At 37.0% G+C, this 72,089-nt stretch overlaps 1 protein-coding gene across 5 annotated transcripts; it reads left to right on the forward strand.

Moving 5' to 3' along the window:
* Window positions 1-5,543: 5,543 nt before the first annotated feature.
* Window positions 5,544-55,623, forward strand: RBM26 (RNA binding motif protein 26). 5 transcript variants are annotated; one of them, XM_061445230.1, is made up of 22 exons: window positions 5,544-6,008; window positions 18,766-18,884; window positions 19,431-19,567; window positions 20,941-21,029; window positions 21,630-21,868; window positions 23,599-23,859; window positions 26,494-26,733; window positions 28,160-28,327; window positions 28,692-28,832; window positions 29,848-29,959; window positions 30,759-30,918; window positions 32,167-32,331; window positions 35,596-35,727; window positions 36,741-36,812; window positions 39,792-39,920; window positions 42,051-42,125; window positions 42,660-42,830; window positions 46,580-46,684; window positions 48,974-49,183; window positions 50,419-50,505; window positions 52,489-52,602; window positions 55,435-55,623. In XM_061445230.1, exons 1-22 carry the CDS (start codon window positions 5,938-5,940, stop codon window positions 55,522-55,524), a joined length of 3,087 nt encoding a protein of 1,028 aa, XP_061301214.1. In that variant the 5' UTR covers window positions 5,544-5,937; the 3' UTR covers window positions 55,525-55,623. The 5 variants fall into 5 exon arrangements, with proteins under 5 accessions (XP_061301214.1, XP_061301216.1, XP_061301218.1 ...); XM_061445232.1 differs by having other exon boundaries at window positions 28,160-28,300; XM_061445231.1 differs by having other exon boundaries at window positions 5,545-6,008; window positions 21,630-21,841.
* Window positions 55,624-72,089: the final 16,466 nt, after the last annotated feature.

Below are 72,089 nucleotides of genomic sequence, written 5' to 3' on the forward strand. Positions count from 1 at the left end.
TTGCTGACTACACTAAGAAGATTTCTGGAAGGTGAAGCTCTGCCGGTTGGCGTCACAGAGGCAGAGTTATGAGCTATGTCTTTCCTTTCCTGCTCCACTGCATTTTGGGAAGAGGAGGAGGTATTAATTACACCGTGGGCCCTTTCCCAGTCATCCTTACCACAGGCACAAGAAGGGGCTAAACTGAAATTTTGCTGCCAAAACAATTTTGCTGTCCCTCTGTTAGCACAAGCTAATGAGCAAGAACACAATAATCTCACCCTGCATTAGTCCAAGTTAATGAGGTTCCACCACACAAGCATCTTGTATTACAAAACTGACACATTTTATTTTTTAAAACACAGGCCATTTAGAGAACATAATACAGACTTAGTATAAAGTGACTTAAGTAGTGTGATGTATGTTGTTAAATATCCACTACTGACAATTTCTATATTTAAACAATAATAAAATCTGCAGAGTTTGTATATTTGACTTTTGACTGCAACAACTTCTTCTGACCTTGGCTTTCAAGAAAACCTGTTAAACAAGTGTTATGTCGGTTCAAAAAAGCAATGCTCAATTCTACGACTCGCAATCTCAAGCTAAATGCTACAGGCACCAGCTGCAAATACTTCAAACACCTGTGACTTTAGGACACTGTGCTAAAAGTCTTTTATGGAATTACGGGGTGGTTGAGGCTTGAATGGACCTCTGGACGTCATCTGGTCCAACCCCCTTGCTCAAGAAGGGCCACACAGAGCCTTTTTCTCCAGCTATGTCACTTTTCTTCTTCCTGTGGCAACAGAAAGCAGGAGAGATACACAGTCCTATAGCTTAGGCCCATTGTATAGAAAGGCCATGGTCACAGGAAGTCATCTAATGTCCACAGATTATTTCATGATTAAATTTTTGTAGTTGCAAGATTAGAGGAAGACATTCAGATTTTAAAGATTATCTGCTCTGAGAGCTTTTACAGGCCCCAGTTTTTAAGTTGCAATGTCTTAGTTTTATTTAATTCACTATGCAGAAGTCAAAAAGCAAAAGACTATTGATCTTTCTGAGGCACAGTCAAATAAGAGTCGTATGAAGCTGACCTGCTGCTGCTGCTAACCTTCTGTTAAAGCACTAGTCAGTGTATTTATGGGGAAAGGCAGAAGTGCCTCATCTTTCAGACGCTCAGGAGTTGATAAATATTTGCAATTTAAGAAGGATGAAAAGGGGAGTCTTCAGGCCTGGATCCATTCTGTGACATTATCCTCAAAACTCATATTGATGCCTCCTGAGATGAAACTCTCTATCAAGTAGACAAGGAGTATCAGGAGGAGTATCATTCAACCCTTCCACACAGAGCAGAGGCAATACATTCTCAGATATATAGATGTACATTTATACATATCTAAATAGCAACAAACAGCAAACTCAAAAACTCAAGAGAAGTACAAACTAAAAATCTGTGCAACATACAAAAATGTTTTTGTTCTATCATCATCCTGATGACACCCGATTTCATCAGCCCTGCTGTTTTAGCCTGTGTGTTGATGAACCCTTTATCTGCAGATCATCCACTCAGATATATCCGTGGCCTGTAATGCCTAAATGTTTTTTTCTGGGAGACATTAGGGGCCCCAAGTCTGGAGCTGGTGGACTATATCCTCTGTGCAAAACCAGAATCAAATTTAACACTAGCAGAGAACCTACAGTCAGAGATGAATGCTTAAATCCAATTGCAAATGCAATTGCATTTCCCTAAATAAAAAGATGAAGTGTTAGAAGGTTAGATTGACGAATTTCATGATGACACAGACCAGTCTGGCAGCTTAAAAAAAAAAAAAAAAATTAAACTCACTTAAACCAAACCTAAACAAAGCAACCCCCCCCCCCAAAAAAAAAAACAAAGCAAAACAAACAAATCCCAGCCAAAAAAAAAAAAATTCCCATAAATCAGGACCAACCCACGAAATGCATACACACAAAGGAATAATTAACCTTTTTTGTATGACATGGACATCAATGGATAAAGATAGGATAGGTTCGGCAGAAAGATGGATGTGCCAAAAGTTATTTCCTACAACTGCTTTTTGCATTAAAAAAATGAAGGGATGAATCCGAGTTAAAAAATGATTTACGGACATTTAAGAAAATGTCAGCTTTCAAAGAAGAATCTTTAACACTTAAAAATTGCAGCTTTACACATTGACGAAGATTGTTTATAAGCACAAGTCCAATAGCTTTGGAGAAGAGTCAGCAGAAATAAAATCTCAGGTATCTCAGGAAGGATTGATGTCTCTGTCCTGGCTAGCAACATTCAGCTCTCACGTGAGTATGTGAAACAATAAAAAAATGAAGAAATACAACCCATTATTTTTAGATATCAAAGGTCACTAAATTGACTTAGATAAGACTACTGCAAACTAAGCACACGCAAAACCTATGAACCTCAAGAGTTATTATATGTGAAAATATCTATACTACTCTGAAGAACTTAATGAAGCACATGAATAAGTAAGTTAGATTTGTATTACTTTGTCAACAAATCATTTATATTTTAAGATTACTGATGTTAAAATGCACTTTTTATATCAATCCACAGAATATATATGTCTATTTTCACATTTTTGTGATTTTATTATTTAGTTTCTATTAAATGGTTGGTATCCATAGATCATTTACATGATACAGAATATCACTATCATTTAGCAACAGGAACTGATTTTTTAAATAAAGATGTTAAATTGTTGAAACCTAAGGAGAGTGTGTTCAATTCTTCTTTTGTTGCTTTTCAGTCTTTACAAAGATTCATTTTTTCCCTTGTTATCTTCCTCAGGGCTTTAATTGTACAGGTAGGGATGAAATTTATAGAGTGTGTTTTTTTTCCCTTGGACAGTTCATTAACTTTACATTGAACAGCTATGGGAGAAATAGAAACTCATCTCACATGAATATGACATTGAAGAAGTTAATAATTACTTTGATCCTTTGCATAGACTCTGTATTATATTGCATTACATGAAACATGATCTTCCAAGATTTTTCTAAGTATTGATTTCACATGTGACTGAAGTTTGATTTAAGTAAAAACCATTCCTTATTTTGTGTTTTTTTAAAATCGTTATTAAGAACCTAAAAATGTTGTGCATTAAATAGAAACCACCTTATGTATAGAAGCCACTATATATTTCAATGGAAATGGTTTCCTCAGATCTAGTAAATAGTTTTGCTTTGTACTCCTCTAATTCCTGCTGTGAAATGAAAATTGCCTGAAAGATATTACAGAACATTGCAGTCACTTCTGAAGATGTGGCATCTAAGTATTTATAAGGCCCTGAGAATTTCAAGTCTGCAAACTAGAACTGGGAATGTCAGCAACTTTTATTTCTTTATTTATTATAGTTACTCTGAATATCACCACAGAAGTGTGATAATAGCATACTTCTATCACAACAGTAATATTCAAAAATTACCCCATGCAGACAAGTCTTATCCAGGGCATAAAATGTATTCATGAAATCCTTTTGCTGATCACACATTTCATTTACTTACAGGAGTGTGCTTCTGAACGGCAGGAAAGCAGTTTAGAAAATGAAATGTCAAAGACAGAAAAGTTGCTACCATGATTATATCCATACATTTTATGTGGGGAAGTTTTAGAGGCTGTGTTTTCTTGCTAGCCATTGTATATTCAAGGATCAAAGGTAGTTACAAAAATGAGAGTGAAGTGGACTGACACAGTGCTTGCCTGAATTATTTCCACTACACACTGGCTTCTGCAAAGGATTACGGGCCAGATCCAAAACCAAATTTAGATTCTTATCAAAATGCTTAATTTCTATGTGCCTGCCCCTCAAAGACCCATCACAATCCCAAGCTTAGTGACCCTTTTTACTTGTTCAGGGGGAGTTAACTTACAAGCTGGTGACTGTGAGCCAAAGACTCTTTAGATGTCTACAGCACAGTCTGCAGAGAATTTCAGGCTCTGCTGATTTTCTGTCTACTGAGCGGGTGTGCTGTTCACTTGCCACAAGGAAATCAAAGTCTATCTTGTAATTGGGAAGTCCTCAGTGAAGTACATACTAAACTGACAGTTTATTTGCTTGGCTTGCTATGCTCTCCAGTTTTCAATAAACTTTCAAAGATGGCAATCAAGCCACAAGCAGGCTGCCTTTGCCTCCTCCAGCTTTCATTTAGCTGTCTCAGATACCGGATTTCTTGGCAGTCCCTCTGCTGAGGTCAACTGCTTCTCGGTATCATGGAAGATTTTAAACAAGGGTCATAATTGCCAATGACCCTTGCTCCACTGCAGATGCAGCAAAGAAATGTTGAGCTTTTTCAAACGGAACTAAGTACTAGTGGTCCGTGGTGGGTTTCCATAGGCATGATGAAGCTGGGGACAGACCTAGGAGTGCCCATGCCAGGAGAACAGGCGGGCATCCTACCTTCTATCCAAATACATCTCCTTGCCTTCACCCCTGCTCTCTAGGGCTCCCACTGGTGTGATTTGGACTCTACATGACAAAGGTAGGATGCTTATGAATTGACAGGTCAGTCAAGGCCACATAATCTATGTCAGTTACTTGAAGTTCCACTCTCTCTGAGAAAACCAGGCAGGCAGCTAGACAGTCATTTGCTCTGCCCAGAGAAAAGCAGAATGAACATTTCCCTTGAAATACTCTTGTTCACTGACTGTGCAGAATGGATATGCTTCTCACTCAGAGCTCAGTAAGAAGCCAGTCTTTCAGAAGCCCACCTTCTGAGGTATATTCAGCATGGACATTTGCTTTTAGCACCTGCTTAGTCCAGGTTATCAGCAAAAGCAGTGGTGTATGTTAACCTCTCATGGAAGGGGCCCGCACTAGTGGCCGCTGTTTTTTTGGGAGGCCAGTCCATGAGCCCCCACTGCCCCTGTGTCTGGGGGGACTGAGCAGGCACAAGGGCTCAGCTCCTCTGTCAGGTCCTCCTCACGGGCCTGATGGCATCAACACCCACTGGCACACAGCAGGGCCAACATCAGAAGGCACAGGCCTTTACTGCCAACTCCCATGTTTTCAGAGAAATATTTCACTCCAGCCTTTTTTTTTAATCGGTCTTTTTTTTTAAAAAAAAAAAAAGACCGATTTTTATTTATTTTTTCCTATCACTTGCAAACATTTCACAGAATCATTAGGGCTGGAAGGAACCTCTGGAAATCTGGCCAATGTCTTTCAGATATTTCTATGCATTAATGACGAACCCCTCTCAGTCTTCTCTGGAATAAACAGACTTAGCTCCTGCAATCTCTCCTCCTAAGAGAGATTCTCCAGACCGCTGACCATCACTGTGGCTCTTTATTTATGGGAGGAGTTCGTGCCACAGGGCAAACCGCACTCGCTCTGTCTCCCTTACTGCCTCCCCATGGCGCGTTTCCTCCTACCACCACCACCGGAGCTGCGCACCAGCAGCCAGCACACGCACCACCACACCTTCCGCCACACGCCGCGCCTCAGCGCTGCTCCCGCCCCGGCAGGCCCCGCGCGCAGCCAGCCCTCGCGAGACTTCCCCTTCTCGCGACAGCGGGGTGCCGCCATCTTACCTGCTTGTCCGCTCGCTCCGTCTGTCTCTGCGGCTGAGAGGAGAGGGGGGGTCGTGGTGCGTTCCGGAGCCGCGCTCAGGGCACGCAGCTCGTTAGCCGCACTGCCCTTCGCCCGCTGCCAAGGCGAGGGAGAGCGGCGGGGAACGTTCCCCGGCTGAGAGGCGAGAGCGGGGCCGTAGGGAGCAGCCGCTGCTCAGCTGGTTCCGCCCCCTTCGTGGTGCTGGGCCTCCGGCCCCTGCCTGGCGGCCTCTGCCGAACCGGGAGACGGACGCGGTCTCGGCGGGTGAGGGCAGGCGAGGCGGGAGCCGGGGTCCCGGCCGGCGGGGCGGCACGGACCCCGCCGCCGTTGCTGCTGCTGCCGGGGAGGCGGGGGGCCCGGGCCACTCTGGATGGTGGTTAAAATGATCATAGAAAACTTCGAGGCGCTGAAATCCTGGCTCAGCAAGACCTTGGAGCCCATGTGAGTAGCACGACCATTCTCTTTCCCGCCCGCTCCAGAATAAACCTTCCCTTGGAAAAGACGGGGATCCTCAAGGCAGGGAAGCATAGCGCCGGAGGAGCCTGTGAGGGCATCCCGGGAGATGCCCGCCCAGCGCCCCTCTCCCGCGGTCGCCTTAGATGGGGAGCCACGTCGTGGTCCCGCTCTCCCGGTGCCGTCCTCGGCCGGGAGGTAGGACCGTGTTTCTCCAGAGTCTGCAGCTTCCCCCCCTAGCGACCGCACTCGTCTTTTCCTTTGTAGCCCAGGGTAAGCAGGAGATAATGTGTCTCCGTGTAGAGCTAGTTCACTACTCTCAGCCCCTGGTGAGGCCAGCTTAATAACCACCACCTGCCGGCCAGTCCAGTGACCTTCTGTGGTAGAGCTCAGGTGGTATGGGACGTCTTACAGGCGCCTGGGATCTTACCAGTAGCATGTTCTGTAGACTCGTAGCACGTAGTTCTCAGTTGTTTTGAATATTGACGCTCTTTTGTTTCCCTTCCCCCGAACAAAAATTGCATCAGTAGAACGCTTGGGAGTAGGAGCCCCAGAGAATAATTTGTGTATCTGTGAGTACCTGTTTGGCCTCTAAACTTAATATTTAAGTGAGTAATTGGGGCTGTTTTGCAAATAGTCCTCATATGCCTTCTCTGAATGATAGTTTAGTGGAGCTAAGATGTGAACTTGGTTTTAAAGGTTTTGCCTTCTGGAAATATGGTGCCTACAGACGTTTTAGATCAGTGTATGCGCTTGTCATTTTGAAACCCTGTTTTAACATGTGTGGGTTAAATTGCTGGAGCTTGATTTGAGTCAATAGAAGTAGAACTTTTACGTCTGGTATTAACTTCTGATATATTTGGCCAGTGTTAGTTTTTGATGCTGTCAAATGGGTGGTGTGTGAAGTCTCTTTATGGCATCCATAGCTATTAATTAAGTATATGTACATTTATAGTTTTGGCTTATGCTGAAATAACTTGGAAAATTGAAAAAATGCTGGGACACTTTTCAGAGAGCTTTATTTGTGGGTTTTGGTTTTTTTTTGGGGGGGGGGAGGAGGGGGAAGTGGGTATGGTGTTTTGTTTTTTTGGGGGGGGTTGGGTTTTTTCCGTAGGACCTGATCCAAACCACAATGAAATAGGTAAGTCTTGAACTTGATTTCAGTAGACTTTGAATTAGGCCTGCAGCAAATTATGTCCGGTGCCTTTATGTAAAAGGTTTGACCCTTAAGACTGTGGTAGGATTATGTTATTGATGTTTGGAAAAAAAAGCAGCGTCTTGTAAAGGTTTAGTCTGGGGAAGGTGAATTAGTGTCACTCTTGAGCCAATGTAAGATAATAGCAGAATAAAGGAACACATTGGTGCGGTAGTATTAGAATAACAGAACATACTGTGTCCTGTGGTAATAGATCTAAGTAGTCCTCTGGATGCTCCCTGTTATTCTCTGGATACTTTTTTTGCATGAATATTCTGTAAAAGGTAATAAGCAGTAAGATACCGGCGTTCTAGAGTATGCTGGTCAGGAGGCTTGCAACAGACAATACTGAACTTTGAAGAACCTTGTAATTACCAAAGTATATGCTAGTAGGTTGAAATGATGAATTGTACACACTTACCTCTCAGTTGCTCAGCAGTTGGAGATTGATCTGTTAACTTCAAACACTTTACAAGGAGCATGTTTAAATTCTGTGAAATCTGGAACAGGATTTGTGGCATTTACAGGAGGGCTTCGGCTGACTTCCAGATCCCTTTGTTGAGTAAATGCAATAAGCTTTTTGGATTTTGCAGATCTGTATCTAAAATTAATTTATACAGTTTTTCTGTTTTTTTGTATTTATGCATCAGGAGCTGAAATTTAACTTTCACCAGTGAATAAGTTTCCTATTAGCAATATAAGTATCGAGTGTTTGCCAAATACTATTTACCTAGAGGTCAGTGTGGTTCCTCAGTCTTTCCCTCAAGTTCTATTCATTAGCGATGTGCAGTAGGAACTTCTTGTTCTGGTAACAAACTCCAGTTGTTGTTTTTCTATTTGTTTGCATGCTGAACTGTCATGTCAGCTAGTGGTAGTCGGCAGTTAAAGGGTGAAATTGTGATTTTCAGCTTTTGTGATCAGCGTGATTCTGTGCTTTTAGCACTAAAAGGATCAACATGTTTCTGTTAAGTTAGATGTTGTGTGTGAGCAGTTCAGATATGGTTCTCGTGCTTCAAAGCTATGTCATGGAATAGGGAATTGCAGGTCTGGAGGATGAGTTCTCTGAATTTTTAGCTTTGGGAGGAAAAAAGCCAGAAGCAACTGTTAAATTCAGTTTTGTGCAGTGTCCTATGTAATTGCATTATTCCAATAAGTGTCGCAGTTGGTGAAGAGGTATTGTCATTTCTCAGCAATCAAATATTCTTGGAGCTGCTGCTGATCTTAGCTATCTGAAATGTGTGCCTACAGCCATAGCTTTTGGCTGTAGGAAAATTTTAGTGTGTAGTTACTTCTAAAGAAGTAAGAGCTGTTGGTGCAGTGCTAGTACAATGAAGCCCAAAGTGCCGGTTGTCTGGAGGTGTTACCGTAGCCTGCAAATAGTTTTTGACTTGTCTTTTCCTTTTAATGAAATGCAAAATGTGCCAACTGTTCTCTATCTTACTGGTCTTTCAGAAAGCTTTAGCTGCAAGATAGGCAGCTGAATTTCCTAACCATAGTAAGGAAGACAGCATTGTATTAGATCATTATGTAGGTGTTGTCTCAGTTTTAAAGGGATAAGCGCATTTAAGAAAATACACAAATAAATTTTATACACATTTAGATAGGTCTACATGGGCTAGTTATCTAGAGCTGAGGAGTTAGAATGTACTTCATTTTCCAAATTGTCTGTTTCCAGCTAGTTAGCAGTTTTTAATCGGGATGTATAGTTTCAAAAGCCGTAAAACATGCATTTCTGGAACACTTCTAGAACTAGAAGGTGAAACAACCTTTATGGGTATTGTTATTTTATAATGAAGTTTTATCATTAAAGTATTTCAAGGCAGTATCAGGAATGCTAACCTTTTAGTGTAATGAAGTGTGTTACGTAATTGTATGAATTTCAAATTATTTGGCTGATGGATTGCTTTTCCGTTGTGCCCTGGGAAGCACTGTTCAGAGACAAGAATGTTTGGGGGAGAGTTTTTGATTTTTTTGTTTGTGGTTAGTTGGCTTTTTTGGTTGTTTTGTTTTGGATGTCTCTAATGCCTTTGACAAAGCCTTGGTGAGCCTTCATACAAACACTCCTTATCTCAGTTCAGACTTGTTGCACTGAGGCAGAAACTGCAAATGCTGCTATGCTGAATCATTTACATAGTCCAGCTCTGCTTGAAGGGTGGTAGATCTCTAGGAACTTTCTACAGTTCTGCAAAGATAGGCTTCTTTAGTGATTTTGGAAATAACTCCTGAGCTGCTCAGTTTGGTGTACAGAAAATTAGTGAATATACGCACAGAACCACTGTAGATACAGCTATGAGAATGTAGTACCAGTGTCAGCAAAGTGGCAAGATTATTATTTTTGTGCTGTGGCTGCTCTGTGTTTGACTGGAGCTATTTTGTGTGTTCAACTCCAGTCTGTGAAGAAGGCATTTCTCAACAGTCTTTTGCATTGCTCCCATGAAGTTTTTGGAAATAGTGTTAAACTTGGAATATAATTTCTGTCTGTCTGCCACTTCTAATTTCTGTACCAACAAGATTCTCACTGAGCTATGTCTACTGTGATGGGTTTCTTTTCTGCACATCCATTCCAGATCCTACATAAACTGCGTGTATAATCTTTGCTGGAGTATCAGGATCTGGCTTGGTAAAGCTCCAGGTAGGGATGTCTCTTTTAATTTTTTTCTTGAATTTGTTTGAATTTCTACCTGTGAAAAAATTAGCTTTTCTGTACTAAAGCTGAATTCACCAGTTTATAAGATATTGTAATGTTCTCCCCCTTGCCCTAATTCTTTGTAGCGGAAATTTTTCTTGTTTTTAATTACTTTGTGTAAATTTACTTTAATTAAAATCTTCTGCTGGCCCAATGAATTTTGCTTACAGCGATTAAGGCTCCCATATCTAATTTTTCCCACTTTGCTATAATTACGTTCTTGTGAAGGTTTGTTCATGTACTAAATCAGACTTGAAAGGAAGATGGAAAAAATACCTAAACCAATTTTTGTAAGTTATTTAGGCATACCTAATTAAAATTGAGAGTTTTTTCGCATTGGTTAATCCTGCAAGTAGTCATGATGCTCAAAGTACTTACGTCAGAGGGAGCAGAATCCAAATTGTTTAAAGACTAGTGTGTAGCTGTTACTGGAGTATTTGATGGCAAACAGTCAGTATGCTCTGGTATTCAGTTATGCCTTCACTCGTCTGTTTGTCACACTTTTCAACCTTTGTTAAATCTTACAATAGTTTTTGGCCTTTTGCTCAATTGTTAATAGGTTACTGGTTAGTTATCTTCACCCAGTTACTTAAGAAAGGTGGTCAATAAAAAAGATCTAAGTTAAAATGAAAAACTTTGGCATTCCTTTGCACATACATTGTGGCACACTGTCCTGCCTGTAGCACTCATCAGCCTACCAGTAGCTTTCACTCTCATTTCCCATGAAAATTTCCCATGAAAACTTCCCAAGAAGTTCAAAAGGAATAGATGTTTCTTTTCTTTATGTTTACTCTGTCAACACTTTAAGCCATTTATAGCTAAGATAAATAAAGCAGAAATACATGTCATTGGTATGTCACTGCTTAACACTAGTGAAGATACTCTTACACATCTGTTATGAAATTTGATGGTTTGTTAACAGGACTAGCAGGAAGCTGCTGTGTTTGGGAAATTGAGGTCCTTAATTTAGTGCACTGATACTGCTAAGCTTCTCTGTAAAAATACTATGATAGAATTAAAATATTTGTGTTATAAGGTATAATTGAAAACTGAACATAGAGAAGAAAATTATTCCTGTTACAGGAAACCTCTCTTGTTCTTACACTGAATATCAGCAGCAAAATGGAACCCCTTGGCTGCATTGCATATTGTCACAGATACACTGTGATGATTTTGCTTTCTGCACTGAATGTGTTAGCCAGCTAGCAAGCTGACAGTTGTTCTGCCTCGTGAGAGCTCTCTTGAATCTAGAGGTGGCATTTTAAGCTGCTGGTTGCAGCTGTATGAGTATGTCAGATGTGGGTATCATGATAATTTAGAACTATTGTAATGACGTCAGTAACTTATGTAACAGCATTGGAGGCTGTTGCATCGCTCAGTGTATTTCTGTATTATTAAAGTTAATGAAAGTGAGCATTGTAACAGTGGTCCTCATCTATAGTAGTGTTTCAGGAGTTGGATCTTGCTAAATGAGTATGTCATTCATTTTACTTACTGAACACTGTAGCATTTTATACTTTTTTTTTTTTTTAGTAGCAACACAGTGGAATGGTAGAGCTGCCTAAATTAGACTAAGCTGTTCTGCCCAATAAGCAGCAGACGTTTTTCTGCACCCACTCAGCCCTGCAAATATGCAGCATTTCTCTCAGCCTTCAAACATAACCATGTCCACCTTGATAATTGTCAAGAACTGAGCAGCATTCTAGAGAAGTATAAATACTAATTTTTAGGCAACAAAACTAGACTGAAATTCAGGTTGTAAATTCTCAGTATCGGAGTATGGCAAATAACATGCACCTAAATGTTATTTCCTTTACAGAGAGATTGTTCACTGCCTGGAGGACTTCAAACATGCTTTTGTGGTTTCAGTGTACACTGGTAGTTTAAATTTGAGCAGTTAGTTTCAGGACTTGCAGCACATTTTTGATCTGTACATTCGTTTTAAAAAATCAATGGGAAAACCTTCGCATGGTTTCTTCTACCATCTTAAGAGTTGTGTGTGCACGATATTTGTGTCCAAAATGAAGTCTAGGTTAAGGGATTTGTCATTGGCTTGAAATAAAAGCAATCAGATGTATCTGAAATGGACAAGTAATGTTTGTTTTTTTCACAAGGAAACTGTATGGAAGTTTCTTTTCTGTCCTCACTCCCTCCCCCAAGCACACTTTTTCACTTAAGTGAGTAACCATGTTAATTTTGTGAAAACTGTCAGATTACAGTTTGACAGTTTCAGCATGGGAATATTTTACTCTTTCTTCCCCCTGCGTGGTAAAAAGTTATGTACCCTATAGTTAATTGCTACTTATGCATATCTCTACTTGGGAATTTGCATCTGTTTTCCAAACACTTTCATGAGACGGTAGACTTTGGAATAGTAGATTTTATTTTTTTTTTCAACTTTCATAGAAAAGACAGAAATGTGTGAATTAGGTTATACTACAAATTTTTTTTTTTTTTTTGTCTGTAATGGTTGAGTAGTTGTCTAATAACTGTAAAATTAAAGGAATAGTTTGTCTCGTCATGCCAGTGAGATTTTTGGAAATTAAAGGATTGTCCTCTTGTTAAACTGATTTCTGTAGTATTTACTACAGCAGCATAGTACCAGGTCTGCAGCAAATGCTGTAGATACTACTTTTAAAAGAATAACTAGAAGTAATAACTTTCTTAAGGCTCTAGTTCTAAGTAGCTACTTCACTTACTGAGAACTGACTGAAATGAAGAATTGCAGCATGAGGAACTTCATAGCAATATGTGAGATTTTCTGAGAGGAAAAAAGGTATTTCAGACCTTTCTTCAAGCTAATTTGCTTCAGCTTGTTTATATGTAGGAAGATTGAATATCTGTCTTTTACTCATTTTGTGCTTTGTCGAGAAGTCAGACTGGAGTAGGATAGGCAGGGTTAATAAGCTATTTATGTGTGTGAATTTTTCAGGTATATTATCAACATCACAGCTATCATTCTGGAGTCTGCTTGCCATTTTTTAATTCCTCCTTCTTCCTTCTTTTGGTTTAAGAATTCATCTGGTTGGTTTGTGGGGGTGTGTTTGCTGTCAGTGTGAGTATTTGAACAGGAGTCCTAGTGGCCTTATTCAGTGTTTTCTTGATGGAGAGTTCAGGGCCCTGTTGGGGAGACATTGCCAAAATTCTCAGAGTATTTAGTCCAACAGATTTTTCAGATCTCCCTTTCCTTATGATACTTTTTACATTCAAAATACTCAAAACAGCATGCTTTTTCATTTGAAGATGCATTTTACTGATGCTTAAAGACATCCTTGGGCACTAACTTCATACAATATTGCCTCAGCATATGATATTCAAAGTTTGTGCTTAGATTCTCTTACGGCTTGAAAGATATTTACTGAATTCTTCTATTCAATATCTTTTGAAAGGGTTCTATAATATTTATGTACAAATGTATTATGTTTGTTTAGCTTATCTGCATTTTTGAGTTATTTTTAGCTGTTTTGGGAAAGTCTAAGTCTGTATAAGCTCTGTTGTTAATAATGGATTTTGTATGTACAGCTATACCAGTAACATTCTTTTTTTTTATTTTAAAAAAAACTTCAATATGTGTTCTACATCTGCTGCATTTATAAATTAGGCTGATGTCTGTAATTGCATGGTGATTATAAAAGTCAAAGTGAGTTCTCAGAAGATAATTTAATATTTTATAATTAAAAATACATAAATCTGAGTGTTGGAAATGGATATATTGAATATTATTTAATGAATTGCAAAGTAGTAAAATAAAGACTGTACAGGGAAATGAGTCCTCTTCAGCTAAATTATTTTTTCCTTCTCAAATGTTCATTATTAAAAAAAAACTATATATTTAAGGCTTATTCGTAACAACTTCAGATTTCCTCTTCTGCTTTAATTTCTTTATTTGAAGTGGTAATTTCATTTAATAACTTCAAAACTGGATAAGATCAGAAAGAAAGGATTCTGAACTTTTCTATGAGGCTTGTTGCAGTTGTGAATTCTTGCTCCTACAGTTGAACAAAATATTTGGTTGGCTTTTCCTTTCCTTTTTGAAATCTCTCTGTGGTGAGTAGCAGTTGGAGATGTTCGGATTGTTCTCTGAAGAATGTGCAGACCTCTAGCAAGAGACTTTTTCCATCTATGCCTCTATATTAAATGCTGTTTATTAAAGTGGGGTTACAAGAGTCATCTCTTATTTAATATAGAAGAGTAGACACTACATGTTTTCAGAATGAAAGAGTGCAGGCTGCCAAAAAGCAGTACTGGATGTAAAACTATTTAGCATTACTAATTAGGGTCATATATTCAAAAAGTGGGTGTAAGAATACATGCTGTGGTGTTTAATTGTAAATGGCACTGGGAGTTAACTTGCTGCAGTGGAAATGAGTTCAGGTAGCTTTTGCCAACAGGTTTATGTTGTTTGTTAAAGAAAATGTGAAAGTGAAAGCTAGAGGAAAAATTTGTGATTATTTATGCTGATTATTAGTTGGAGCAAATGCCTACAAAAAGTTGGGAGGATATAGTTATGGGGCTCCAAGTTGCAAAATGTTGTTTTACATCTTTCAGTGCATGTGGATGTTTTTCTGGCAGTCAAACTTAATCATAAGGATAAAGTAATGTCAAAACTTCTGTCACACTTACACACTGCCATTTATGCTGAGGTTTGTCATGTACCCCACCATATTCAAGTTAGGCTAAGGATTCAAACCTTTATAAAACAATTGAAAATGTATATAATTCATATATATTCAATTATATAAAATATATAATTTCAATTAGAATTGAAATAGAAATTTAATTTTGAATGCAGATATGAAATGTATAGGTAGTCTGATTTTTCTAGTTTTTCTGAATTTTCAGTTAAGGACCTTTCTCTATTAATCTTATAATCTGCAAGAATATAATGATACATACTGTATGGGAAATCTGCTGCACAGTGTATTTTGCTGTCATCACCATGGATGCCTTTCCTGTTTACTTTAAAGTGACATCACTTGAAAAGGTGTCGACTGCAGGAGCATAAAATACAAGTTGGAGCTTTAGAAAAAACTGATAAAGTATGCTCAAAATGAGTGAAAAATCCATGTATGCACAACATGCATATTGCATATTATTCACACACAGATTGCTGTTCTGTAAGAAACTGCAGTCAATCTTGAGAACATAAAAACTCATCAGAAAACCCCAAGGCCCTTATAATCCAAACAAGAAGATCTTTTCTAAGTCAAAGGATGGCAAATTTATAGGCAATGTTTTGGAATTCAGTTTGACTGAAAAAGAGAAAGAATTGCTTTTAAAAACACAGCTCTCCCCCAAACAAAACCATTAATGGTGATAATCCAGAATACTTAATAGCTGTAAAGAACAAAAATTTTCAGGCAGACGTACTATATTGACAGTCCTGTATAGTTTGCTTCATGAGACCCATTACTCTTCTACCAGTTCACATCGCCAGAAATTTAGTTTTAGCATCATCTTAAAAAGCAAAGTCTGAAAAGCTGTAAGAGATCAGACTATAACCTTGTTAATTTTATCTAAATTACTAGTTACAGAAACAAGTAGGGTCTTTGCAACAGTGTGAAGAAAACAGATCAGTTGTTCATGATTTTTTTTCAAGCTTTGAGCAACAGGCATAGAAGAGGAGACTTCTGTTTCAAGTCTCAGTACATTAAAAAAGGAAGTCAGCCTTTGGCTTGTGTGAAGTTTTGTAGATTAATTTTAAAAAGTGAAAAGAAAACAAACCATACATGACTATTTATAAAAACATTTTCTCCGTCTCACTCTGGCAATTGTATTCATTACTGATTATTTAATATCATCTGTTAGTACTTCTCAGATACAGCATTTGTTGAATAGCCAAAATAGATACAGTTTTAACTTGAAAGCATCTAAGTTCCTCTGTTCTGTACAGGGGGGTTTCTACGCTTACACATTGAGTAATACTTAAGAGTACAGTATGATTGTTTTGCATTGTTCATATGGGGTTGTATCACATAAAGAGTGCTAAATGCTAGGACACTGCCAGAGGAGAAAATGATTTTTTTACAAATTCAAAGTACGCTCATTTTCATTGAGGATATTTTTTTGAGAGTATCTTGGAGTTGGGTGGATGGGTTCAAATTTTAAGGTTGTTTTGGGGTGGATAGTATTCCTAGGACTTCCAAGGTCATAGTGGGGAGGGGTGAAAGCAGGAATTGGTTACTTGTTGTTTTTAAACAATTTTTGTTTGAGTTTGTTTGGGTTTGAGGTTGGTGTGTTTTTGTGTTGTTTTTTTTTGTGTGTTACACATTTTGGAGTGTGGCTTTGCAGAGAAGTCTTCCCATTTTTCTACTCATGAGTGAGAAATTACTTTAAACTGCGCATGAGGTTGTATAGTTGCTACTGTAGAAGCTGGAGAATTAAAGTACATATTGAAGTATATTGCAGTAGCTAACAGCAGTGAGTTTTTACTTTCTAAGATTACTCTTGCTTTTTCTTCTTCCCTCCATTTTGCGTGTATGTGTTGTCATTTAAGTCAGTTGTAGCAGATTTTGAACAATGACAGGTGACTATTTTCAGATGATAACCATATTTGTGGAAATTGAAATAAAAAAAAATGAAAAAAAAACTAAACCCAGTTTGCAATGTTTTATCTGTTTTTTGTGGAGAATACAAAGGTGAAGAAACGAATTTGGTACCATGTGAAAATTGGCCTCTCCTGCAAAGATTGTTTTCCTGTTATGAGTGTAGATAGCTAATATGAAAATAGCACTGTAATTTTCTGAGTCATGATTCAGCTTTAAACTGGGAGAGGACTGGAAGCTTTCCTGTAGTGACATTGTACTGGCATTAAAGAACTTGGGGGGGGGGGGGAAGGAGGGGGAGGGGGGGGGGTGAATAAAAAGCTAATTGAAGCATTGCGAAGTTATGACAGGAGGCCTTAGGGCCTTTGGGGGGTTGTGTTTTTAAGTATCAAACTTTCAGATAAACTTGTGAGATGATGTGCTCAGGTGCTAGCAGTGTGAAAGAGACCATGCAGTCCTATTGCTCTTACTGTAGGAGATCATGTGTCTGGTTCCAAGATGACTTGCTGCTTGAACAGCATTTTCTTCCGGATAAAGGATTCTTAAATCTGAATGGGAGCAAATTAGATGTGATAAGTGAGGGAAGACATTTCTGAATAAGTTTCAATTGGTTTGCAGTCTGTTTTTTGATTAATAGTATATATTTGTGTTTTGTCAGTTCAGTGTGTGCAGGTTCTTCTGGAATGTAGACTGTGAATGCCACAGAATATTGTGGTATCACCCCTAGCCGCTCAAGTTGCTTTGACAGCCTGAAATTCTGATACTGCCTGATCTCTAGAGGATGCTGAGTTAAGTTTGAAGCTCTGATGTTTATCTTCAGAGCACTGCTGGACCCAGGCTGTCCAGAAAATCTGAGGATGGATTCTGACAGATCTGCTTCCTCTGCTTAGTGAATGTTTGCATGAGGATGTTGCTTGGTGTCTTTGGGGCGAGGAATTAGGCAGCATCAAATGGTGGTGGATTTAGTTTCTTCTGCACAGTGTCTAAAATACATGTCATTTAAATGAACGATGTTCAGTTTTATAATTAAACTTCTGCATTGAAAATTCATTTGCTTTAATGTGGAAGAGATTGGGAACTGTCGTTTTAGTCTTCGTTGTGACTAGTGGACTTCTGTGCTAGAACAGTGTTTGTGTGATATTCATATTCAGTGCAACTTTCTAACCCCAGTTTAATTTTACGTATTTCTGCTAATGTACAGTTAGATGCACCAGTGCCGTTTTTCTCTTTTGTTGTTGTTCTTTAAAACACTAGTATTAACTTTGATCACTGCCAATATCACACAACCAGTGTGTGTTTGTTAAATCCTGCCTGGTTTTGTGGGGTCTGAGGTCTTCCTTTGGTTTATGCTACATAATGGGGTTAAATGGTTTAAGAGAAAGCTGCTGTTCTGCCTGATAAACCACTGTCTCACCATTTCATTAGTTACTGGCTTTGAATTACGAAGCATGAAATTGTTTTCTGCAGTATTCTCGCTTGCTTTGTCAGGTTTTACTCTGTAACACCACTACAGAGTTCATTGTAGATTACTGCTTGTGAGACATTATAATCAAATTTTATCAGGCATGTTGAATAATGTTCTACTTAACATGCATATACAGCTTATGCCATTTTAAGTTCTTTGTTGGCATGCATGAGACCATCAGCTTCTATACTGAAGTGTTCCATACTTGCTTTTAAATTGAATTTAGATATCTAAAATGGATAATGAGCCCTTAAATTTCCCTTCATTGTCTGTGTACCACTTACGGAGATTACATGATAATATTATATGAACCCTTTTTCAAAATTACAATTTTTCTGTTAATCTGCTTTTTATGGTATTCATATGTAGGTAGTAATAAGAATTTTTTGAAGCATATTTAAGAGTCTCAGTGATTTATTTATTTTTTTTAATAGCATAGATCACTTCTGCTAAGTGTATTAATTTGTAACAAGGTAGGGCTGACTTTACCTCATTAACAGTCACCTAGTGTTACATTCAGAATTACTAATTTCATCATTGGAGAGTTATAGAAGTATTTGTTTATTTGCTTTGAAGACTTAGGCACTTGAGGCTATTTCATTCTGAATAGTTCATTCTAGTTTCCTGTGAAGTCCTCTGTGCAATATTGTTTGGAAATATTCTAGGCAATTACTTCTCTAGAAAAGAAAGGTGATACTTGGCAATCTTACATGTCCGGACTCTGTCTTAAAAAATACATCTGAGTGCTTTTCTTTTACTATGGTAGGAAATGTTTTAGTCCTTTATATGTGTTGGTTATAAGAGTTTCAGATGTTAACTTCTGTAATTTAATTATTATTTTAATCTGTTTGCAGATGTGATGCAGATCCATCTGCCCTAGCTAAATATGTTCTGGCTTTGGTAAAGAAGGATAAAAGTGAAAAAGAACTGAAGGCATTGTGTGTTGATCAGCTGGATGTATTTCTTCAGAAAGGTATGGTCTTTTATCATAGCAATAAAGCTTGAGTGAAAAGCCTGTCTTAATTCATTCAATCTTTTCCCATAGAATAATGAATTTTTGTCTTTATTATCTTTGTTACTTTGAAGTATGTAATCCAATTTTCATGAAGGTTTGTTTTTTTTGTTTTTTTGTTTTTTTAAACAGGTGTATAGCACAATATATGTATGTTAGGTCTGTGTTTTGTGTCTGTTTGTATTCCTGGAAGAAAATCATGAATGTTAAGAGTTATTGCCAGAATTAGAAGTATTAGAGCTCTGTATATATATTCTAGAAATAAGCTTCCTGATGTTGAAAAACTTTGTGAAACATTGTTATTGTTGACATGTTTCTTGAATGTGAATGTCCTTTTAAAATATAAAATTATCAGCAGAGTATTAATGAAAAACCTAAACCAAACTCTTGATTGTTTTAACTTTTTGGTGAATGCTGATTTTCTTAAGTATATATTTTTTAAATTTTTTAATCAAATGTTAACTGTATTTTGCATAATGGATATTTGTACACTTTCCTTACTTTTAGAAACTCAGATATTTGTGGAAAAACTGTTTGATGCTGTGAATACAAAAAGCTATCTACCTCCACCAGAACAACCATCGTCAGGAAGCCTGAAAGTAGAATTTTTTCAGCACCAGGAAAAAGAGACAAAAAAAGAAGAGGTAAGAATGGATTTTAAATTAAATGTATGTCTTTTTTTTCCTCATTCCTATAGTTTGCTTACATGGCTCAACTTCATCATGTTAGTTTATTAATAATAGTCCCAAAGCTTGTCCTACAGCATTAAAGTATGTCGGAAGATTTGTGTCTAGTATGTTGAGTATTGCTGCACAGTTTTTCTAAACATAAGTGGGTGTTTCAAAGGTAAACCAAAGGGGTTCTGCTTGGCTAAGTTTAAATAAAGCTGTTGGGTCGTGCAGGAGTTGCAGTGCAACTTACATCAGGTTTTTTGCTGTTCTAGATATGCTGCCCTTTAATTCATGGTAAATCCAGGCTGCCATTCCAAATGGCAGTTGTTATTCCTCCTGCTGCTTTATCCAGATGAACTCTGTATTCTGACACAAATGTTTGTGCTACTGTTTGAGCCAGAAGAGTAGGTTTGTCCTTTTCAGCAGCAGCCTACGTTTGACTCCACCAAGGTCTTGTGAGACCCCCTTATTTGGAGTATTGTGTATAGTACTGATGTCCTCAACAGAAGGAGGGCATGGAGCTGTTGGAGCAAGTCCAGAGGAGTGCCACAGGGATAAGGGAGCTCGAACACCTTCCATATGAAGACAGGCTGAGAAAGTTGGGGCTGTTCAGCCTGGAGAAGAGAAGGCTGCATGGAGACCTCATAGCAGCCTTCCAGTATCTGAAGGGGAGGTACTCTTCACTAGGGACTATAGTGATAGGACAAGGGGTAGCGGGTTCAAACTTAAACAGGGTAAGTTTAGTTTAGATGTAAGGAAAAAGTTCTTTCCTGTGAGGGTGGTGAGGCACTGAAACAAGTGGCCCGAGGTAGTTGTGAATGCTCTATCCCTGGCAGTGTTGAAGGCCACTTTGGACGGAGTCTTGGGTGACATGGTTTAGTGTGAGGTGTCCCTACCCATGGCAGGGGGGCGGAACTAGGTGATCTTAAAGTCCTTTCCAACCCTAACTATTCTATGATTCTGTGGTCTGAACCTGCTAACCCGCCGATGAAGAAAAGACCTTACTGTGCCAGTTGTTGAATATTAATGTCTTTCCAGATCTATCACTGCACTTTGGTATGGATTTCTGTCTGTCTGTAGCAAAAGCAGGTGTTATTTTCAGCGCAGCACAATAGGGAAGCTTGTTTGGCTTCATTTTCGCCCAACCTGTTCTTTGAATATTCCTAGAAATAGAAAACTAGTATGATACGAAGGTTCTCTTATTTGTGTTACATGCAAAAACATCGTTTCAGTTCAGTGTTACAGCTGACTTTGCTTGGTATTTTGGATTTGTTTTGTGTGGTTGTGCAGAAGTCTCCATTGTAGTGTCCTTATGTTATCATCTAATGTATATACTTTAAATTCAGATTGTTAAAGAGGAAGAGCGAGAGAAAAAGTTCTCTAGAAGGTTAAATCACAGCCCTCCTCAATCAAGTTCTCGCTACAGAGATACGAGGTAATAAACATTTTTAGCCTATTGCATTACATCTGTAATAAGATGGATTTTTATGATGAACTTTATGTATAGTTACCTGAGGCTAAAAATAAGACTTTTATTGCTTTTATGCATATGTAATTATATGGCTAGTATATAAGCGATAGTATAAACCATATCAGAGTCGTGCACAACTATCACATTTGAATTTTAAGATTCATTTTTATGTTAGATTTATGGTTTGTATTGCAACACTTACTGTGCTTGGTTATTGAGATTGAATTGTGATTTTTTTTTTTTTTTCTTTTATATTTGGAAGCCTTCCCTTCAGTAGCTGTTTCACTTTTTGGTGTTTCCAACTTGAGGAAGGTACATTATTGGCAGAAACAGAATTTACCTGTGTTTTAAAATCTTACAGATGGTAAAAGTAAAATGCATAAACCCAATGAAATAATTTTAGAAGTCTTCTGAGAAGAAAGGAAGGATCCTAGTTAGATTCCATTTGTAGGGTTTTTTTTTTCTAATTTTCCATTGCCATTTCCTGAGGTTTATAATGGTGGTTAAGGTTTTAAATTACAGCTTCATAATTCTTGTAATTAATTTACAAAATTACATGTTTAGGAGCCGTGATGAAAGGAAAAAAGATGAACGCTCTCGGAAGAGAGATTATGACCGAAATCCTCCCAGAAGAGATTCCTATAGGGATCGTTATAACAGAAGAAGAGGGAGGAGTCGGAGCTACAGCAGGAGTCGAAGTAGAAGTTGGAGCAAAGAGAGATTGCGGGACCGAGATCGAGACCGGAGCAGAAGCCGGAGCAGAACACGAAGCAGAGGTACCAACAGTTGGTCTCTAAGACACGGTGAATGTTGCCTACACTACGTTCCTGATGTACCAAAATTTCTTCTGTTGTTTCTGTTCAAATTTAGTTTGATTTTCTGTGGAAATAAGGCTTATGTGATAATATTTTCAGTGCTTGTTTTCCCTGCTTTCCCTCTGTTCTTCTTCAGTACCTTTGAAAGTGTTGGCCACTCTTAAGCAATATTTGGAAGAGAGGCAGAAAAATCCAGTTTCAGGAAACTTGCAGTCTGGTTTGGGAAGATACAGAAATTAATAATCAGCTACTGAAACAGAGCTGACAGAAATTACCAGCTAAGGACTGTCAAGCAGAACAGTGTAACTCTGTTCTTTTTGTCTTGCCCCCTCCTTGGCAACATAGAGAGGGGCTGAAATTATTACAGTAAATACTTGCATTTGCATGCATCTGTAGGACTTTAGTACTGTAGTTTTTCAAATTAAGCTTCTTTAAAAGCAAAGCTGTTTATTCAGCTGAAAAGTATGCTTTTTCTCCCACTAGTTGTTACTGGAAGTTGGAAAAGAATATTGAGAGTAATTTTATATCTTTGCCCTGTCTTAAAGACAATGTGGAGATAAAAATAGTCTGGTTTGAATCTCCTGTGTATTACTTGTCTTTCTGTGGAATGGGCCTTGATAACTCAGCCTTAAAAGTAGGTGTGTGGAGTTCCTGAAAATATGCAGCAGGTATTTTCCAAACAACTTGCAAACAAGGAAGTTAAACAGCATGCAGCAGTTTAACTGGAAGATGACAGTGTGATTGAATGTTAATATAAGCTTTGTTTTACGTGAACGACAATTGTACTATCTTACAGTGAAAGCTTTGTTTCTTTTTCTAAGCACATTAAGAAAAGCTTTTTTTACCCACACTTACCTGCCATCTTTAAGCATTTTTATTAATGTTCCTTTATATGGGGTTATTTGAGTCTACCAGTTTATCTCATGACAGAACTCGTCTGTCTTAATCTGGATACTTACTGTTTATTTGATGGTAATATTAGAAAATGAAGAGGATAGTTTTTATGTATTCAGAATAAAAGGCCATGTTACTGCTGCATCTGCCCAGGAGTGTTCCACACCTGTCAAGCACTATTATTTCCGCAGTCATTGCAAAGCTTTCTATGTGATAAGTGTATACATTTGAATGCAGATAGAATGAACATAAAAACATGAAGATACAGTAACGGTAGTATCTTGAAACACTAAAGATGTGTAACTTTTCCATTTTTTTTTCCAGTGATGGCTGGCTTGCCCATAGCTTCCCTTTATTCAGAGTATCTTCCCATCTGAAGTTCTTAAAATATATGCATCGCTATAGATGATGTACTCTGCTTCAAGTTAAATAGTGTTGCTGCTTTACTGTGGATATAGCTGCTGTTGAAATACCCTAGTGGCTGACTGTGTACTTCTAAGATTATTGTTTTTCTGGTTAAAACTTTGTAATGTAGAATCATGGAATTGCTGAGGTTGGAAAATACCTTTGAAAGTCATATAGTCCAATGCACTTTCTCAAAGCAGATAAACTGGAGCGGCTTGCGCAGGATCCTGTGTGGTTGGATTGTGAGAAACTTGAGGGTGAAGACTCTACAGGCACTCTGGGTAGCCTGTAGAGCATTTCACTTATCATTTGTATATTTTGAGGTGAACTGATGTTGAATAAAGATACACAGGTTACTGACTTAGTGGTGAAAATGTGCGGAAGGAATCATCCAATTTAACTTGTTTGTTTTATTACAGAAAGGGATTTGGGAAAGCCAAAATATGATATGGATAGAACAGATCCATTAGAGAACAATTATACTCCAGTTTCTTCTGTGACAAATATTTCATCTGGCCACTACCCTGTCCCTACACTGAGCAGCACCATTACTGTTATTGCTCCTGCTCATCATGGAAATAACACTACTGAAAGCTGGTCAGAGTTCCATGAAGAGCAGCTGGACCACAACTCCTATGGAAGACCTCCGCTGCCAAAGAAACGCTGTCGAGATTATGATGGTAAGTCTGTGTTTTTTAGTTGCTTCCTGCAGCTGTTATTGGCCTCTTTCTGAAAAGATTGAGATAATACTCCTTTCTTTTTCCAGTCTTCTCTAATACTGTGGTTTTTCTATTGAACAACTGTTGAATACAGATTTTATCCCATTTTTTATTAACTTATCTTTTAGACAGCTTTATTAGTGTTTATATAGTCTTTAGTTACTAGAATTATTTTTATGTAGATGAAAAATAGTATATTTAAAGTTATTAAAAAAATACCCAATTTTACCAGGGTTTTCTGTCTTACATCATGTTCACACCAAATATTGTATTTGGTAGTTTTGACCATGATAAGCACTTTATTGACCTAACTTTTCCATCTTATGAGATAATTTTTAACTAGAACGGTCCGGAGCCACAACCTGCCAGGCTCCTATTAGCCTATTTTTTTTTTTCTTAGGAGCTTCTTAAAATTGTGTGAGGTTTTGTGCTTATCTGTGTCTTAAGCTATCATTTTGCATGTCTTGTGCCAAATCCACACAAGAGGCTACTGCAGTTGACAGTGTCTTAGCTAAATGCAGCCAGGCAACCTGTTAGCTGAGAAGAGTTTGAATTTCCCCCTCAGGTGTTTTTCTGAGTATTTTTTGTTGTTGCATACCGCAGTGACAACTTTAAGATCTAGTTTTTCATTCAAACCTGATTAGTTGGGGTTTGAGTAAAGAAAATGAGAGGTTGAGCTCCTAAGTGTTGACAGATTTGTATTTCAGAAGAGTAGCTTTGCCAGTTTATGTCACAGCAATACCGTTGTGAAAGTGTAGTTTCTTTTGAAGTTTTTTTCTAGTGCAAGCTGAGCTGCAGAAGATTGTATCGTCATGGTCTCCCAGCTCTGCAGTTTTGTGTTTGTGATGGTTTGGTTCTTTTTGGTTTTGTGGGTTTTTTTTTGTTTTGTTTTGTGTGTGTTTTTGTTTATTCGTGTTTTTTCTTTTTTAAGACAGGAACAGAACTTGCAGACTAATAAACTTTTGAAATAACTTTTCCATACATGACACTAGGACTTTGTGACTCTTAACTTTGTCTTCTGTAGCAGTTTATTGTTTCCAGTTTCTAAGTATGAAGCAGATGTTAATGTGTTAGACTGATGTAGTTGTCCTCAAATTTTTACTGTTTTGTTGTTTTTGCTTTTCTGACTGTTACTGAAATCTCTCAGTAGACGCCTCTTCCGTTTGCTTTTCTTACGTCTGTTTGTGCCTTCTAAACTTCTAAGGTCATCTCTCTCTTCAGTGGCTACCGGGTTCTAGCGTACTGCTTGTCCTGTCTGTACTTTCATATTTTCTACTTGAGTCTCTGCAGAACTTCTGTTAGTTCTCGATATTTTAATTTGTATGTTTGGTAACTCTTCCTGAAGATGAGGTGATACAGGCTATTTTTCAGCATCATGTTTTGGGAAGTGGACAGTTGGCTTTCTTCCAGTTTTAACCAGATGTTTTGAACTTTCACTTCATACTGAATTGTATAAGGATTGTTTTGTTTTATTTTTTTCTTTGGGGGGGGGTGGTGCAGGGAGGGGCTGTTGCTAAACAGATAATAATAGAATCATAGATTTGGGTTGGAAGGAACATTTAAAGATCATTTAATCCAACTGCCCTGCAGTGATGGACAGTGTCCCTGCAAGGGACATCTTCAGCTAGATCAGGTCTGCTCAGAGCCCTGTCCAGCCTAACCTTGAACACTGTTAGGGATGGGTTGTCCACAACTTCCCTGGGCAACCTGTGCCAATGTCTCACCATCCTCATAATAAAAATTTCTTCCTTATATCTAATTTGAGTATATATGCCTTTATTTTAAAACTATAAACTCTTGTCCTATTGCTACAGGCTCTTTACTAAAAAGTGTTTCCCCATCTTTCTTACAAGCCCCTTTTAAGTATTGAAAAGCTGCAGTAAGGTCTCCCTAGAGCCTTCTCTCCAGGCTATGGAAAACCCCCAACTCTCTCACCTCTTCATAGGAGAGGTGTTCCATCTCTGATCATCTTTGTGGTCCTCCTCTGGACCTACTCCAATTCAGTGTCAAAATAAATTAATTTATATTCATTTTTGCATGTGCATATTTCATATTTACACATGTATGTGTATATATATACATATACAATACATATATATGTAAATAACAAATATTTGCTCCTACGTAATCTCATTAAACTACAGCAAATGTTCTAATTCTTCCTGAAATAATTGCAAAAGAGGAAGAAGAATTGGAGTGAATTTTCCTGTGGCAGCATTCTATAATATTAGCTTTAATAGGGGTTTCTCAATCCCAGTAATTGCACTTTTTACTTAGAAGCGCTGTGGTTTTTATTAATGTGATGGTATCTAGATTTAATTTTTTGCTTTCAGTATTTGTTACAATTTAGTGCAGAATTAATTCTTCAAGAAAAATCTGTTTTCTGTGTTTATTCTGCTAGATGTTGCTGCAGTGTTCCTGTGTGCCGATTGTTAAAAATCAAGTAAAATAGTTTAATTTTCTAATATAAATTTCTCCTCTTAATGTACATATTGCTGCATTACACATAAAATGTTTCATATCTACTCTGACTCATACTACAGCTTTTGACTGTAGTCAAACTAACAACAATTCCTTTTGCTTTTGATTTTTCAGAAAAGGGTTTCTGTATGAGAGGAGACATGTGCCCTTTTGATCATGGAAGTGATCCAGTAGTGGTAGAAGATGTAAATCTTCCTGGCATTCTGCCTTTTCCAGCACAACCCCCTGTTGTCGAAGGACCACCTCCTCCTGGACTTCCTCCCCCTCCACCAATTCTGAGTCCTCCTCCTGTTAACCTTAGACCTCCAGTACCACCACCAGGCCCCCTACCACCTAGCCTTCCACCTGTAACAGGTAATTAAAAGAGATTACACCTCCTGTTTTAGTAGAAAAGCCTGGATGTTACTTGGGTTGTATGCAGTGCAGAAAACTGTTTTAAGAATGCTAATTGTATTTTAGAAAGTTGTACTATGCCCTGCTGTGGCATAGCTTACACCAATTATTTTTTTTTTTCCCATGGTAATTGTTGCAAAGTTGATTGGTTAAATATTTACATGTTAAATGTGAACCTTGAATGTGGAATAATATTTTAATTGTGCTTAAGCAAGAGCATGGTGTGGCAAAACTCAATTCCCTGAGTTTTATAGAAGTCCACAACTGTCTGCTATTAGAGAAGTGAAAATCTTGGAAACAACAGATTTGGCATTTCATTTGAAATAATAAAGAGAATTCATTGCTGTGTCAGATTTACACCTGGAAATGTAATTTGTGGTTAATTTTGAAACTTTTATAACTAAAAAAGATAAATTCTTCAGCTTGTTTACTCTTTTATTGGAAAGTACTTTTGCTCAAGCACTAAAAATTAAATGAAGACTTATGTGCCTGGCTCTCCTTTATAATACATCAGTTTAGTGTTCAGTTCCCTTGTGTGGTTTGAAAACTGTGACTTTAGTTTTATGTGATTCTTTTTTATTTTTAACAAGTTAGATGTTTCACTTGGTAAAATTATTTTGAGACTAATCGATATTTGATACTGCTTGGAAGTTTCTTAAACTGTTTTCATTTCCAGTTGATAGGATAAGATCTGAATGTATTTATTTCACCTTAGTACAGAGAGTAACTGTATTGCTGAGGTGATCAGTTCTTCCTCTCATGCTGTTTCCAGATCTATGTGGAAAGTCCAAATATGTGACTTTTTTCAATATGTTTTTCCAGACACTGATTTTTGCCAGTGATTAAATTGAAGGTCAGGTCTGACTGCTCAGCTTTGACAGTGTCACATTACCTGTTGTAAAAAAAAATCAAACCAAACACGCCCCTCCCCCCCCAGTTATAAGAAGGTTCCTTTGACTTTCCACTGGAGTTGTAGGTTTCTTCTTGGGTGTTCAGAAAAATAATTACAGTCAAGCCGATTATTATTGTAAAATATTTTTGTTACACACTGTTAAAAAATAGAATTTGTTTCTTCGAAGGGATTTTACAAAGCTTTAATGCTTTTCTCTTGGTGAAGGTAAATATTAGGTTAGCATTTTGCTTACAGCAAGAAAGCGTTTGAAGAAATGTTATAAAATGCTTTTTCTCTGTAATATAAGTTCTGAGTCATTGGCTGGTAGGAATGGTGTCATATGGATGAATGCTACAGCATCATGTCCATATACCTCTCGTACCCTTTTTTTTGAATATCTGTGCAAACATTTCAGATCAGTTTCCTCATGTGTTGAGTATAATGTAAGCATAGTGGATAATAAATGAATTCAATGTTTTCCTTTGGTTTTGACAGGACCACCCCCTCCACTTCCCCCATTGCAGCCTGCTGGCATGGATGCCCCCCCAAATTCAGCAACTAGCTCAGTTCCTACCGTTGTTACAACGGGTATTCATCACCAGCCGCCTCCTGCTCCACCCTCTCTTTTTACAGCAGGTGTAGTACTGAGGCTTTGCCCACAAGGTTTGCTAAATAGAATAACATTGATTCATATTCTAATGTACTGTTTAGAGATCATAATTGCGTAGTTTGGGACAATAAGTTTGTATTATTTAGACTGTGAAAGTAACTTTGTTTTTTTCAAAGTTTTTTTCAAAGTTGGTTTAGGACAGAAGTAAAATGTGCATGTAAAAGTGTGAATCTGGATGATGGAGTAATATTTTCATTGTGTTTGAGCAGAAAGCTTACCATGGGAGGTTTTTTTAAGATAGTTGTTACATAACTCTTCCTTTGTAACTGTATCTTGTAATTAAATGAAATACTGTATCTGAAACCTTAGGGGGTTTAACTGCAATTTATTTTAATTAGCCAATATCTTTGTTACCAGAAACGTATGACACAGATGGCTATAATCCAGAAGCTCCAAGTATAACAAATACTTCAAGACCTATGTATAGACATAGAGTACATGCCCAAAGACCAAATTTGATAGGACTCACATCAGGTGATATGGATCTACCACCCAGAGGTATGCTTTCAAAGCTGTATTCAGTTTAGCTGGTTTTCTTTTATTAACACAGATTGAGGCAGTTTTAAGGGAATATAATAATGGAAAACTGCATTTCTTTAAAACCTTCTGGAGTTAAGAGAAGTTCAGTTGAATAGGGAATTTTCATCATAGTTGCTTTGTGTGTGCATTTTTACAGGTAAAATGAAACCTCTTTCTAGAGTATTGCAAAGTTTACACTTGGCTGTAATAACTGGTGACTTTGTACATCTTCTATACAGAAAAATACTACTGATTCTCAGTATCTTAGGATGATTTCTGCCGCAGAGAGGAAGGATTCATTTTTATTTGGTAGCAGGCAGTTTTGCATGAGTAATTCTAACGTCATAGTTCCTGTGGCCCTGAGGAGCACCAGCGCGCAGAACAAGAAGGGAAGAAGAATAAAAGTGTTTTTGTTTAAATGTGGTTTAAATTTACATTTGTATGCATTTGATTTTATCTTATTATGTTTCTGTTAGTCTATTTTCAGCAAGGAGTCCCTCAGTATGATTCCTGTTCTTCAGTAGGAGTGACTCCTCTCCCACCTCATCCTTAAATTTTCTCTTGGGCGTTAGTGCCCTTGAGTACTGTGCATTTCCAGTCATGAGGATTTTTGTGCGTGCCATCAAGTGGTAGAATGGAGGTGTTAGCAGAAATGGTGTGAGCCTCAGAATATTTTATGGGACTTTGTCAATCAGTGCAGAGTGCAGTCATCTTGAGGCAGATGCCTTCTGTCACATCTCTTTTGTTTTCCTATGTGTGATGTTACTGTGACAAAATGAAAGCTATTAGCTGTTTTAGTCTATCACAGCATCTGTTGATAGTTAAGAGAAGTCTGTGACCAAGATTTTATTCAGTTTCAGTGAGGTTCGTCATAATTTCAAAGTAAACAACTGTAGTTTTCAATGTAAATTCAATGTGAGCAGAACACCTTTTTCCAATCAAATACACAGAAAATGCAAAAAAAAAAAAGTAAAATATTTTCATCTGTTTACAGAAAAACCTCCTAATAAAAGTAGTATGAGAATAGTGGTAGATGCTGAATCCAGGAAAAGAACAATTGGTGCAGGTGATGGTGGAGTTCCTACAAAGAAGACTTGGTTTGACAAGTGAGTGATCATTAACACAAGGTTGGCTTAATAGTTGGAATACATTGTTGGAATAAATCGCATTTCTGTGATGTGAAACATAAGTCTATATAAATTGCAAGCAAGTTAAACTGAATAAGCTGGTTGTACTAAAATAAATTGTGCTGTAGAGTGATCTGCATTTGACTGCCTTCTCTCAAAGACAGTATAGAGATAGCTGAAGTTGCTTTGGATCTACTCCCAAGATTTACTCCCTGAAAATTGGAATTATCTAAGAAACAGAGGAGCTGCAGTGTGATAGTTAGAGATGACTGGTTTTAGTTTAGAAATGTGAATTATATCATTGCTGCTTTGGTTTGAGTTGCCAAGTACGTTACTGACAAAAATACAGGGTTAAGTGCTTAGTGTCCGTGTATACCTGGGGTGACAAAAATTGGAAGGGATTTGAAGAGATTACTGGAACTGAGGAGAGCCTTGAAGTGATAGTTATTTGAACCCTTAGTGGGGAGATTCCATTGAATAGGTGAGCAATTGTTTTTGGAGGGAAGCAGTGTGGAAATCAGGACTTAATGCCGCAAGCAGATAGTTGTGAATTGTCTCACAGATTTGTGCCTTGGGATGTGCTGAGAGTATCAGTGGAGAAAACTGCAGGTGCATGGGCTTGTATGCTGTACTCTTCTACACTTCCCTAAAATTGCCCCCTTTTTTTTTTTTTTTAGCCTCTGTCTCACACACACATGCTCCTATGTAAGTGTATATAATTTAACGTTGTGTTTTCTAGCTTGCTATGGATTTCTGGCTTGATTTTTATTTGTTGCAGGCAAAATTTTAATAGAACAAATAGTCCAGGTTTCCAGAAGAAGGTGCAGTTTGGAAATGAAAATACGAAACTTGAATTGAGAAAAGTTCCCCCAGAACTTAACAATATCAGCAAACTTAATGAGCACTTCAGTAAGTTTGGCAACTTGGTTAACTTGCAGGTAAGAGTCCACAAAGAGAAGGCAGTAGGCTTCAACTTAGTGACAAATGTAGTTGCTAAAAGAAGAATGCCAGTTGTGTTTTAACTCATTCCCTGAAACTGTTCTCACTATTTGCCTAACTTGTTTCTTAAACATGATCTTACTGTTTTTCGTGGAAATGTCATTGAAGAAGCGGAAATGAAATGTGGTTTAAAACAGATGTTTTCCTCACAGACAAGACTTTTCAGATATATTGTTGAAAACATTGAAAACTGATTGGGAGTGTGTGTTCCTTCACCCCTTTTCTCAAGTTTTGATCTGATATTATAAACACTTTGGTTTTTGTTGGTTTTTTTTTTTTGGTTGTTGTTGGTTTTTTTTGGTTTTTTTTTGTTGTTGTTGTTCTTTGTTTGTTTGTTTGAGAAAGAGGTTTTCTGTGTTTACAATTTCTCTGTTTTTTTTTATCCAGCAAGTCCTTGTGATATAATTACTTTTTAGTCCCATAGTGGAGGCAGTTTGTTCCTTGTAGTTACTTCCTGTTGTATCTGTGACCCACATTTATAAATAAAAATAAGCAAACAATTACAGAAAGATAGGGAAGAGATGCAAAGAACTAGGACTTTAGGTTAATACTACATATTAATTGCTGTATGTGTAATGTCAGTATTTCAGACCAAGTCTCTGAGGGGCTCAGGCTGATCTTCCATCATGCTTCATTCTCAAAGTTTCAGATGCTAACTTATGTTTTTATGTTGGCTTTCTTGTTTGCACTGAGAGGCTGAAAAGAAGTGTAATACAATGTGTCTGTGTGTACTGATACAGTACAGAATAAATCTCCTGTGCCTGTCTGAACACTGAGGGAATTAAAATCTTTTACTTGCTCTGTTAATTCTCAAAGGAGGAAAACCAAAATGAACTACTTCATCTAGCTCTGATACTAGACCCATGTGTTTTTCATAGCAGTTTACTTCAGTGATCCTTCTTCTTTCAAACAACTACTTGTACTCCCAATTAGAAATACTGTTTGGCTGTTTAAGTATTTTATGTAAGTTTGTTGTTAAAGCTTCTGAAAGTTTAGTAGCCTAATCTCAAGATTACTTCTTGACACCAGGCTTTTCAAACAGAATCATGAATGGGAAGTATTCATCTAGTGACCCATACTGAGTTTAACTTGCAAGCTTCTGAGCCTTGAAACTAGTGATTTTGTGATAATCGAGGCACAAATGAAAATCCTACATGCAGTAATTTTTTTTCTGTTCTAAATCTTAGGTTGCATATCAAGGTGATCCAGAAGGTGCCCTCATTCAGTTTGCCACACACGAGGAAGCAAAGAAAGCTATATCAAGTACAGAAGCAGTATTAAATAATCGCTTTATTAAAGTTTATTGGCATCGAGAAGGCAGTGCACCACAAATCCAGACTACCACACAGAAGGTAGAGAATCTAACTCTATTCTATCTACAATGTTATGTAAAATGCAGTCTATTAAACATTAAAAAAAAAAAAGGAAATTAAGTACTTCAGAAATAATGAATATTTCACATACTTCTTTTCCAGAGCTTACCCTGTAATTGTAGGTTCAGGAGTTGATAAGACTGAAGGTATTTAAAGAAACTCCTTCTGTCGCTTACAGAGAATTCCACTGTCATTTTATGTGAAGCAAGATTTGATCCTGTTGCCTGCTGAATAACATGTATTTTCCTTTAACTAGTATAGTCTTGTCTTATGAGCGTAAGAAAGAGTTATGTATTTGTTCTTGGAAGATAATCTCTGTTTTCTTCCAAAAGGTGCTGTTTTTTTCCAGTCTTTTCCCTTTTGCTTTCCTGTTGAGCACGTATACATACGGCTGTAGAAAGAAGCAGTACAATTTGTTTTAGACAAAGATGTGTATACGTATATACAGATGTGCATACATGTGTATGCAGAGAGGACATACAAACAACAGTGTAAGAGAAGAGTTGCGTTAGATTAGTTTTGCAGGAATGGATCAGGGAGACTTTACCTTTTTGAAGTGAGGAGGGAGGTGTTAATATCCCTGTCATCCAGTGATGGGATGCATGGGAATGGTTCAAAGCTGTGCCAGGGGAGGTTCAGAGGCGACATTAGGAAGCATTTCTTTACGAGTGGGGAGTCGAACACTGCAGCAGTCCTTGTAGAGGGGTGGCTGATACTCCATTCCTCTCTGTGTTTAAAGAGGCATTTGGATAATATGATTGGTAGCATGCTTAAATTTCTGGTCAGCCCTGAAGTGGTCGGGCAGCTGGACTAGATGTTTGTTATAGGTCCCTTCCAGCTGAACTGGAATGAATCGCACAGTGGAGCACCGCTTGGTAGTTGTGATGTGCATAGCAGCATTGGCAACTTTTTAAGAATATGAAACAGCAATTATTGTTGTGTAACTTAGATTCATAACCTGTGGCAAGCCAAAACAGATTTGTTAGCAGGCATAGTGGCTCTACTCGGATATAAGAGGAAGCTTGGGTTCTCCCAGGTCTTGTATGTTACTGGGTCTTGTCAGTTAGCTCCTGGTGTGTAGTAAGTCCTTAGATACCTGTGTATCCTCTTTTATTGGATTTGCTGTCAGCCGTGGAGCAACACATTCTACACTGAGAAAAACTTGAGGGAGGCTATGTAGAAGAAACTTTCACTTATTCATACATGCTGATATAATGAACAAATGAGTTGTTAGTGGTTTCTTTCAGCTGCTGTTCTAAATTTTGAATTCCTTTCTCTAGATGGTGTATGTCATCATCATTCAGAATCAGTGACCCAGTTTTCCGTAACAGTCCTGCTGTAGGACATTTTAACAGTTTGCTTTCTCTCCTCCTTTTATAACAAATGCCCTGCTTTTTATCTACCAAAATGCAGTTTTAACAACAGCTATCTCACTGTCTCCCCAGTTACCATCCTTCAGATTTGAATTTGGAATCAGATTTGTAAATATCCTTGGTCCTTGATCTGAACTAGTGTTATCCAAATGGTGTTTATTTTCTAAGCCTGACATTTATCTCATCAGCCAGAAGAGGGCAGTGGAGTATGTCGTTTGTATTCATACAAACATCTCTCTTGAGAAGGACGGCTTGAACAGTTACTGCAGTCAACTTACTTGCTGATTATGCTGTTACAGCTTGAAGTATTAACTGTGTATTTTAGAACAAACACCTGGTCTGTAGGTTTGTTATTTTGCAAAACATCAATTTTAAATAGGTGATAGAGGGTGCACAGTGACAAGAACAATGTAAATGGGAAATTCATATTTGAAGTGCAATGCTTTCGTGTTCTTCTACCTGAAAATATAACAGTTATCAAATTGTTGAGCCAGTAAGCAGGTATTTTTAATTCATAAGCCATTCAGGAACATTAATATTTACTTCCCTTTACATTGAAAGTAATATTTGATATTATATCTACAAGTACTATGGAAACTCTTAAAGTACTTCACAATCTGTAAGTATTTGAATTTTTGTCAAGATTTCTGGTGTATTAATTACAGCTGAATTAATTTTGCCTGTATTTATAATGGCTTATAGCCAGATTTTTTCCATCAGACATTAAAGACAGACTTTTGAATTTTTTGCAGTGTAAAGTCAGTTGGCTTTTAAGTTGTCCCTTCAGTAGTATTTCGTGCTCCACAATTTCTTGGGGATTGCTGTTTCCTCAGCAGGATTACTTCAGAAAATTCTTACTGTGGAAATTCTGAAAGGAGTGGAAATACTAAGTAAAAGTGGTGGGAGTCAGCCATAGTAAATCATCAAATAAAAGGCTTCTGCCAGGAAGCAGAAATATGCTCTCCATCTGTGGTAGCTAAAACGAGAAGTATTTAGCTTAAAAAGCAATGCAGGAAATTTAGGTTAGATGTTAAAAAACTTTTTCTAATGCTAAAGGATACTGAAATACTTTTGCCTGGAGAGGTGATACAGGACTTAATTCATTGGAAGACTGTAAGAACTAGATTGATGTATACTGTCAGTAACGGCTTAGGTACAGCTGATTTTGCCCTGGAGTGGAGGGATGTGTTAGGTGACCTCCTGAGGGTCATAAATATGACAGGAAGCTCGGTTGGGAGCATAAGTGTTTAATGTTTCTGTCAAAGAAAAAAAAAGGCAAGGTATTACCTCTTGAGGCATATCTGTGGTAGGTTTGAAGATTAGCTGCTCTGTTTTCTTTCTCCTTCGTCTCATGAGTGCATGTCGTTCATATCTTTCTTTTTCTATGCTGTTGTAGTTAAACACATAGCAGATGAGAAGTTACAGTTGCTGTAAAAAGCAGTGTCTTTATGATACATGTTTGCATTCTGCCTTTCCCTAAGTAAATGGTTGATGATGAAAGATTTGTGAAAGGAATCAGAAGACTGCTTATTACCTTGTATTCACTTCTAACAGGTGGAAAATAAGATGGTCTAAGAAGATGTAATTAACAGAAAGAGATCATAGTTGTTTGATTGCGTCTGTGAGCTGCAAGTGCAAAATAGATATTATTACTGTATGCACTACAGAAATAGTCGGTATAGCATCCTAAATCTCATGAAGTGTTTATTTTTGCCATCAGGTAAAAAAGCTATTGAATGATAGAAAGGAACAAGTGTAAATCTAAATATCATTACAAAAATTACATTGTGTATTTGTTGAACTACATGTGTAGCAGCTTTTTCTTGTTAATATTATGATGTGCTCTTTTGGGGGTGGGGTGGTGTTACAGGTAATACAACCCTTAGTTCAGCAACCCAGTTTACCAGTAGTGAAACAGTCTGTCAAGGAGCGATTAGGTCCAGTACCTGCAAGTAATATTGAACCTGCAGAAGCACAGAGTGCCAATACAGAAGTTGCTCAGGTATGTACGAAAGAAAAAAAATTAGTTACACGTTTTTCTTTCTAGAATAGGTTCTATACTGCCTGAATGTATCCATTACAGTTACTCATTTAGTGCAAGTACACATTTACTACTAATAAATGCATCTAACTTGATAGTGAGTGATATTTTGATATTAAAGTTTTCTTCAATGCAATGATATTTGGTTTTCTTACCCAAGCATATTGTTCAATATTTAGTATCATGTCTTTTTACTTAGTTTAAAACCTCTGAAAATATTTCAGTAGTGTTGTGTTAAATTGCAGTTTTCATATTGCAAAATAAAGTTGTTTTCTATCCAATGAACTGAAAGTTACCTGTTTTTAATAATATGTTGTCTGTTAAAAAGCTAAAACCATTAGAGACTGGTGTTCAGCATCTAAAACTATTTTCAGTATTTGTATATCACCCTTAATAAAAGGGAAAATGTATCCACAGTACTAATACGAATGACAGTCTGGCATGTTACTCCCATTGGAAATAGCCTTTAAATTTTTACTATCTTAGAAGTATTTGTTTATGAGCATTGTACCACTGCTTTAATTTTACATCTGAAAAGGAAGACCACCATGCTTCAGAACATTTGTAGTTTAAATTCAGTTGACAACTTTCAGCAACTGATACCTGCAAATAGCAGATTGCAAACCACAAAATCTGAAGTGCATTAAAAAGGCCTGTGTAAATCCTCTGCTGGCCACCATGTCATGGACTTCTTGCAAAAAAAAAAAAGGAAAAAGCAGTAAACTCTTCTATTCCAAATTTGGGGTTATCTTTGTCTTATCCAGTCTACTTATAGATGTATATTATCTTTACAATCAAATATCTAAAATTCATTTCAGCAACTGCTTTAATTATTTTTCTTGTATTTTTGGTAAAAAGTCTGTTGCTTTATTAGTTGAATGCTGTTTTCTGAATTCCTGACATTTGCAATTACATAGGAAACAGTAAACTGTTCATAAATTATATGTACTATAATTTTGTTTTTGCTTTCTTAGAATGTGACTAAATTATCTGTGAAGGATAGACTGGGTTTTGTGTCAAAGCCAGTTATTCCAACAACTGAAAAGGTAAGAGAATGTCTCATATTCTCTTCCTCTCACATTTAATTTCAGTAGAGTTAATTTTCTTATAAAACCCTAATATAAATATTAATTTGGTTTCATAACTATGAATAAAGTTATTTATTAAATATTAGTCTTATAAAATACTGTATATCAAACCTCAGCTTAGCAAATGGCTAAATGAGTGTAAGAATTAAAAAGCCATGTTAGGTCAGAAGCTGCTATTCTGTGGGTTTTGTTTTACTATAGTAGGTTTCATTCAGTCATGAAAATAACTAGGTATGTTCCAGGGTCCTTAGCTGTTAGGAGAATACAGAAATAAATTTTAAAAATAAATACATTTTGACACCGCATATGAATCTGTATAAAAAATTTCTATAAAAAAGTTTTGGTGCTTTTGTGCCTCTTAAAAGGTGATGCTGTAAACATATTTACCCTTACTTGGTTTTAAAATTTGTAGTAGTTGTGGAAAGATAAAAGTGGAAGTTAATCAGTATAGGCAGGACAAAGGAGACATAAGGTGGGAAAGGTGGTTATGGATTATGTGTTTTCCAGGTGGTTGCAATTTTCAAAACAGAGTTGTTGGTGTGTTTACTTTATCAGCAAAGTTTGTGATATATGTTTAAAGATCTGTTTAGCAGTATGGGGATCAGGCTTTCCCAGTGTTTTTAATATTCATTTGTAAAGACCTTTGGTAGAAAGGCAGCAAGTTTTACCCAGTAACAAGATCTCTTTGCCTTGGTATATTTATCTATTCTATTGGGAATTGGCTTGATCTGAAATGAATGAGGCATCCACTGCATGTCCCATGTCCCCCGTGCCCTCTTACAGTATGGCATTTATAATGCATTTAGTGTAATCTAACAAATACAATTAGCTCCAAAGATGCAGTGCTGTACTTAGCATACAATGGTAATAATATTTAATGCGGAGTTGTAATACAGGAGGATGTCTCTGACTCATTTCAAACTGAGCAGTCCACCAAAATGCATTCATCTTGGCTTCTTGCGTATATTTTGTTCTTGATTAGTTGCATACTTGTTGCCCTAAGTTAGTTGCAGATAAACTACTTCTGAATAATATACTCTAGACAGCTTGAATAATATTCAATAATTTTAATATCAATGAATAATATTGAATAATATTTCTGAATAATATCCTGTAGACAGCTTGTGAATTTCTGAATAATCTGATAAATTCTGAATTTCTCAACTACATTTTGCATATGAACTATATACTTACTTTAGGAATAAAGAAGTCTACTTCAATTTGAGTCGAAATTTTTCTTTCTTATTCCACAAGAGTTGAGTTATCCTAAACTACTTTTTTCCCACAAATAGTAAATCCATGCTAAAATGGTTTTCTGCTCTGTCTTATAGTACAGACTGATTTTGAGTAAATTCTGGGCTGTTTACTGGACTGGTTGTGAAGCAGCAGTTTACTTTGGCATTTTTAGTAGGGTTCTGATACTTGGTTTGACCTGTTTTATGAACTTGTGAAGAATTACATTATTTCTTCTCTTGAATAGTAGTAAGAGATGTAGAAGATGTTAATGTGTTCCTTCCTGCTCATGTAGATTAGTTGATGCAGGTAATCTGCTGTGGCATCTTTCCTTAATTATAGGAGATAAGGAAGCATGGTTCACTCTGCCATGAAGACAGTTCAGGAAAAGATATTTTTGTTTTTACCTGGTCTTCTGTTTGTTTGTGATGTAGCCTGTCCTAAAGCTTCTCTGTAATAGGAGCTGTATGACTTGGATATGCGTATGTTAATGTGCTTTCATTAGTTTAAAAGAAATTCCTTCATCTCCGTTCTAATGGCCTGCTTAGAGCATTTTATATCACCTTTCGTAATACCTTATAATATCCTTTGATTTTTATTCTCTCTGCTCTTCGTACTCTGTGGGAAGAAATAGTATAAATAGCACAACAAAGTGAAAACCCTTTATACGAAGCATTCCTGTTGGAAATTCTTGTGATCTCTTGATCTTTTCTGTCCTTCTAATATTTCCTGGCTGTCTCTTGTGCCTCTTTTTTTTTTTTTTTAATCTTCTGTTGGTGGGCATCATGTCTTATTTTATGGAGTGCATGTTGACCAATAGACTCTGCATGTATCTTTTAATTTCCCACACGTATATAAAGTATCTTTAAACTCCTGGAAATTTTGCCAGTTGCATAATTGCTGTGATTTGCCAACAAGCTGGACAAGATCATGCGTACATTATTTCCAGCACTTAGCCATGGATTTGTCAATACTGTTACGGCCTTAATGCCCTTAAAGAACATCCTAAGAAAACAGAATAGTCCAGATCTTCAGGTATTGTGAGGTTTACATAGTATACTCTAGACAGCTTGTAAAGCAGACAACTGTGTTCTCACTAAGTCAGGGAGAAATTTCATACCTCATTACAAATGTAGGAAGGAGAACAGAGACATAGTATTCTGTTCCTTTGCTGTATGATACTGAAGATTTCTCTGTACTTGAGTTACTTGTTGATTGTGCAAGCTCTGCTTTGCATAAACTGTATATGAAAAGGAACTATTTTATCTACTTGGGACCTTAGTCTCTAAAATTGTGTTGAATTTTTGCCCAAAAAATACATGCAGCCATGAAAAATTATATTTTAAGCTCAAAACCAAAAAATTACAGACTTCAGTTATTCTCAGGAACATCTCAAGTCTTCTGTTTCCTTAATTATGCTCAATTACTTAAAATTTTAGGTATTTGAAACTTGGAAGTACATAGGACATCTCAGTGGAAAGGATTTATAATGGATGCTTATAATCCTTACATATCTGATGTGATGCTGCCTCTTTAAAAACTGTTTAACATTCACAACTCCAAATATAGTTGTTACTCCAAATTTTTGATATTCCGTATCATCAAAACAGACAAAAGATGCTTATGTATTTTTAAGCACTCGTGTTTTTTAAAAAAAGAAACTGAGAATCACTGGCAAAAGAATAAAATGATTTCCTCCTATAGGTTTTATCCACTTCTACTGGCTTGACAAAAACTGTGTACAACCCTGCTGCTTTGAAGGCAGCACAGAAATCTTTGCCTGTTGTTTCCACTTCCGTGCTAGACTCTAATGAAGCACAGAAGAAAAAACAGGTAAATTAAATATACTTCTTTATAAAATGGACTAAGATTGGGAACTCATGACCACTAGAGATAGTACACTATGTATATTCATCTCAAGAGCATAGATGAAACTAGTTAAAGATTACAGTCACTATGATGGTTTCTTTTCAAAGGACAAGAAAATTCAGCATGGTTTTCCTAGGCTTTTTCAGTGTATGTTCAGACAGTGCAAGCAGGTTTAAAACTCTCAAGTTCAAAATGTGAAATGCTTTTTCCTGCAAGCAGGATTTCTGTGTTTAGGCATGAACTGTCTATTGAGTGAGAAGGGACGTATAGTATAGTCACGATTCTTCTCTCTTAAGCCCTTCTGGAACTGGCCTTTAACATCAAACTGGCCTTTATTCTCAGTGTATTTTGTACTTGTGACCAAAATTTCCTTCACATGAGAAAACTAAAAACTGTGTGACCCTGCATTTTGTTATTTCCAAACTATAAGTCTACTGCATCCTTTTTACTTTTTGTGTAGTACTAGGTTTTTTCTTTTTCTTAGCGGGGAAATGCAACAAAAATGCATTTGGCCTTGAATAGCTTGCTCACTTGTAGTTTAGATTGCTTAGAATTTTCAGAAAAGGCCAGTAAGCCTCCTTTTTTCAGATTTATTCTTCTAATTTAGAAAAACTAAATACAGGATGTTTATCTGCTGGTTTCAAACTACAAAGTAAGAGTTCAGTAGTAAGTTGGATTCAAACAGACATACTGAAATCAGTATAACTGTTAAGACTATTAGTAAACTTATGTAACTAATGTCTAATATAATTTGAAATAGTTTATAACTGCATGTCCATTATGGTATTGGTTCAGACTTTAGAGAAATTACTTCTAATTTGGGTATTTCATTTAATAATTGCCCCCTCAAACATGTTTTTCAGAAATAGAAGCTTTACCTTTCAAGTTTAGATGCTAAATGCCTGTGAAATGGCAAAAACCTTGTAATAAAATTATTGACTCTTAACAGCTGTAGGGTTTTGGTGATTTGTTTTTTGTTTTTTGGGGGTTTTGAGAGAAGACACTGGAGACATGCTAAGTGACTGGCTCTTTTTTCATATGCTCTTCTGCTCCTTTCTTTCTTCAGAGATTTCTGTTACAGTATAATAGTACTTGTGGAAAAACATGGGAGGGAGTCCCACAAAATCATCTTTCCTCGTGTCTCCCTAGTTTTTCTTGGCATTCATCCCCTTGTCTTACCTTCCTTTTCCCTTCAGAAAAAAGGTTGCACACGGGATTGCAAAACTAACATTTCATGCAGCAGAATCTGTCAATATTTGGGAAGACATGCAGAACCTTTACTATTTCCTTTTTATGGGTGTTGTGCATTTACGCTCTTTGTATAAAATAATCTACTTCCAGTCTGATCCCAGTTGATAAGCTAGAGGTGCAAAATCATCTTCTTCCTCTCCTCTTTTGTCCCATTAAATATGTTGATATCAAAGCTCTTAATTGTTTTCTGCAAGTATCCTTCTAAGACCTGTATGTTCTGTATCTGAGAGGAAGAAGCAGTTGCTTTCTCAAGCAGCATTAATGAGCACAGCAGCTGTGGCATTTCCTCTTGCTTCTCCTTTTGAGTGAAATATATTACAAATTTGTCAGTTTAAATTAATTTTGATTTGCCCATTGCAATGTCAAGTTTCTGTTTTTAGCAGGTTGGGTGGTGGTACTTGTCACTTCCAAGTTACAGCAGTCAGATGCAAAAGAGATGGTTTTCATTAGGTAACGCATTAGTTTAAAAAAACAGGATGTATTTTCTTTTTTGCTTGGAGCTGTACTGGAGAATGTGTTTTAATTGATGGACTTGATTTGCAGTTTCTTTCAAGATACTGACATTACACATTTAAACTCTTGTATGTTGTACCTCTTGCACTAGTGTATTATATTGCCTTTCAGCTTTCATTGGACTTGTGTGTTTGCTTTGTACGTAAGTAATAATGAAGTCTTCCTGACACAGATCAGACTAAGAACGATATGAGACCTTTTGCTCATTTGGTGATACATTGTTTTCAAAACATATTGGAAATTACTGCTGTAGAGTTGTCAGGTGTATTATTCTTCTGGTATTATTTTTCAAAGTCCAGAAACTTTCTATAATTTTTTTTATGCTTCTAGGATGCATTACGACTTCAACAAGATGTGAGAAAAAAGAAGCAAGAAATTTTAGAAAAGCACATTGAAACACAGAAGGTAAAATGTTAGCATTAAAGAAAGTGAACAATTCAGTTGTAAAATCTCAGTTCACTAGAAAGTATTTCAGAATTTGTAAGCTTGAGCTGTAAAACTGGCCTATAAAATAAGCACTCTCTTAGAATGGTATTACCACATGATTTTAAGTTTTAACATAATTTGTCTTGTTAGTTCAAATTGCCTGATTTGGGTGCAATATGCATATGTTCTGAGAGAAATGAAAGCCTGAGTGTTTGACTTGACAAGAGCAGGTGTAGAAAAGTGTGCATGACTGGACTTTGCTTAGGAGCAGAAATTTAGAAATTGAATTTATGTAAGTCTGTTGAGCATATCTGGCCAAGTAGATACCAGATGTTCATTAGCAAATAATCAGAGATTCAGATAATTTTTAACTTGGTGTAAGCTGTTAAAAGCCCTATATATTGAGTTTGACAATCACAACAAAAGTAATGCAATACTGAGTACTGGAAAACAGATCTGTAGTAGCAGTTGCTAAGTAAAAGCCATTTTGTTTTATCTTTTTAAATTGAACAGATGCTGATTTCAAAGCTAGAGAAGAATAAAACCATGAAGTCAGAAGACAAAGCAGAAATCATGAAAACACTGGAAATTTTGACTAATAGCATTACCAAGTTAAAGGATGAATTAAAAGGTGTATCACCAGGAGGAGGGACTCCTTTAAAAAGCATGAAAACGAAGACTCAGGTACTCAAGTTTTGGTCAGGCTTTTAATAAGATAAGTTCACATGCTTATGTCAGGAGAATTAAAAACAGGCAGCCAGCTAAGCAGTATTTAAAACCATACTGGTTTAATTTTGAAGTCATCTTTGAAGGGAGGTTGGTTTTACCTTGTTTTTAAACTAACGTAGTTAATTTCAAAACTATGCCATTGTCTAAAATGTTTACCCATTGTTACGCAGGTATTGCATCATCTGGAAAATCAAAACCCAAAACATAAATCTTACTTCTTTTTGCCTTACTGAATCTTTTGTGTTTCATCTGTTGCTTTTTACATTTTTTAATAGAAATCATGAAAGTAGAATTTCTTATGCAAAAGGGTTGTCATTATGCAACACAGATACCTTCTGATGAGGTTTAATACACAAAACAAACTGCTTCATGAAACTAGTTGACTGCTGTACTGGTACATAATGTCACAGGGCTTTTCATGTCACTGGAATGTTTCAGTATATTAAGCTTTTTAGATCGAAGGTTGCACTGTTCAGTATTCCTTTATTTAGCTACCCATGTTTGGGTTGTACCTGTAAGAGGAGTTTCTCCCCTGTACTATCATTTGTGTTAGTATATGCCTCTAACCAGTTTCCCAGCTGCTTTAAGATGCAATTGTATTAATTTGTTCCTAAGCAGGTCACAAGGTGATTAAGAATTAAGAAATAATGTTTTAAGAAATCAATTAATGTTCTGTAAATATCTCACAAGCTTTTCTTGATTTATCAAGTGAGGAAGTTCATGCTAATAAAAGAGCAGATTTTTATATAGTATATTTTTCAGTAAAGAAAAAAGTCTTTTCTTGCTGTTTTCATTTCTTAAGTCTTCAGAATGCTCAATCTTCTAATGTTTGTGATTCTGTTTTAAACATCTGGTGCAACATTACAACCCAGATTTAATTTAAATGGATTATTAAGTCCCAGTTTGAAGCAGCATTTCTTCTGCTTTATTTTACATAGAAATATAGGCATAAAAGTGCAGTGTAAATTAGTGATGTACAGTTTTTAAAAGAAATATGGAAAAAGTGTACTGAAATGACATATATGTACTCACAGTAACTTCTTACATCGTTATCTAGTAAAAGTTGAAGCAGTGTATTTTTATCCTGAAGATGGGCATAGATTATTATTTCTGGAAGTCAGTTTATACCTCTTAAAACAATTTCTGTTTCCGTGGAATATTCTACTGTGCTTTGGGGGGGGGGGGACGACACTAAGGGTAATAATCCCAAAATTCGGGCCCTGCTATAGTAAGATTAAACTCTTCTTTTTTTTGGAGATGAGGGAGTAATTTTTATTTTGTTTTTGAGAGTAGATGTTCTCTGGTGAGAGAACTTTTTTGAGAAGTGTGGAGGAAATCACCTGTCTGAATTTGAACTGTAAGGCTTAGAAATTGTCAGAATTTTTAAAGTTGCATTTTATTGTTAAAGCCTCATGGTTTTGAGGATACTCTTCTACTGGAGATGTACAGTGCTTCATAAATTTGAACAGGAGAAAACAGTTTATCAGTTTTGTCACATGCAAGGAAATGAATCCAGATCCATAGAAATGAAGAAGGAAGTTGAAAACTAGATCAGAAAACTTCAATGCAGCATTTTAATCCATAACAGTTATTTTACCCAGAGAGTGTTCCAGTAAATTTTTGAAATGGACAAGGAAATGGTCTAATAACACCAAATTGCTAAAAATGGTTGAGATTAGAAAGGGTCTCTGGGGATTGTCTCATTCCATCACCAGTTTCCACTGAGAAGAGCCTGGATTCATTCATATTGAGTATTCATCCATATGGAGTATTTATACATGTAGATAAGATCCCCCATGCCACCTTCTTGGAGTTAATCCCAGTTCTGTCACCCTCTGCTCATACAGTAGATGCTTCAGTCCCTTAATCATCTTTGTGGCCTTTTGCTGGTCTCCCTCCAGTACTTCTCTCTTGTGCTGGGGAGCCTGGAACTGGACGCACCACTCATGTGGCTTCACTGCTGCAGAGTAGAGGAGAAGGATCACTTCCCTTGACCTGCTGGTGGTGCTCTTCTCCAGGACGCTGCTGAAAATATTGCTGGCTAATGTTGAACTTCTTTCCTGCTACCAAGACCCCTCAGGTCTTCTTCATCTGGGCAGCCCCCATCCTATACTGATGGCTGGGGTTTTTCCTCCTCAGGTGCAGAACATGGCATTTTCCTTTGTTGACATGCAGGAGGTTCCTCCTGCCCCAGGTGGGTCACCTTATCATAGAAGGCAATCAGGTTGTTCAGGCAGGACCTGACCTTCATGAACCCATGCTGACTTGGCCTGATCCCTCTATGAGTTTTAGCTGCTTGCTGGTCATTACTAAATTTCAGAAGTCCTTGTTTTGCCATGTCATTGGTGTGTTGCAGCACAGTGAGATGTGCGAGAAACACTGTTTCCAATTGTGAGAGCTTTGAAAACTATTCTATAAGGAGGTAGTGGATTGATTTTTTTTTGTTTGTTTTTTTTTTTTTTAATGTGGTTGCTGCAGGTAATCACAGAATGGGGCTAAAAGTGGTCAGGTTGAATAATTTGTCAGTTGAACAATCCAGCTTTTTTTTCTTTTAAAGCTTTCGGGGGGGGATGGGGTGATGATACTTGGTTTCCAACTATCACAATGTGAAACCTTCATCTCTTGAAAACCAGCCTTTGAATGCATTACAAGCTGTGATTTTTGAATCAGTGGGTATAAATGTAAAACTGTTTCACAATAATCTATAATTTCATCCTTCATTTGCGATGTCCCTGGAACATTTGGCTGCTGTAGAAAGTTTTCTCTTTGGAACAGAACTTGAAATAAAATATTCATGGTTACATAAAGCCCTTTGCTGCACCTGTACCAGAACCTGCACCTCAGTGGTTGCAATGAACATGTCTAAATTTGGATTCAGAGACACCTTTCAGTTTCTAAGGCTTTTTCAGTATGTTTTTGAACTTTCTAATATTTTTTTTTTTAAGGTACTATGTGCTGGAAGGTAACTGCATCAGAGACCAGCCTTTTATTAACAGAGGTCTTGTTACTGGGTTGTTTTGTTTTTTTTTTTTTTCTACTGTGGTCTGAACAGAACTACCATTTGTGCTTTTGCATTATGGAACTTTGGTAAATGTTTATTCTCCAGTCTGATTATAGATTTCATATTCGTAATTGTACTGCTTTTTTCTTTTTTGTAGAATGTCTTTCTATCTCATCGCTACCGTGTAATTTTGCATTTTTTCCATGTCATTTATCTCTAGTTTAGAAAAAATTACATTGGCTTTGGCTTTGTGTGGTAGTCTAAAAGGTTTGACATCACCAAGCTCAGAAACATACTACTACACATTGAAGTTTTGTCTTGCCAAGAAGGCTCCTAAACTTGTGCTTTGTTTTTGAAGGTGGAAACCTAACGTAGTAAGCAGTATATCTGCAAAGGTAGAGCTGTGATGTGAACTGATAAGTCACAACTTGTTTACGTTTAAACCTTACGGAAGCTACAACATCTAGTTTTCAAATTCCCTTTCCTTATGGTGTCTAGGAATCTGTTTTCCAGATAGAGGTGCTGTGGCAAACTGGTACCTTACTTGGAGGCCAGCACTGGCCAACCTTTAAATCGCTGTGTATTTTTGAAACGGCCTTCTCATAGGGGCATAGCAGTAGGTTCTTGGGTCTTAATGGAATGTTATTTCCTCGGTAGAGAATGTGAACTGTGGAACTAACAATTTACTGTAACAATTTCTTAGATGCAGAAAGAGTTGCTAGATACTGAACTGGATTTATACAAGAAGATGCAAGCTGGGGAGGAAGTTACTGAATTAAGACGAAAATATACAGAGCTGCAGCTGGAAGTATGTTTGTCTCTTCTTTTGTAGCAATTGACTTTTTAATATATTTTCATATGTTTATTAACTCATCTATTGTATCATAAACTATTTTTTTGTGCAATATTGTATATAGATGGTGGCAATTAGCAGTTATGTTTTAAAAAAATAGCTTCTAATTCCACTGAGGGTAGAGAAATAATATTGTCTTCAAGCTTGATGGCTAATCTAGTTAAGTTCTGTAACTTATTACATGACATGATATTCCACAGATTTGTGGTAGAAATACTTCCTTGCGAGCTTGGAGTGTTTTTGAATTGTTTTCTGTAGGTGGTGTTATGTTTGATATAGAGGAGTTAAAAAACACTGTTTGATCTTTTATTCTTAAATGTTAGCATCCACTTAAGATTAACTGAAAAATTGAAGTGCCAAAAGTAATAATATTGCAGCATTAGTTTCAGGAGAAGGAGGCTATACCAAAAGCAAAAACAACATTTCAGGAAGTGTTCAATATTTAGAAACATACTTTTTAAAAAATTGCAAAGGCTGTGCAAGATACTTCATGTGTCTTATTTTGAGAAATTCTGAATGTTGTGGGTGTTGCTCTTTGTGTGCTGTCTTCCTTATCTGTGTAATATCTACTTAATTGCATGATAATCTTATCTCTTTTTATTGTTAAGCAGGCTGCTGTGTTGCTTAAATCCCTCTTGTCTGAATGAAGTTTGATCATGTTTTATGTATAGCTACATATGAACACAGTGCACATACCTATGGCTAAGTTGCATTAAAATCTTACTTTAAAATGAAGGTGTAATGCAGCTTTGGTAATTCAAAATAGGGTTGTAAATAAGCCGAACCAGTTCAGTGGAGATGACAAAAAAGCTCATATTAATAACGCATATTCTGATGGTGAATAATATTTCAAAAGTGTCTTGAAAGCTTATTTATAAAATGTATATTTTAGAAAATGCTAGTAAAAGGTATATTCTGAAACCTTCAGCAAATAGTGATCAAAGTAGATAGAGAAAACCAGGGTTAGGGAACAGCACAAGATGTATCCTTTCTATAATTTACAGGAGGGATATGGGGTTTTTCCCCATGATATTTGTTTAATTATTCAGTATTCCTACAAATTCTTTAGAAAAAATTTATTCACACATTCTCTTTGTGACTTTAACTACCACAATAATTGTGTTTCTTCTGTGCCTTGTAGCCTGCTGTTCTGTTCTGTTCCAGGTGACCCTGCTTTTGCTGTGAGAAAACCCAAACAGTATACAGCTTGATTGTTGAGTTAGCATAATGTTTAACTGTCTGGATTATTTATTTAACCATTTAAAAATGTTAAAAAACACCAGAACCTGCACGTTTTACTTCACTCACACACACACACACACAGAGTGAATTACAGCACTACATACTACTGTAAAATTATCAGAATAATTTCAGGAATAAAGCCATAACAAATTTGAACTTCTTATGAGTAATACCAGTGGCATGCATTAAAGTACTGTTATCAGTACTTGAATTGTAAACACAGTAGGATATGTTAAGAACATTGTTACAGTGATTTTATTTAACATTTTGTTCCTGTAGCAGATCTGGTTTTGCTGAAAATATTTTTTTCTCATTATAAGTGATGAAATTAAATCCTTGAAAGTGCTTTTTTTAAACTTACAATCACTTTTGCAAATTATTTTTCAAATGGCTGTCAGATATTGTCACAGGCCTTTTGACTTTTCTTGGAGAGTGCATGCCAGTTCTTTAGAAGGGATACAGGTGGGAGTGGAAATTAGTAAGTATGTAGAGCCAAGTGTTTTTCTTTGGAGGCACTTGTTAGAGCTCTGTTTCCTACCTCACAGTTGTGTGGCCAAAAGCTATTACACTGCATTAAATTCTGGTAAAAGTCCTGGCTGGTTGTTCAAAGACAGTTAAGAGTCGAAGTTAAAGAAACAAATTAAGGAGTTAGTCACTAAATCAAAGAAATTTGCTAATGAAATTGCAAGTATTGTACAGCAGTTCCTTTCTTCTGTGAGGAGTTAGCTTCACAGATAAGGGCTTTTTTGATACCTGTTTTTTAATACCTGGTTCTTTTTCCCTTTTTCCATTCTATTTTTGATCTGTTTAATTATTAACAGTCTTGGCTTTTCAATGTTATTAACATGTTCACCTTTTGTTATTTTAAGACCTGTAAGCTGCTCTTTTTAAGTCTTGTTTGGAGATGTTTGTAGGAAACATAAGAGTATGTGTTTGTAATTTTGTCTAAATATTTAGATTATGAATTTTAATACATCGATATGTTATGTATAAACATCTTAGGCTGCCAAACGAGGGATTCTTTCTTCAGTTCGTGGTAGAGGGGTTCATGCAAGAGGTCGGGGTGCATCACGTAGCAGAGGTAGAGGAATACGAGGCCGGGGTAGAGGCAGAGGAGTTCCTGTGCATGCAGTTGTGGATCATCGACCTAGGGCATTAGAAATCTCTGCATTCACAGAAAGTGATAGAGAAGATCTTCTTCCTCATTTTGCGGTATGTGGCAACTTCACTTTTTCTGTTCTTTGATGACCTTCTTCTACTGAAGGTTTTGTTTTCTCTTGATTCAGTTAATCTGGGAATATTATTTAGGTATGAATCTTTAGCATGATATACCTGTTCATGGAAAAAAGATGCATCTGAAAAAGGTGAAAGAAATTACACCATTGATTCAGCTAGCTGTAACTGCAACTGCATAGCATTTACGAGACTTGTTATTTTTCTTACAAGGAAAGCAAATTTGGAATACAAAGTAATGACTTAAAATATTTATTTATTCAGAATATATGTAAAATTGTTATAATTTTTTAGGTATATGAAATAGCAGGAGTAATGGTGAGAAAAAAGACTGATTCTGTGCCAAACTTTAAATTTGTGAAGCCTGTTTATCTTCATTGAAGTACATTAACAAGTGTTTAATGAAAATTTTCACTGAAAATTTTTGGTAAATTTTATTTGCAAAAATTGTAAAGTGAGAAATCAGCATACATTTCTAAACCCTCTCCATTAAAAAAGGCTATAATAAAAGGAAACTTGTTTATTTTGTGGAATAAATGCAAAGAATATCTAGTGAATCAAGTTGGGTGAATCTTTGTATTCCACTCTGCCACCCCCCCTCCCATTGGATTTTGGTTATGAGTACTGAAAGTACTAAAGTACTTTCTATAGAGATGTATTTTCTGTTTCTATTATGATAACTACAGCTCTGCATATATCTACAGATATATTTGGTATTGCAGCTTACAGAGGTGGCACGTTAAAGGTAGCAATACTAGAGAGGCCATTACAAGAATAGATGGGTCAGGTTCTTAAGCTGCTGAAATCAATTTCAGTTTTGAAAGTTTTTCTACAGTCCCTGTGTCTAATAAATATTATTTGTGGAAGAGTTTCAGAACAGATTAATGGAATTCAAGATACCTTCTTTCTGATCAAGAGAGAAGTATTGAAGCGGAACAACCTCTTTTTCTGTCAGAATTTTACTTCATACCTGTATCTTTACAATATGAAAGTCCAGAGACTACAGCACTTAAATGTTTTAGAAATAGGAGTAAAAGTAATGGTATTCTTCACAAACACAAGTACTCTAATTGACATTAAAGCTATGAAAGGCACTCTTCTAAATTTATGTGATTTTTTTTTTTTTTTTTTTTGAAGGCATTTGATTTAGGACAGCATTGTTAGAGGTGAACTATTTCACTAAGCTTTTTTTTTCTACATTTCTTTATTAAAAGCAATATGGTGACATTGAAGATTGCCAGATAGATGACTCTTCTCTTCATGCAGTGATTACCTTTAAAACAAGAGCAGAAGCTGAAGCTGTGAGTAAAGTTGTTGTTGAAAATACTCTGCAATATTCCCCTACTTTCTAGTTACATTATACTTCTGTATTTGATTAAATGTAATACTGCTAATTATTTTTTAACATTTTAAAAGAAGTTTGACGCAGAAGTTTAATTCTAGATTAAACAAATTGTCAGAACAGCATATTACTGGAATGCTTAGGAAATGAGGATGTTTGTAGCATACTCAAGGACAGTATGTAAGAGAGATGAAGAGAAACACTTGAGAATTGATAGCAGGATGTCGTGGTTTAATTACTAATTTTTTCCACATGGAGACTTGGTACCTTCACAGTCTTCCTGAAATTTCACTAATATCCTGCAGAGTGAGCCTGTATATTTTGTTTCATTTTTTTTAATCAGTTGGATTTACTTTTGCCTGAAAATGCTCCATCCCTGGCAGTGTTCAAGGCCAGGTTGGATAGAGCCTTGGGTGACAGGGTCTGGTGTGAGGCATCCCTGCCCATGGCATGAGGGCTGGAACTAAATGATCATAAGGTCCTTTTCAACCCTAATTATTCAATGACAACTTGTGATAGTGTAAATGTGATTTGATGTGATAAGATTTGCTTTTTTATTCTTTTCTTGAATGATCAGTGTTTGAGGTGGCCACATTTTAGTTAGCATTAAAATTTTTGTCAGATGGCTCTGTGTCTAATTGCACCTTCAATTTTAAATATAAATTGTGTGAAAACTGTGTTTGATCAAATACAGTAAAATCTGTGTTTTCCTTAAGATAGTTTTAAATATATACTTCTACTGGAATTTCTGTGTTTACTACTAAAGCAGACTTTAAGACTGGCAGTCGGAGAAGTTGTAGAAGGTAAACATTAAAAACCTCTGTTGAGGCCAATTGTGAGGTAAATGCAGTTAATATTTTACCTTCTTAAATGAAAATAGGTCTATAGTTTATGAATATATATGTTCTAGCCTGAAAGGAAGAGGAGGATTCCCAATTGTAAAATGTTGCATTTTTATGTAGTAGTAATTTCTCCTAAAGATTACAAGTTGTTTTTGGACCCGAGTGTCACATATAAGTACTTTTAAAAATTCTAGTTGTGTGACACTGTGATGAGACCATGGACAAAAAGCTCCTGAGCTGCATTTTAATAAGCATAGAATCTTTTAAATTTATCATAAATTTATATGTACAGATTTAAAATTTATACCTGGGGACTTTAATATCACACAATTCATGTTCAGATGTCATTGAACATGTAATTGTTTCTACATTTCACATTATGCTGTGCTTTCAGATTGTACTATAAATCTTTTGTGACCATGACAGTTATTTCGGAACGTTGCTAACGCTGATTTATGCTCATTCATGTTACTTTAATTTGAACATACTATTTCCAAAGCAGCCACTTAATGCAGCTGGTACTTAGAAAGGCATGAATATCCCATAAGTTAAAAATTTTTACATTTCAATTACAGTGGCTTTACAGGAAGTGGAACATTTTCCGGTAGATTAAATTGTAATCACAAAGGGGCTTTTTTAGTTGTTTTGGATTTGTTTCATGTTTTTTTAATATATTACATCATTTGTTTGTGGGATGTCTTACATCTTCCAGTAAGTTAGGCATTAACATTTTTGTGTCCATCTTTGAAAGGTGAAGAACCATCAAGATAACACTAAAAACTAGAAGGTGTTAGTTCAGTATTTTGCCCACATCACCAAATGATTTATGGTTTTCCAAGCTAATTTTCTTCTAAATAGATTTTGATCATTTTTCTGAAATGATGTGTGAATTCCGTGTGCAGTGAATGAAATTGTTTAGTTTTATCCTAATAACAGTAATTCAGTATGAACATACCAAAACTTGAATTTTCTTCTGAAAAAGCTGGTTATTGCTTTCTTTCTGGAATTTAAGTATTACTGAAGTTACTTTTTCCCTTAACAAAGACTACGTATATCTGTGTGTGTCGAATATGTAACTAAAATGTTTAAACTTGTTTTAGGCTGCAATTCATGGATCTCGTTTTAAAGGACAAGAGCTAAAGTTGGCATGGAACAAGCCTGTTGCTAGCTTGTCAGCTCTTGAAACAGAAGAAACTGAACCTGATGAAGAAGAAGTAAGCTTGCTTTTTTCTTTCATTTACTTTAAGAAATAATGTAGCTTGCTGCTATAGTGTTTGTTGCTGCAAGGAGTCTGCCTTATTGAGAGGTCTCATTAACCACTGAGAGTTCTCCGTTTTGCATAATGAAGGCAGGGCACATAGGGATATGCAAACACTTCAGCTGTGTAAAGGAAAGAATGTACAGATTCACTGGCAGGTGAACAGCAGAGGCACTCATCTTTTAACCCCACCTGAAGACATAGGAAGAAACCTCTGGGGTATTGGTAGTAGAGGAAAGGGAATGAAGATGGTAACAAACAGCACACACTAGCTGTTCTGGCAGAGTTAAAAGGACAGATCTACAAACTCTTGAAAAGACCTTAGGCCTTGTCAGCTGAGAAGTGTTTGTGATAGTGGGATACTTCTCTTTTAGGTGATGTTCCATGTTCCTTTACAGGAGGGATTTCTGTTCAATAATCCTTGTGAAATTTTGCATTTAAATGCCATTCTTTCCTTCTGTGAGCTTTGTATTGCTTCTAGCATTTGTTTAAGTTAGTATTTGAAGTATAATGCCATGGTCCCCCGGTCCCAGATGGATGAGTTCAAGAAGTTTTATGTTTGTGCGCTGAAGCTCAGCCAGTTACATGAAAGAAACTTTACAGTTTCATTTTTTTAAAACATGGTACTTATACAGGACTAGATTGGGGGCGGGGTACGTTCTTACAGTCAGTGGCCTGAATTTCCATCATACATTCTTCGTATGTATAAAATGTCTTGAGTTTCTGCATGCCTACAATTCATGATGCTACTTATTAACTTCATTTTGTAGTAGGTATTATAAACAGTTGAAAAAGTTTTCTTTTGTTTTTCCATGTCTAAACCACCATTTTAGTTCAGCTGAGGGATACTATGTAAAAGTGGGGTAGCAGGCCTAAGACTTGATGTTTGGTGGGGGAAAAGAAAAAAGGAACTAGCTCATTCAGTGGAGTGACATTATTAATAATAGGGCTTCTGGTCTGTTTATGAAAATACGAAGTAGGTCTTTTGGACTTATATGCTCTAGAAATTCCCTGCTGAGTAGCCACTTAATTATGAAAGAACCTAATTTTCCTAGATGCTCTGTGTTCTACACCTGATTGCCTAACGAAAGAGTTGACTCTACTGAGTCAACAACCAATGTCTAGGAACAGTATAAAACATATAAGTAGAGAGAAGCTTTTAATTATCAGTGGTTTGCAGCTCAGGGACCTTTTGAGTCAGAGACGTGCTGTCTCTGTAGTTAAAAGCCCTTGATAGGTGTTTATTTTATTATTTTGTCTGGTTTCTTTGAAATCAGAATAGCATCTATAGTGTCCTGCAACAGGGACACTTTGATTATACCACGTCTATCCAGAACAACTGTCTTTATATTAGACTTAACACCTGCATATTTAATTTGATGTTTTCCTGCTCTTGCATCAACAAGACAATCATTCTCTCTTCACTGAGACACTTATGTAGGGACTCCTGTTACACTTTCCCTTTACTACTTTCCCTCCAGGACAGGAAATCCAAGTCCCTGTAGTTGTTCCCTGATACGGAAGTTGTCCTAAGTTTTTTGATCATCCTTACTGCCACTTAGCCTTGTGCACCATAGAGTTCTGCATTGTGTGCTGCCCAGGACTCCTCCTTTTTGACAGCACTCTCATATTTTGGCCTGCTGGATATCTAGACACCATGGGAAGAGGCTAAGTCCTCAGGAAGCTGTGCTTTAGTCTGGCTTAGAGTACCCAAGCATACACTGACAGACAGGCCTCACGTCAACAGAGCTGCTTTTTAAAATGCGCTTTCCATACGCAAAAGTAATAAAAATGATGGTTTCTGCCTCTTACAAAAAAAGAGCCTGCTGGAGTGAGAGAAGGCTTAGTTCTAGGCTTTCTTCAGCCTACAGGTTCACATTTCCAGAAGACTCCCTAGCTTCACAAATCAGCCTTCATGCCTCTTGTTGGCTTTGGAAGCTAAAAAGTTACTGTCAGTGGGACAAGAAGAATAAACAAAGAAGGCTATGAGTTACCAAACAGCTGGGACGGTTTTCTAAGGAAACACATCCTTGTGTTTTAGCTCTTTCTTTAGTTAGTGCAGAAATTGCTGTGATAGGTGCAGTTGTCAAAAAAGCTCTGAGGTGGGATAGTTTATTTATACACCCCCGTGTCTATATGTAAATAAAAATCAAAACAACTCACTGTTTCTGTCTGGAGTTTTTCAGCTTTGCCTCTCTCAAGCCTGTTAACTCTTGACCTGAAATGTTCAGAGTTTTGTGAAGTCTGTGAATTTACGATGTTGCTACTGAAAGGAATTGAAAATGCACTAATACAGTTTGACTAAATTCTGTAAATACCTGTCTCCCTGCCCCCATGTTTTAAATCTTTATATGGAAGCTTGACTAAGCTGCCAGAATCAAACTGTTTCAGATTCAGCCTTTTATTTTTCTGTGGCACAGGTAAATTGAAATCTTGGATTAAAAGAGGCATAGTTACTGTGAACATGCAAAAACTAACATTACTTTTCAGTATAGCATCTTAAGTTCCACGGGAACATTGCAGCTTGGGCATGAATGATATGCCAAAAAGAGCTGTTTAAGTAACGAGGCGCATATGTCATTTTGAAAACCATTGAAAAGATAAAAGCATGTTTAATTTGCCATTTATTAATGCATTTATGTAATACGTATACATACAGTGTATTTTTTTTTGAAAGCTTTACTGTTAAAATATTTTTTTCCTTTTTAAATTGTGAGAGTCACAGAGTTGTATTTTGCTTTTTGATCTTTAACATTTTCTGACATGACAGTATCGTTTTCTCTTGAAGTTTCAGGAAGAATCTTTGGTGGATGACTCGCTGCTTCAAGATGATGATGAAGAGGAGGAGGAAAATGAATCTCGTTCATGGAGAAGATGATTCGACTAATCAATGACAATGCTAGAACTGCACCTGTGTTGCATTAGTATTACCTAATGTACTTCTGCATCTTTGTATTAAAAGGGGTTTTGTGATGAAGTTGGATTCAGATATAGACTAAAATGCAGCCGGTCAGTTATACATTTTGAAAGATTGGTGTTTGAGTTACATTTCAGTAAATGATTGCTAAAGACATCATACTAGGAACATATGCAATGTTTTTATTACATAGTTCTACAGAAAGTTACAGAATTCTTTGGGTTCTTTGTAATTTACCGAATTGGTCAAACACAAATGACCAGAAGTTGTTATAACATAGATAATTTTTGTTCTATTCCAGATACGGAATGAAAATTTGCATTTAAAATCTTTGTGAATGTTTTCAGAAATGAATAGATAACAGTACTAAACTGAAGTCTCTAAAGTTACGTATTGATAATATTGCATAGTAGTATGCTTAGGCTTTACTATGTACTAGCCTTTTGTTGGATTTGTGTACGTATTTTACCTATGGGTTTTAATGATAAAGTGTATGACTGCTTTGCATATAAGTCCTTATGACTTTAAGATGTTAAAAAATAAAGAAATGGAATGGTCTTCAAAAAAAAAAAAAAAAAGAAAAAAAAAGAAAAAAAAGCAATAACCAAAAAAGCTGAGGCAATGGTCCTTCAAAGTGGGAAAAAAAAAAAGAAAAAAAAAAAGAAAAAAAAAAAAGAAAAAAAAAAGACCATTCCAAATGGCAACCCCCACCCCCATATTCACAAAAGGAGCTCTAATCACTGTCACTTACCTTAACATCGTATTGAATATAAAAAAATAACATCCACGTAATGGTGTTTCATTTACATTAACACACAGGTGTACTCTGCATAAAAGCTTTTGGATGTCTTCTGAATTTTAAACTGTTTGATTTAAGTCAAACACTAAATAGAATAATATTCCAACAATAAGGAATTTATTCTGTATCCCTGCACTGTGCAACTGTAGAAGAAAATTTGAGCCTGCAGAAATATATGCGGTACTGAAATGTAGTTCAGAAAAATTCATTAGGAGAAATGGAATACTTGGTAGGTATTCTAAAAAAAAGTGACTACACAAATTAACGCACCTTTGTTATTCCTGCATTGCTCTGATTACATTTATTTCTATATTGGAAGTAACACCCAGCAGACACTGAGTTCATACTGTAGCATATATTCACCATTTAAAAATGTACATACAAGAAATGTTAGTATACTCCACAAATACTTCACTGGGCCTTTCTAATAGGATGTTCTGCGAGGTCTGAACATTCTTCCCTTAAAAAGGGGAACTGCCCAGTCTTCGGCAGTAAAGGCTCTCCCTTACCAGAAAGACAATTTTATTCCCATTCAGTGGCATTTTGCTGTTGTTTTCAAAAGACAATCCATTTCTTAAGTATTAAAGTGGTGGGGCTTATTTTTGTTCTAGGTTTTGGGGATGGGAGAGAGGTTCTTTTGCCCATTAACTCATTAATGAGAAAAGCATAAACCCACTAATTATCTAATTTATCAAATAGATGCAGGGGATAGTATTTAAGAGTTGTTTTTTGTTTTTTTTTTTTTATTATTTCAAAATAGGCATGGAGGAAAGTAGAAGCAGTGTCCTGGAGAGAATTGCCCTCACTGTAGAATTTTTGTTCTGTGCTTTTCAGTTATCTGAGGAGGTTTTGAAACCTGGATCCTGGTTTGATGTTTTCTGGTGTGTGTGAAGGGGGAGTGTGTTGCTTGTTTGGGGTTTTTTGTGTGTTTGTCTTGTTTGGGGTTTTTTGTTGTTTTCATTTGATTTTAGGGGGTTTCGGTTTTTGGTTTGGGTGTCTTTTCCCTAAGTCCCTGTGTATGTGCATATCTTGTTGAAAAAATACGCATTTACATTTTTGTATAGTCTTAGTTTCACATAGAAATTTCACAATTGACTGCCATGCTTGTTTACAATACATTCTAAATCCTGCCATAAGGAATCGTATTTGGGAAATTGGTTTCCTTTTTCACCAAATTTCAGGTAAAATAAAAAATATTTTGAGAACCTTTTTATCCAGTGCTCTGAATGAGCTGTTCTAGTTCACTGAATTAGATACAAGCTTTCTTACTTTACTTTCTTAATAATTCAGTGTATCTGAAGGGTGCCAGATTTAACAGCTGGGAAGGTGGAAGGTTTCTTTTATGTCTTAAAGAACAGGTACAGCACAGAAAAGGACTGTGCGTGCTGCCTTGCAGTGGTTGTGGCACGCTTTGTCTGGTGCTCAAACCTGCCTTTTTGCTGCAGTCAATCAACACAAGCTAATGGCAACTATTAGTGTGTTCTTTACAGGGTATTTCTTATGAATCATCTGAAATTGACGTATCACATAATTTTAAAATTGGTATACTAAGTTTGCCTTTTTGTTTTGAATTAAGCCCGGTAATGCTTCCATGCAAGATTCATTTATTAATAACTGTTTGTACCCTGGTCTACCTATAAGGGGGTGAAACCTTTTAAAATCCTTTTAACTACCTTCCTCCCTTAAACTTCTGTCAGTGAAAGGTGTCGGGGAGTTTTTACTGGTGTATTTTGTCCCCTGCTGTCACCTTGTGACACTGAATGATGGAAACCCACCTGGATCAGAATGGGTTGGTTTACTCTTGCTTTAAAAGCAACCCCAAATACTTATTTCAGTTGAAACCAATCTGTGATTGTATGCCATTCAGCATCAGAAAATGGAGTCACAGTTGCAGTCTAAGTGGATTCTGTACATGTTTCTGTCATTATCAAATTATTTTCTTGATTTGATCCCTTTTTGGCTTGTTCTGTCCCTGTATTCTCTAGCTCTGTATTCCCTTTTTTGCTACTGCCTTTGCCAGCCTCTTGTCATTTCATTTCAGTCAGATCCTTACTAGCATAGCCTTTGGTGAAATCTGTTGTCACCTGGAGCAGCATCCTTCCTTGTTTGAAACAGCAAACCAAACATCCTGCTGACTTCATTCCGTTCTTTACTTAGTTGATTCTTCTGAATGTATTCCCAAGTGTGCCTCCACAGTGATTACCGGAATTGTATTTTTTTTAACAGTTCTGCAAATGGATTTTCCTAGTCTGAAACACCAGCAGTGGGGTTAACTTGGTTTTCCCCAGACAGCTTTTGAAAATTTCTAGGAGGAAAAAAAAAAAAGGTAAACCTGTATTTTCTTTTCCAGCTAGATGCTAAAGGCCTTGAATAATGTGATCTGACATCTAGTTCAATGACGGTATTATACTGTACTATATCTGGTTAAACTACAAAAACTTTTAAACAATGGAAGTCGGTAATTTAGACTGTATTACAGTCTGTGTACAAAACAGTAAAATAAGAATACCACCTTTTTGAAGCATTACTTACGGCTAGTATTACTTGTATTCCTTCTTTTCCTAAAGGCAAGGTTGGATGGGCTTTTGAACAACCTGGTCCAATGGAAGGTGTCCCTGCCCATGGCATCGGACTTGGAGCTAATTTAAGGTCCCTTCCAATCCAAACTGTTCTGTGACTAAAACTCACTTATTTCAAATCAGAAGACCGATATGAGAAACAGTCTTTACTAGTTAAATGCAAAGGTAGAAGGCTTACTTTACAACCAAGTCTGAGCAGGTCCATTTTTTAAACCGAAAGAACACCTGTTGAAAAATAGTCATATAACTTTCAGGCACCCAAAATATGTTTCTGTTCTAAATCACACTCTGAACAAAATCCCTATTCATTAACTAGAAAAGAAGTAAAAAAAAAAAAAAAATAATTATTCAGGTAATTTCAGTATCTGAGAGCAGCTAAGTGTGATTGTTACCCGATTTAAAAGACCTGATTTTGTTGGCCATCTGAAGAGGTCCCCATACTGTCTTAAGCTTAGTGTTCTTGTCAGCCCTTGGATAACTTTCAATAACAGTACATTTATTTTGGGGGGTTGTAGTTGAAATGGTTAATTTGTTATTGTCCGTTACAGCATGAGCATACAAGAGCACAAAAAGATGCACAAGAATCTGATTTTGATTCCAGTTACTTGAGATGTTCCCTGTATTTTTTTAATTGATCTGTGAACTAGTAGTTTTCAGCAAAAATAGATGGGTAGGGATGGGGGATTTCTTTTTTTCCTTTCTGCTAGTCATATACCACTGTTGTACCAATACACAAAGTAACATAAAGGGGTAGAACTCCACAGAAGCACCTCATTTACTGTAATTCAACATTGGGGTGTTTATGTTGCAACTAAAGAACATAAAGTCAGATGTAATCCAATATTGCTTACTTTTTATTACAAATAGCAAGTTACAATTATCAACTTGTTACTATTAACAAATTAAGATTAAAACAATTGGAACAAATAGAGGAAATTTGAAGTTTGTGGAAGACCAAGGTAATTAAGTATGAAAAGCTGAACAGTTTTTATTGTTCATCATGTTCTGAGTGGGCTGCTTATTATTGTATTATTATAGTCCTTGATTGCTGTCATCTGAACCTCAGCTCAAACCAAGTAAAAGTTATTTTTGAAGATACAAAAAAAATTCTTTCAGTTGAGCTGATACAGCTGTAAACTTATCCTTGGTGAAAATAAGCACTCAGTTTTTGTGGACTCATGTAAACTTTCATAAACACGCTAGTGTGCTTGTCACATAGTTATCTAAATACTGTAGATTTATAAAACAATTACTTTCATTTTTGTTTTAATAGCCTTTATGTGGTTTATTCTGAACCATGTTCTAAACCTGTAGACATCAAAAATATTTGCAACAAAAATAAACTGGTGATTTTGGTCTTTTATTTAAATTCTCTTTAGATCTAATTGGAACACTAATGAGTAGGATTCCAAGAACATACTCCACTAGAAATTTATCTTTTTTAATCCCTAATGTATCTTTATTTGTAAAATCCTTCTATATGTGTTAATGCTAAAGCTTATCTGAATGATGGTACTTCACCCATGTGAGTGAAGTTGAATTTAATTTCTTTCTTCTTCTTGCAGTAAGTTCGCAATCCTGAGACCAGTTGATGTCTTTGAAAATCATCTCATCTGACTCCCTGGTATTTTATGATAATTTTGATGCTACAGTTTGAGTTCTTGAATTCCAAGATCCTTCCTGCTTTGTTAGTACAACTGACTAAATCAGTTTTTCACATTTCTCTGACAGAGACTGGAACACCACATTCAGCAAATCTGTGCTAGTTGGTGAACTGTATTTCAGTGTTTCCCTGTCAGCAACTGGGAGAAAAAAAAATTGAGGCATGTACTCTTCAAAGTTTGTTTTTTCTGAGAAACGTCTGCAGTAGACTTTTCTTGACCTTTTGGATGCAGAGAGGGTAAAACTCCATTTTTACTCTTTTGTGTTGTAGTTTCACATAAATATGTTTTATAGCAATTTGATGGGTAAATTTTTTTTTTAAAAGTTCAGATCTTTTTATATTATCCAGCATATACTTTTCTTTAAAAAGGAAAGGGGAATAGGGAAGCAAACCAGTTCCAGTTCATTCTGGCAAGCTATGGAGATTATTTCAAATCAGAAATGTTATTTACAGGCCTCAGAACTCGAATGAGGCAGATGACCACTTCCTAGTTGCTAAATAAAGAATGACTTCTGCTTCTTAGGCTTAGTGTTCTTTTAAAGGTAGAGAAAGAAACAGTAACTTCTCCAAATGTTTTCCTAATGATCTGCAGCTAGACAGAATATTTCCCAGCTCTAAGGCACACTAACTCTTCTCTCTGTACAATAATTTGCTCTCTAGGGAAATGAAAAGTTTCTTAGGTTTTAAACGTAGTAATTTAGTTTCCATCTCGCACAGAATTTTGTGCAATAAAGATGTTTGAGCCAAAAGGTTTCCTCCTTGCAGAGAAAACATATTTCACAGAAACGTATGCTGATCTATTCATGTAAAAATCTATATCATTTTGCCAAAATCGTGTGCATGTTGTTAATGCATGTGTGGTGTAGGGGAGATTTACAGAAGCACAGAAATGCCTTGAGGGCACAAGAACTCTGATTTTATAAAGTTTCCCAGTTCTGCAGAAGTGTGCTGCATAAAAGCTGAGCCGACTGCCCTTTCCATTAGTGTACTTTGTTTTAACATGAAGAAATGTTATTCCTCACATTTGCAAACTGTCCTTTCTCTGTTTAAAAAAAAAAAAAAAAGTTCTGATTTCGTGTATTTTTTTATTTGGGTTAAAAGCCTGTCTTTTCTCTTTCGGCTGCTAGAGGGCACTATGGCTACACAAGTGAAACACAATAACTAGAAGTAATTTGCTCCCGTTTCAAGACTTCTGTGATATTTTTCCTGTTTCAGTTCTCATCCTAATATTTGCATTTCTTGCATAAACCTGTATACATCTCTACTATGTCAGCAAGAATTCTATTTGTATGAACTGTAACAAAGTACCTCTCTTTTGGATTTAGGTACCAATGATAAAACATGACTCAAGGTCTGAATAAGACAGAAGAACATTTCTGCGTTGCAGGAGGCATATATCCATTTCCTTTTCTACTCTGGGAGTTGAATTAGTTTTTGATAGATTACAGTTGAAGTTACAGAAAACTTTGGGTAGCTCCATCCTGTTTGTCAAAGCTCTTCATAAGAATGACTCTTTTAAGCATGTGTTTGTGCTCTGGACTGGCACATATGCAGTGAACTGAAAGCTAAAACTTATTGCTGGAGGATGGGGGGAGGCAGAAATGGCAGATGATATTACATTTCTTATACAAACTATAAAAGAAATTGCCAACTTAACATAGTATGAAGAAATTTCACCACTGCAGACAGTTATCTCTGCCTTATGGTAGGCTCACATTAAATACATCAAAGAATTACTACTGTAGCTCCACCAACTGGTGCTGTATAAGTACATGAAACAATGTTTCACCTACAGTATGGAATACTTGCTCATCCTCAAAGGTCCCTATCCTGGGTTCAGCAGTAGCAGTTATGTTTTTCCTTTGTGTTAACTGGTGCAGTGCTGGGTTTTGACTTCTAGCTTGAGAACAGTGTTGGTGAAGCCGATGTTTTCAGTTGTTGCTAAGTGATGTTTACCCTGACCAAGGACTCTGTGAGGCTCATGCTCTGCCAGGGAGGAGGGGAAGCTGTGAGGAAGCGGAGACGGGGCGCCTGACCCGGGCTAGCCGGGGAGGTATTCCATACCACAGCACGTCATGCCTGGGGTGGGGGGTAACTGGGAGTTACCCGGAAGGACACGGGCTTCCGGGTGGAACTCGCTTTCTTGGCCGGTGGTATCGTATTCTCTTCCCTTGTTATTTTCCCTTATCATTGTTGTAGTTGATAGTAGCGGTGGTGATTTGTTGCTGGACTGTTCTTGTCTCAACCCGTAGGAGTTGCACTCTCTCGATCCTCCTCCCCGTTCCTCCGGGAGCGTGGAAGGGGAGAGCCCCGGTGCGGGGGGGGGGAGACGGACACGGACCTCGATTGTTGCCAGCTCGGCACCACTCACTGGGAGTGAGTGAACAAGTTACCTGACTGGGTTTAAACCACGACAGTTCTTTTTGGCGCCCAACGTGGGGCACGAGGGGTTGAGATAAGAACAGATCTGACTGGATTGATAGTCACTCGTCACAATGCTGATTTATTGGCTTTCAAGGTTTTTCCTCTTGATCTCACAGTTTCAGTATATCGTATCTTACGCCCATCCGGTATTTGCTGTATTAGTGTTTTTCAAGTGTGGGGCTTGGGCTAATGTTTTTGTCCCATTGTACTTTATGGTAATGACTTGTAATACAATAGAATCATTGATCATGAAACTGATCTGGCTTATGTTCCCAGTGTGGTCACCACCTTTATACTTTGGGAGGTATATGATGGAGGTGCTTAGCAATTACACATTTACCAAAGGCCACCTGGTTGGTCAACACCAGAGGATCTGCCAACAGGGCTGGCCCAGCCCAGTCAGAACTTTCACATATTGTAGAGGGGGACAAAGTTCCCGTGGTGCATATGAAGAATTTGCTGGGGAAGACAGTCTGGGTTATTCCTGCTTCAGGAACTGGCAAACCCACTCGTGGGATTGCTTTTGCTCAGGGACCTGGATATACTTGGTGGGTAATGCGGGAAGATGGGGAAGTCCGATGTATACCTCAAGGGGATTTGATTTTAGGGGAAAACAGCCAGTGAACTCAATTATATGCCGTTGCCTGCTGTGTAATGCTTTTATAGCCCATCAACTAGATGTCTCCAGGTCACCAGCGACTGGCCCTGACTTCCCTCCAGCCATCATCCCAACAGAGAATGAACTTTGAACATCATGGACCGAATGGACTCGGCAGCATTATAGGGATTGGTCCATGCACTAAGAAAATGATTTTTTCCTCTTGGTCTGTATGTATATGGATGTATATATGTGGGAGAGCGATGGTGTATTGAAAATGTGGGATCTGAGCACGACGTGAATGGTATGGAATAAGGGGTGGATAATGTCCTGGGTTCAGCAGTAGCAGTCACGTTTTTCCTTTGTGTTAACTGGTGCAGTGCTGTGTTTTGACTTCTAGTTTGAGAACAGCGTTGGTGAAGCCGATGTTTTCGGTTGTTGCTAAGTGATGTTTACCCTGACCAAGGACTCTGTGAGGCTCATGCTCTGCCAGGGAGAAGGGGAAGCTGTGAGGAAGCAGAGAAGGGGCGCCTGACCCGGGCTAGCCAGGGAGGTATTCCATACCACAGCACGTCATGCCCGGGGTGGGGGGTAACTGGGAGTTACCCGGAAGGACAGGGGCTTCCGGGTGGAACTCGCTTTCTTGGCCGGTGGTATCGTATTCTCTTCCCTTGTTATTTTCCCTTATCATTGTTTTAGCTGATAGTAGCGGTGGTGATTTGTTGCTGGACTGTTCTTGTCTCAACCCGTAGGAGTTGCACTCTCTCGATCCTCCTCCCCGTTCCTCCGGGAGCGTGGAAGGGGAGAGCCCCGGTGCGGGGGGGGGGGGCCGGGGGGGAGACGGACACGGACCTCGATTGTTGTCAGCTCGGCACCACTCACTGGGAGTGAGTGAACAAGTTACCTGACTGGGTTTAAACCATGACAGTCCCATATACTGTCTGTTACTATCTTGCCTGAGTGCATCAGGAAGCTACTGGTAGGCCATGCTTCTCTGCTTTTGGAACTCTGAATGTGCAATGTCCATGCACGCAAGTTGTGTTTAGACCAACAACATGCCAGAAGCTTATGTGACTTGCTCTGTGTTCCTTTGGTTTCTGTCTCAATCACTAATGCAATATCAAAGTGCTGAGGCATCACAGATTCTGTTACACTACTCCTAACTCTCAAATTCAGCTATGTGGAGATGATTCTATGCTCTGTCTTTCCTTACAAGATGACAGCTATGGCATTATGTGTGGACAGGCACCATAAAAGGCTGGAAAACTTCCAAGAAGTCAGTATCTTTGAATTCACTTAAAGATGGAAACCTTGTGAGAAGAGAGATTCCTGTTGAAAAACTTACTTTGTTTTATTTGCCACAATTATTGGTTTGCATTCAGATCTGATAGATGAGTAACATTTACAGTATTGCTGCTCTGAGAAAGGTATTTAATATATATACATTATTATATATAATGTTTAAAATTGTATATCCTCAATGTGCTACTTCTACCAGTTTGGAAGCAAATAAGAGAGACATAGAATCTTTGTATGAATTTGATACAGTCTTTAGTTATATTTTTCCATCTGCATTCTCCGTGCAATGTTTTACTTTAGAAAACAGGGGAGAGTGGTAGGATATTGTTTGTTTATTTATTTGCAAGTTCTACAATCTTAAAATCATGGCTGCTGTTTTCAAAACACCTCCATGGGCCATATACAGGTCCATAGGTCCTATATAATACAAAAGAAGTGTGAAATTAAGTAGAACTGCAATTTTATTGAGACCATGAGATTAGAACTATCCAGTCAGCAGCAAGTGAGAAGGTTTAGAAAAATTTGCTGCAGTATACAGTTGTGTAGTAAAGATGTTCACAAAGGTGGACTTTCTGTATCCGAGTAACTGAAATTTTGACTGTCTTTCAAACATTCTTGCAGTGAAGGGAAATACCACCTGCTCATACCTGAAAACTTTGCTTCTATGCATTATTCCAGTAGTTGACTGGGCCAGGATATAAAACCATAACTGCTCATCTACCCAAAGAACAGAAAACTTCTTTTGCTGCTGTATTCAGGAGTACTTATTAGTGTCTTTCAGGAGGTGGAGGGAAATCTGCCTACTTTTAAAATGTTAAGTCAGTAACTGGTGGATATTTGTTTACAATATTCAGGTATATGAACACTCCATCTGTTGCTTTGGATTTGGGTTTTGGGGTGGGTTTGTTTTAGTGGTGTGTTTTTCTTTTTTTTTTTTTTTTTTTCCCCTGCAGTGAAATTCCAGTTTGCAGAACTACCTTTTGTAATCTGAAAAAGGTATTTTCTGGGTTTGAAATCTGTCATGTGGAATTACTTGTTTCCAGAAGCAACATGCTGTCCATTATGTATTTAGATGTATTACTGTGATGTAGCTAAATTTATCTGTGGGAGTGTTCTGTCACTGCAAAATGTGAGATTAAGGAGAGAAGGGCAACATCAGTAGCCTTTATGGTGGCAGAAGTGGAGAGGTGGTTAACATGCAAAGTGCTGGTCAGCAGACATACTACCTGACCCGAAACGCAAAATAATTTTCCTATTAGAAATTATGTAAGGATATTGGCAGTATAGTAGAATGAGAAAGAACACTTTTTTTCCTGTTGAAATATAGGGAAAAATGAAAGAACGTAAGTCATCATCAGATGTTGCTAACTTTTAACATGTTAACGCTGTCTGTATTTGCAATTTTGTATCGGTGAACTTCCCACAATAACATTTGTGTGTCTTCACTGAATTACATTTTGATAACTTGAATATTAAAAGTAATTTCAAATATCTTAGTTTCTTCTGTTTCTGTGTTGCACTGTCTCTAAACATCCTTTCAGGTGAGTTTAAGTGCTATTTCTTTTCCATCCTCATTTACTGTAATGCCTCCTGTACTGATAATGCCAATGTATTTGCTCTTGTACTGGTCCTTCTCTGCAAATTTACTATATATTGAATTTTTTTAAGACAGCTTGCCAAGAGAACACTGAAGAAATAGAAAATAAGTTCTAGAAACTGGAATCTGCAATAATAAAAAGACTGAAGTGTAACATTCACTACACTGCCATTTTTAAGATGGTAGTATATCATGCTATGATACTATTGGTAGATAAGCTTTTGTTAGACTTACCCGTGGCAATTACCAGTGTTTTAGTAGTCTAAAGCAGGATTGATGGCAGCTTGATTGGCTGTAGCAGTTACTGAAGTTCACATTTTATGACTGCCTTAAAAATATTAATTTAGAAGCTTACGAATTACTCTCTGGAGTCACCCTGAATTAACAAATACTGAGCTGTCTTTTAGCTTTTGAATCTTTTTGTGAAATAATTTCTGCCCACTACTAAACTTTATAGTGTTTTGCAAGAGCTCATTTTCTAGTTAAAGCAGTAGTAACTCTTTGATGGCCAGGACTAAGCTGTGCAAAATGTTCTCATAAATAGTCTTGTTCCATGGCATCATGAAAAGATCGCTCTGGCTGGTCCCTTCTGCCCATCGTTTGTGCTTGACACAGTAGGTGTGTGTGTGATAATGTAGTAATTGAGGAGCTGGGCTCTGGTTTTAGAAACAGAGGAGCCCAGTGGAATTCTCTTCCTTATCTACTTCACTGGGTGGCTGGAAAGATGTCAGTGGCAGGGGATGTTGGGGCAGAAGTGAGGAGCTAGGATCAGTCGAGCTCTTCATCCCACAGTTTTGGTTCAACCCAAGCTACTTCCACTGGAAACACCACCACCACTGTGCTGTTCTCGGTTATATGTGTTTAGCTTCAAGCATTTAACAAAGCACTTAGTGAGCAGGATGTGGAAGCTGAAGTGCTTCCACAGAAGAGCAATTGAGAACCATCAGCACAGGTTCCTCAGAAACACAAGACATGCTGTGGTTCAGCAGTGACCTGCTAAATTGAAAGCTGCATGGACCTGCATTTCATCTGACCCTCTGTACCCATTTGGAAATCAGCAAAAAGGTAGTTTTAACAGCCTTATAAACAGGGACATTGCTGTAGGAGCTCTGGCTCCTCTTGGTCTATCCCTCAGTGGTTCTGATGAGGGGTAGGGGAAAAAAAAGCAGTCTGAGATGCATCATGGATCACTTCCAAAGGAGGTGTGAGAAGCCTTGGAGGAATTTTGTCAGACCTTTTGGATCTTTCTTTAGCTTACATGTGAGTACAGTAGTTCTGTGTCAAAGGCTGTGTGATGTGTGTCAGTGCAGTGCTAATGCAGTACCAGCAGGCTACTTAGGAGATGCTTCCTCCTCCAGTCACCGTTGTGCAGCAGGGCCACAGTGCCTGCACTTTGGTTTCCTAGGAGAACTCTGGTTTGCCAGCTGGGTAAAACAGCCCTGAGGCAAGGCTGGAGCAGGAAGACATTATTGCCTCTAATGGATTTGTGTAGATGAGCTAAACCACTGAAAGGGAACATAGGCAGTCCTGATAACGTTTAGGGACCTTAAACCAGTCAGGTAAGCAAGCAGATGCAAAGAAAGTAAAATAAGAATTGGATGTACCATGCACTATAGGATGTCAGATTAGGTTAGTGTCAAGGCTTGTTTTGTTCAAGTTTTTGGGGTGTTGGTGAAATGAACTACCAATATTAAATTCCTAGGAGGAGATACTAAAGCAGATGGAAGCTGAGGTTTTGAGTTCTTGGCCAGACAATTGTTTAGCTGCATGTTTCCTTTCCTGCAATCCACTCATGGTCTGCCACAGCAGTGGGTAGCCTAGTTTGTTGCACAAGAGAAAGGACTTTCACTAAAAGATGTGCTAAACAATGCTAAATCCCCAGACTAGGGTGAAGAAATAGTGTTTTTCTGGCTTGTGCTTTCACAGAGCCTTTCATCTGGAGCCTTAAAGTAGCATCCAAGATACCACACAGTTGAGAAACCTCACCTTAGTGATTCCTTCTCAAAAAGATTCAAAATTAAAAGACTAATATGAAGATAGACTATCATCTTAAATCTTTGTTGGGGTCCAAAAATCACAGTGAAAAGTATTTTTCTACTTCTATCTCCATGAATCCACTGGTCAATTTAAAGAGTTCTCAAAACTGGACAGCAGCACATATACAAATACCTAAAGTGTACCCAAATGCCATATCTACTGTTACTTGTGAAAATACACACTGCCTTTTGAAGAACTCAACAATTTGTTTCTTCCAAATGTCCAAACAAAAAATGAGTAGTCTTCTCTAGCCACTCCTGTTTAGTATTATTTAGTGGTTAGAGGAATAACATGTCAGGAACCCTCAGCATGAATTCTGTAGTTTTGCTTAGAAAGATAATGAAATTTTAAATGATGTGGATATCTCAGACCCTTCTGAATTTGACACCAAATGTTTATGACACAAAGGACAAAAGATTGCTTAAAACTTGCACTTCTACCCTAATAATCAAATGAATGGTGAGAAAAGCCCACTTATGTTCTTGCAACACCAACTGCTCCTGCCTGTAGTACCTTGCCTGAGGATTTTACAAGGTGGTGGGCTGTGGTGGCTTCCAAATGCCTTGATGTCATGCAGTCATGCTGTGGTTTAGTCTGCTGCCTATCTGGCACTATCACATTTCAGTATGTCTTTGTAGCTTTTGCTTTTAACAGAACTCACTGGAGACATAGATTATTTCAGTGTCTTGTTCCCTGTCTGAATGTTGGTACTCAGCCTCTTAGAATACATCAATACTAGTGAATTAAACATGGCTGGGACTGTTCTCTGATGCTGAGGCCAACTGGCATGGAACAACTCTGGTACACGCTATTAGGCTTCAAACAAGGACAACCACATTCACATTCTCTGCTGGGAATGGTCTCTGGCTTGGGATAGCTGATCCAGGTCTCTGTGGTGCTGAGGCCTGACAATTTATCAGTACCAACAAAGTTCCAGTGCCTATGATATATGCTGGACATGCTTGGGTTAGTAATTCAGATATTGTTTGAGTTGTGCAGTATTTTTGAATGCCAAGCTTTGTCCAACAGCAGCAGGTAATGGGATCTAGTTTCAGTGGTAGACAAAGATGCATTGAGGAAGACCTGTGGAAAAGCAGTGACAATTGACACCACCATTCTACAAGGAATCCATCCTCTCCAGTGATAAGCATTACTAACTAAAGAGAGAAATGGTACTTAAAAAGAATTCCTAGTACTTTTAGCTAACATAAAAATAAATTGCAATTAGCAATCAAAAATTTATAGATCATAATAACAATTGGATTTAATGAGAAGTGCAAAACACGATGGTCTGTGAGATACAGTTAGAAGAAACCTTGTAAAAGGAAATTAATAAAAATCTTAACCTTGAAATACATATAAGCCATTACATTCACACTTTCCTATCATTAGTAAGGTTTGCAGGTCTCTTGAACTATCCACTAAGTATTAAGTAATAATTCAGTATTAATGGTGTAATCAAAGGGGCAAACTGTAGTACCTTACTTGCAAGCCTACCTATAGAATTGCAGTTTCCTATAAACTGTCAAAGGGGGAGCTATACACAGATAATTTATCCTTTAGTCCTTCATGTGTAAGTATGCTTTCTGGCACAATATATCACTTTAATTACTGTATCTTCTGCAACAGCATAGAATTCTCTGACCAGATAATTTTTTTTTTGCCAGATTACTTGCACATACAGCATGAAAATACTTTCTGTGTTTGTACGTGTATTTCAGCCATGCTCACGTCTGTCAAAGTACAGTGAATGCTTTAATTACCTCATCAGCTTTCCATGTCTCCCATGCAGGCACAAAAACACCACAGTGAGTTGTATAGTTACATGGTGGTGCATAAGCAATTATTAGAGGTAGTTTTCCCAACTTTTGTATTTTAGTAGGCAACAAGCATGTTGGATTTAGTGAGATTATAAGCGTGGTTATTTACTAGCAGAAGCTGGTGTATTTCTCCCCTCTATTTTTACATTTGAGGATAAAGTACAATTTATGTTCTGGGCATCATCATGTGGAAGTTCTAAATCACTTCATGAGGCTTTCAGCCTGGGTTATGTCATTTATCCATCAGCACTCAGTCCATTTAATCCAGGCCTCTCAGCTGTACAGACCTAGCTCCTGTTGTGAGTGATTGGCCTGCTTGAGTGCTCCCAGCTTCTCCTGTCACATCACATTTGCATAAAAGAGGACGGATAACCAAATTTGAGCACACAAATGAAAATGCTAAGCGCCGAACCTGTCACAGTTGTTGTTCAACTAATTGTGAAAAATTTGATTTGCTGACTTTTCACTGTTTATCATGTGGACCCCCTTCTCAAATTTGCCTTGGCTTCTGCTTCTGTACATGTAGCTTTTAAACTCTCTACACAAGCAGCCCACCCTGGGGATTACTTACCTCTCCTACCAGCTTTTAATGTTGGCTCATCTACTTGACTAAATTAGGCCACCATGGCAAACAAACATATAATTAAAAACCTTGGAAAGACAACTGCAGTTGCACTTCTTAAATTGATTTTGCAGTCTATTACTGGTGTATGCCTTTGCATTTTACCATTTTAGCTTGTCCTCCTGTAAATCCTGGAAATGTCTTTGCTTTTGATTATCTGTATCGGAGGAACATATATTATTTCAAAATGAAGACTAAGATTTTCTTCTCAAAAGGGAACAGTAAATAAAAACACATTCTTATTGCTAGGTATTTTGTGGCAGCCTATTACAGAGGTGCTGTATTCATTTGAAATTAAGATCTATTTTTGAACTGACATTGAAAGCTCATGGATGAAGTACTGTTCAAATTATTGCAATTTTTTAAAACTCTGGGGTCTGATTTAGCTTTCCAAATGTACTTATATGTTATGCTTCTCTTTTGTATAATCTTCTCTTATCCCTATAATTCACACATCGTTTCTCATAATGTATACCAAAAGCTAACCAATTAAAACTGTTGAATGTCATGCTGTTTTTTGTCAAGGAAGAGGAGGTTCAGCCAAACATTATCTATACAAAAACACACACACAAAATAATCATCTACCTATTGAAATCATTCATCCATTTGGTATCAGCATTGATTGTACCCTGAATGCCCATATGTTGTCATTTAAGAAGGTAGATGATAACATGGGCATAGTAGATACAAATCTATCAAGGTCATTTAAAGCATCCATAAATAACTTGATAAGAAAAGCTGGTATTTAGATGTATACAAATAATATTTTTCTAGCAGTTCTAAAATAACAAGATACATGTTTTCAAATTAATATAATTTGTCAGCAGATATAACTGAAATATAGTTTAAAAAATATCAAAAAACCGAAAACCAAACTGTAAACATTTTGCTTAAAATCATTTTTATAATTGCATTTCATTCTCTTGGTGAAGGGGAAAAAGCCCCTGAAGTGACCTTCATGTCAATTTGAGTTCACTGATAACAGGGGTAGGCGCTTTTATAAACTCATGAAGATGTATCTTAAAACTATAGGACATTTTAATCCTTTTCTCTGAAGTTTGTACACCAAGAAAGGCATTTATTTTTT

The sequence above is a fragment of the Pezoporus flaviventris genome, unplaced genomic scaffold (genome assembly GCF_033815535.1).
Source record: "Pezoporus flaviventris isolate CSIRO_AGI_PZ_B2104156 unplaced genomic scaffold, CSIRO_AGI_Pfla_v1 ptg000003l, whole genome shotgun sequence".
Lineage (NCBI taxonomy): Eukaryota > Metazoa > Chordata > Aves > Psittaciformes > Psittacidae > Pezoporus > Pezoporus flaviventris.

What these genes read in the sequence shown, in the direction of transcription:
- RBM26 (XM_061445230.1), top strand. Translation starts at nt 5,938, where the DNA reads ATGGTGGTTAAAATGATCATAGAAAACTTCGAGGCGCTGAAATCCTGG. An exon ending in ACGCTGTCGAGATTATGATG is followed by an intron (nt 23,860 to 26,493) that starts GTAAGTCTGTGT and finishes TTGATTTTTCAG; the next exon opens with AAAAGGGTTTCTGTATGAGA. An exon ending in GCAACTTGGTTAACTTGCAG is followed by an intron (nt 30,919 to 32,166) that starts GTAAGAGTCCAC and finishes TCTAAATCTTAG; the next exon opens with GTTGCATATCAAGGTGATCC.